Below are 72,089 nucleotides of genomic sequence, written 5' to 3' on the forward strand. Positions count from 1 at the left end.
AACCTTGCCACTCTATGGTCTCCTGATGCTGCTGTCAACTCCACACTATGTTACCTTGCCACTCTGTGGTCTCCTGATGCTGCTGCCACCTCCCCATTCTGTCACCGGGTCACTCTGTGGTCTCCTGATGCTGCTGCCACCTCCACACTATGTCACCTTACCACTCTGTGGTCTCCTAATGCTGCTGCCACCTCCACACTGTCATTGTGCCACTCTGTGGCCTTCTGATGCTGCCACCTCCACACTGTCATTGCGCCACCCTGTGGCTTCCTCCTGATGCTGCTGCCGCCACCTCCACACTCTGTCATTGTGCCACTCTGTGGCCTCCTGATGCTGCCACCACCTCCACACTCTGTCATTGTGCCACTCTGTGGCCTTCTGATGCTGCTGCTGCCAACTTCACACTGTCATTGTGCCGCTCTGTGGCTTCCTGATGCTGCCGCCATGTCCACACTCTGTCATTGTGCCACTCTGTGGACTCCTCCTGATGCCTCCACTTCACCACTATGACGTAGGGCCACACTGTGGACTTCTCATGCTGTTCCCACCCTCCCCACTTTATGACTGGACCACTATTTTGCTTTTCGACCTGGCTGACATTATCATTTATTTGACCCTTCTTCTGATCTGTCAGAAGGAAGTAAAAATGAGATACACAACGGATCCTGTCTGTGTAGCAGCTCTAAGGCCTGTATGGTCTCATCAGAATTGGCTTATGATTTGGTAGCCAAAAGCATGAGTGGGTACAAGACACAGAAGACATGCAAATATTCTATTCACATGTCATCTCTGTTTTGGATCTACTCCTGTTTTTCTTGGCATTAGCAATACTGATGGATTACTGACCAAATGCTGACAGAGTCAAGGCGGCTGCTCAATAGACAGGATACGTTTTTTGGGGGTTATTGTTCTGACGGATCAAAGGAAAAGCAAATTAATCAGTGACATTAACACAAACTTACTGCTGACACCCTCTCCACTCTGTCGGGGGGCTCTTGTATAAGGGTTTAATAGAACAGGTTCTATAGGCATCTATGTGGAATCAGCTGACGACGGTGTAAAAGGAGTGCGCTTCTTCTTGACGCTAACATTGACCTGTAAGGCTGAGTTCATACTTGAGTTATTTGGTCAGTTTTGGCCCCGTAACTGCCCTAATAAGTGAAGTGTGCAGTGATTCTAAGAGTGACGCCTGTCATCTACAAGTCATACTGATTCACAGTATTGTTTCACTACCACAGCAGACTCCATATGTGCAGTGGCGTACTAAGGGGGGAAGGCGTGGGGGGCGATCTGCCCCGGGTGTCGGCTCTCAGGGGTATGCCAGAAGCAATGAGCGCTTCCATTAATACAGATGGAAGCGCTCATTGCTGGAGTGGTGCGAGCTGTGACCCTGTCACTCACCGCTCAGCTCCTATGCTCATCGCCTCCTTCAGGCCAGCAGCGTACAGAATGGTGAAGCAGGAAGACTTCTCCCCACCATTCAGCCTGCAGGCACAGATCGCTCTGCCGATTTGTGTGGGTGGAGCCTGCAGCCCGATAATCTGCATAAGCTCCGCCCACACAGTGCTGCAAAGCGACCTGTGCCTGCAGGGAAGAGAGGTATGTGAGCTTCAGGAGCGGAACAAGGTGAGTACTTACTGTGATTTTTTATTTTATTTTTTTATACAGAGGGGGCACAGAGGGCATACTAATGTTAAGAGGGCACAATGGGCATTTCTACTATGGAGGGGGCACAGAGCCAGAGGGCATTACTACAATGAAGGGGGCACAGAGGGCATTATTACTGTGAAGGGGGCACAATGGGGATTTCTACTATGGAGGGGGCACAGAGGACATTACTAGCAAAGTGGGCATTACTACTATTAAGGGGGCACAATGGTCATTTTTACTGTGATGGGGGCACAATGGGCATTATTACTATGAAGAGGGCACAGTGGGCATTATTACTATAAAGGGGGCACAAAGAGGACATTACAACTGTGAAAGGGGCACAGAGAGGGCACATAGTGGGCATAACTACTTTTAGGGGGCACACATCTGTACAAAACTACTGTTAAGGTTGTACAATGAGGGCAATACTACTGTTAGGGGGTACAAGTATTGGGGGGGTGCCAAAGAAATTACCCACCCTGGGTGCCAAACACCTTAGGCATGCCACTGCCTATGCGTGTTACTGCAAGGCACAGTGTTCTACAGCAATATAAAGGCTCTCTGCACCCAGAAAATCGAATCAATTTTTTTTATTTATTCAGCAAACCGGCCAAATCAAATTTTTGAGAAATTCGCTCATCTCTATTTACGATATAGCCACTGATTGTGCATATGCCAGTACCATTTGGGAAGACAGCTCCATCTTCAGCTATTTACTAATCCTCGAGTGACGATCCTTATCACAAGCAGATATGTAAAGTATTCCTATGGTAAATGTTAAACTTTAAAGAGCACAATGGGAGGAGATCAATCCGTCATCCTGATGCAGCAGATAAGATCATACAAAGTTGACAACAGTAGTAGGTGTGACGCACTGTGCAGTGGCCAGGTTTGAGGTGGCTCCAACGCTGTGCTGGGTCCCTTTGACACCATTAAAGGGGTTTTCCAAACGTAACGCGGCCTTCCCAGCTTTGCCTAGGTTGTGTGATGTCACGTTCATAGGCACAACCCAGACCCATTGAAGTGAATAGGGCTGAGCTGCGATACTAAGCACAGCCACTATACAATGTACGGCGCTGTGCTTGGTGAGCGTGAGAAGGCCGTGGCGATACTGTGGGCACCACTGCCTTCTCATACAGTTGATCGGCGGAAGTCCTGGGTGTCAGATACCCACCGGTTAGATACTGATGGCCAAATCAGAAGATAGGTCATCAGTAAAAAAAAACACTTGGAAAAACTCTTGAAGGTGTCACCACATGTTGCTTCCCTCCAGAGAGGAAAGTAATACGTGGTGCACCCCAATAGGAAACAGGTCCAGACAGTCAGGGTCTGTAGTAAATCAGTGTGCTTCTTTACTGAAGAAAAGTGCAAAACAATAAGGCAAGTCACTCAGCTGGCTTCTTCAGTCTCCTCCTAGGGCAGTGATGGCTAAGCTCCGGCACTCCAGCTGTGGTGAAACTACGACTCCCAGCATGCTCCATTCATTTCTGTGGAGTTCTGTGAACAGCGAACAAGTGTGCATCTTGGGAGTTGTAGTTTCACCACAGCTGGAGTGCCAGAGATTAGCCATCACAGTCCTAGGGCATAAGAAGGCTCTGTGCTGAGAAATCTCCTGAGCTAGCTGTCCCTCTCTCTCTCAGAAGGCTAGCCAAAAAGTTGGTAGCCCAGGGTCTGTGGCTCTGTTGTCCGGCTGGCTCCCTGGTCAAAGGGCTAGTAATCCAGGGATTGTGGCACAGTATCCCCATCTCAGCCTCTTAATCTGGTCCCTCGTACAGTCAGGGAGATTCTCTTAGTAAACTCTGGTCCCACTCTGCAGACAAGTAGGGACTCTGACTGATCTTCTTTTATACAGTTTCTAACTGAATTAGAACCTTCTAGTGGGCAAGGTGAAACTGGAGAAACACAGCCTAACAAAAACAATTTAGCAATTTCAGTCTGCCATAGACTTATACTGAACCGCAAGAAAAGTCAAAGGGGATGACTAAGCAGTTTTCAGATATATACAACTAATGATGAGCGAAGCGAGCTTCGGATGCTACATCCGAAGTCTCTTCGGTCAGAACTTCGGAATAATACTGTAGAGAGATTTGTCTCCATACAGTATTAAAATGTATGGGCTCTGATGAGCCAGTCAATTATTCGCGAAGTTGCGCATGACTTCATTGAATAACTTCGGTAGTTGATTTTTAGTGGAAAACCACTTTAAAACTTGGAACCGAACTTAGCTGCGGTTATGAGGTACCAGTTACAACAGAAACCAACTTTGGTGTAAGCAAATATGAAGGGGCACACTCAGAAGGGAAACACCGATATGCGATAGTAATAATATACTTTACTATTCTAAAAACATACCCCTAAAAATTAATAAAAGATGCATGATAAACACAAATACGTGAATGTCCTTTGGATTCCACAATCCTCCACACTTATATTGCACTTATATGGAGATTCCTAAGTCCACCAAAAAAACACTCAACGGAGCCTCTATGGCAAGCTGCTCATATATCATAAATATCAGCCAACTGTTGTTTCTATTAAAACTTCTGGCGACGTAGCGGCAATGTCAATGTGTCCCAGTCAGACTTATGTTAGTGCTATCCGCTAGTCCTGTTTGTATACCATTAGCACTATAGCCGCAACAGTTGTATCTCAACAGAGTATTCTGGCATAAAGTTCCGGTGTCCCGCAACTAGAATCCTGCGTGCTCACTGACAAGCACCTGTTACAATCAATAATGCTGACTTCACCATGAGACAAGCAATGACGTTACTCACAGTCTCTTCATGCGTGTTTCAATGCTCACTTGAGAGCTCGGTCTTACCCCTCTTCACTGCCTCACTGCAGCGTTGATCCCAGGTGGCCGTACGCCAGCGGCGTCCCACGTGGTGTGCTGGGCCTATGCGTGGCGTCCCACGTGACCTGGTTGCCAGGCCCGGGGACCAGATGGAAGCTTCGCTGATGTCACTACTAGGCGACTGCTCCCTCAGCTTTTGGATTCAAGCGGTTTCTTTTGCTTTTTCCTTTATTTCCAAGTTGTCTCTTTCTTCTTTTTCTCTCTTTAGATGATTCCACGCTCACTCTGTAATGCCAGACGCGTTTCGGGGTCTTACGCCCCTTCCTCAGTGGCCACATAGTGGTCGCATATTGGTGTTTCCCTTCTGAGTGTGCCCCTTCATATTTGCTTACACCTCATTTGTTTCTTTGTGGTCCTGAGGGTGGGACCAGAGGGTGAGCACCTTATCCATACGGTGAGGGGGTGAGCCGCTGTACTTCTTTGTTTTATCAAGAAGCCAAGTTTGGTTTCAAGTTTTAAAGTAATAACTAACTTCAGCTCATTTGAGCCAATACATTTTAATACTGTACGGAGATGGAGCTCTGCTCATCGCCAATTTTAACCCTTTCCAGCAAAAGCTGGTTTGGACCACGTGCCGATGCCCCATTTTTCAAATCTGACGTGTTACTTTATCTGGTAATAACTTTGGAACGCTTTCACTTATCCAAGTGATTCTAAGACTTCTAGTGTTTTCTAGTGTTGATCACGAATATTCGAATTGTGAATTTGAATCGCGAATATCGGCACTTCGAGAATTCGCAAATATTTAGAATATCGCTAAATATATTCGTAATCGCGAATATTCAATTTTTTTAAAAATACCAGTTCATGCGAATTTTATGCGAATTTTCACAATCAAAAAAATAATGCCTGTAGATCATGAATTCGCAAATTTTCGAATATATGGCGAATATTCGCCCAAATATTCGCGAAAAATCGCGAATTCGAATATTGCCCCTGCCGCTCATCACTACTGTTTTCTTGTGACACATCATACTTCATGTTAGTGGTAAATTTGAGTTTACAGAAAATTAGCAATTTTGTAAATTTGAATTTCTCTGCTTTTAAGGCTACTTTTAAATTTGTGACATGGATTCCCGCAGGCTGTTCCTGATTGCCCTCTGACCCCCTTAACCATAATGGGGTGCAGCAGAGATCCGGCCACAATCCAGCCAATATGCAAAGAAACGGCTGGACAAAAACTGCTGCATGTTGCGCAGACTTTGATGTAAAATGGAAGCATTCGCCCCATAAGACGCAGGGGCATTTCCCCCTCACTTTTGGGGGGGAAAAGTGTGTCTTATGGGGCGAAAAATACGGTATTTTCTTGCAAATAGTTATTAATTAACATTCACAATATAAATTAGAAAAAATTAGAAAAAAGAAGAAAAAACTACAGCGGCTCACCCCCTCTCTATATGGAAAACGTGCTCACCCCCAGGTCCCACCCTCAGGACCGGTAGGGATGAGTGAAAAAGCAAGTATGGGGGGGCACACTCAAAAGGGAACCACAAAGCGGTAATAGTGATAATACACTTTATTATACTAAAATATTAAGAACATACCCCTAAAATATCTAAATAAAATGCATATACCACATATACAGGTAAAAGACAAGTGTATGACCGACACTCAGTCTCTGCGGCAAACACCAAATAATCGTAGGGGACCGGATATGCGCTCGTGTGACGTAGATATTGAGCGACTGCTTTCCAATCGGTACGAGCTGCTTTATTCACTTCGCTCTTTATATTGCCGGCTTTCTTTTTCTTTAGATGAATCCACGCTCACTCTAAAACCGCCAGACGCGTTTCGGGGTCTTGCGCCCCTTCCTCAGTGGCCACAAAAGACCCCGAAACGCGTCTGGCGGTTTTAGAGTGAGCGTGGATTCATCTAAAGAAAAAGAAAGCCGGCAATATAAAGAGCGAAGTGAATAAAGCAGCTCGTACCGATTGGAAAGCAGTCGCTCAATATCTACGTCACACGAGCGCATATCCGGTCCCCTAGGCAACCAGGTCACGTGGGACGCCACGTACAGGCCGAGCGCACCACGTGAGACGCTGCTGGTGTGCGGCCGCCTGGATCTACGCTGCGGATGAGGCACTGAAGACGGGTAAGACCGGGCTCAATTTTGAGCACTGCTAATTTTGTGGAGGAAAGTGAGATTTAACCCACCATTGTGGGCGTTACACCACAAGTGTGTCGGACAGTGAACTGGGCCCTTACTATACTATATCAGTGCACTGGACAGTGAAGTGGGCTATTGGACTATTACATTAAAGCATCACATCACTGCTGGCTAATCTGTTTATCGACAGAGCATCACAGGACTAGTGATAGAATCCCATATAACAATATTTCCCTGAGTGGGATTTTTGCCGCTACGCGGTTTCACTACGATTATTTGGTGTTTGCCGCAGAGACTGAGTGTCGGTCATACACTTGTCTTTTACCTGTATATGTGGTATATGCATTTTATTTAGATATTTTAGGGGTATGTTCTTAATATTTTAACATTCACAATATGTCTACTTTATGTTGGCATCATTTTGTAAATATTTTAGTTTGGTGGCTCACCTCCCTTCTTTACTGTGGATAAGGTTCTCTGACCTTGTGACTCCCCCCATCAACTAGATAAAATCAGCTTAATTATAACTATGGACGGGCACAATTCATTTGGAGAACTCCAGAGAGATCTTATTTATACCATTCAAACTCTCATTTATTAGTTAATAGACTTAAATAATCTAAAATACACAAAATATAAAAAAATTATTAAAATTATATAAATGAATTGCAATCCATTACTAATACCATACAAATGCCCCTCTGTCTATTGTGCGGCGACGCGCTTATTTCTTTTTTCTTCCTCCAAGAGACCGTACATATGTTCTCTATCTACTACATATACACACATTTTCCTTTAATAAATTTAACCTCTAGCATTTACCATCTTTTCAGAGCAGTGAGCATGAACATATGATATATAGGAAAAATATCAGCAGAAATAAACGTACAACCCCAATGAATATTTGGTATAAATGAATACTCGTATAGCTGTATAGTTCAATTATAATCCTGGTGCACTGATATAAGTCAACAAATGTTTCGTATTGATTCACTGACTGTACAAGCCAGCAAACAGTTCCTATAGATACTTTGTATCAGTTTGCAATTGGACAAATCATTTATAAACGCAACTCGCTGGTCTTTATGTCCTCTCTCATATATCAGACCACTGTCTATGTAGTAGTACTATAGGGTCTTTACTCGCTGTTCCAAGATCCTAAATTGTTACTCTCTGTATTGATTCGCTGACTCTGCAGGCAGTTCCCATAAATACTTTGTATCAATTTGTGTCAGTCTGTATAAGGCAACTTATTGCGCTGGTTTTGCGATCTCCCGCCATATAACAGAACACTATCTATTCAGTTTAGAGATCGTACATTGTCGGTGTCTATGACCTCCCGCGTAGTGGTATGTGGCGCTCCACTCAGGTACAGCGACTCCCGCTGTCTCCAGTGCGGGCAGTCAGTTTGTGTTATAGCAGTTGATCACATTTTTTTTATATTTCTATGTATTTTTGTAAATTTTATGTATCAGACACAAAGTCAGAGAACCTTATCCACAGTAAAGAAGGGAGGTGAGCCACCAAACTAAAATATTTTGTGTATTTAAAAATCACCCATATTTGGTAGTGCTCCCCCCCTATGGACTTTTGGAGTTATGCAGAAAACAAACGGCAAAAGGTGGGGACATTTATATTTGGTGATCAAGAATCCACAGACATGGATAGATCAACAGACAGATCAATGACAGAGATTTTTAGAGAATTAGAAATGCTACTGCAGAAACAACTAAAACAGAGGTAGGAAATAAAATCACTAAATCAATATTCAGATTATGGGAAAATCACAAAAGGTTTATTACTTTCAAAATCTCCAGCAAAGGACTTGTGCAACGAGGAGTTCAACAAAGAATGGGATTCTTTCTTTACTACACAATCAGCAGCATTAAGACGGCTGATCATCAAGAGAAGAACCCAGATCTTGGATGAACTAACAGAAAAAGTAAATAGGATGAAAGAGACAGTAGAAAAATTTCCACAAAATGATGAATTTAATATGTGGCAAGAGAGGATATGTAAAAGTCTAGATAGAACAGAACAGGAGATCATAAATAAATAAATAAAAAAACAAGAAATTTAGAAATAATGTAAGAACTGAACAACCTAGAGTACACAATAGGGAGGGACAGGAAAAACAACATGTGAAAGATATTAATAGACAAACACAAGAACAAGAGAATAATAGACAAATGAGATATAATGTCTTCGTCACCAATAGATATGAAACATTGACAAATTCTCATTTTTTAAACAGGACCACATCACATCACAAGACACACATTCAACAAACACAACACCAGTCACCAGAACGAATGCGCCGACAATCACCACCAATGTCACATCAATACAATTTAAGACACAGACATTCCAACCAGGAGCAGGATTACAGGTCACAAGTTGCATCAAAGGACATTACAGTCACGGAACACATATCAACACCAGGAGATAGGAAGAAGAGGAAAAAGAAAAAAGAATCTATCACAACAATCAGTAGAGATATACACAATAGTTAATTTGAGTTCTATTACATTAACAGAAGCACAAGTGAGGATATTGAATAAGGGATTGAAATTTTAAATCCTGTAGAACAGGAAACAATAGAAAATTCCAAGTATACATACAGAATTAAGACAAAAATCTAAGATGTATCCAAGACAAGAGATAGGACAAGAACTAGCCACTCTCCGCAAATGTGTAGAAACGGATATAAGGAGGATGAAAAATGCAAAATTAAGAAGTTATCTCATTATACAAGAAATCCAAGCGATAAAACAATTACAAAGTCAGGAAAATATAATTATTGGACCCGCGGATAAAGGGGGTGCTAATGTGATCTTAGAAGTTGACCACTATAATTTAGAATGTAAGGCAATTATCAGATGAGACAACATACAAACGGTTGATTGGGGACCCTATTAGGAAATTCAATGTGTCATTAATGGAATACTGTAGAAGAGGACTAGAGAAAAAAATACTTTCGGAACAGGAATATAAATTTATATTAGGAACACAACAAAGATTGCCGATTTTTTACTGCATTCCAAAAATACACAAAAATCTGAAGAACCCACCGGGTCGATCAATCATCTCAGGCATAGGATCCTTGACATCTAATTTATCACAATATATTGACAGGATTTTACAGCCTACGGTGAAAAATACCATCTCATATATAAAAGATACCACACAAGTTATACAGATGATTGAGAATCTAAAATATGAATCACATTGGATTCTAGGCACGTTAGATGTTAACTCATTATATACTATAATAGATCATGAACAAGGGATTGAAGCATTAAGGATGCAATTACAGATGAGTGGTCGACTCCAGAGAGAACAGATTGGGGTGCAGTATATACTGACACACAATTATTTTCACTTTGAGTTAGATTATTATTTACAAATAAGAGGGACCGCCATGGGCACCAGGTTGGCCCCTAGTTATGCAAATTTATTTGTGGCACATTGGGAACAACAGAACATTGTGCCAAGACTGGGGGGACCTGGTGCTCTGGCATCGATATATTGATGATTTCATTTTTATATGGCAAAAACAGAATTAGAACTTAAGATACTTCTGAAAGAAAGAAATAATAATCATAATAATTTATGTTTTTCTTAAAATACCGGCAAAAGTCCGAATTTTTAGATTTATTAATTAAAGTGCAAGATCATAGACTTATATGTAGCACATATCAGAAATCAGTGGCCAGAAACAGCTAAATATTATATTCAAGTTGTCACTTACCAAGGTGGCTGTTGAATATACCCTCAGGTCCGTTTCGCCGCCTAAAACGTAACTGCACAGAGAAGGAGAAATTTGAAGAGGAGGCAAAGGAAATGAGGGAACAATTTTTGGCTAAAGAATACCCACCTAGGGTGGTTGATACAGCTTTAACCACTTCAACCCCCCTAGCTGAAACACCCTTAATGACCAGGCCACTTTTTACACTTCTGACCTACCCTACTTTCACCGTTTATTGCTCGGTCATGCAACTTACCACCCAAATGAATTTTACCTCCTTTTCTTCTCACTAATAGAGCTTTCATTTGGTGGTATTTCATTGCTGCTGACATTTTTACTTTTTTTGTTATTAATCGAAATTTAACGATTTTTTTGCAAAAAAATGACATTTTTCACTTTCAGTTGTAAAATTTTGCAAAAAAACCGACATCCATATATAATTTTTTCTCAAAATTTATTGTTCTACATGTCTTTGATAAAAAAAGAAGTTTGGGTAAAAAAAAAAAATGGTTTGGACAAAAGTCTACAAACTATGGTACAAAAATGTGAATTTCCGCTTTTTGAAGCAGCTCTGACTTTCTGAGCACCTGTCATGTTTCCTGAGGTTCTACAATGCCCAGACAGTACAAACACCCCACAAATGACCCCATTTCGGAAAGTAGACACCCTAAGGTATTCACTGATGGGCATAGTGATAGTGAGTTCATAGAACTTTTTATTTTTTGTCACAAGTTAGCGGAAAATGATGATTTTTTTTTCTTTATTTTTTTTTCTTACAAAGTCTCATATTCCACTAACTTGTGACAAAAAATAAAAACTTCCATGAACTCACTATGCCCATCACGAAATACCTTGGGGTGTCTTCTTTCCAAAATAGGGTCACTTGTGGGGTAGTTATACTGCCCTGGCATTTTAGGGGCCCAAATGCGTGCGAAGTAGTTTGAAATCAAAATCTGTAAAAAAAGGTGCTCTTTGGAATGTGGGCCCCTTTGCCCACCTAGGCTGCAAAAAAGTGTCGCACATCTGGTATTGCCGTGCTCAGGAGAAGTTGGGCAATGTGTTTTGGGGTGTCATTTTACATATACCTGTCGGGATTTGAACCCATGACCAGCCACATCCCAGGCGGTAGCCCTGCTTACTAGGCTACCGTCCTCTCTGGACATTCCTCCCTGAAGCCTATTAGTTAACCTTAGTCTTGCCAAGCCTTGCTCATTACCCTTGATTCCCCACACCTGGTACTTCCCTATATAAGTCCAGCCCCTTGCACTCCAGTTTGCTGATTATTGAGCTCCTGAGCCTTGATCAAGCTTCTCCTCATCTGCTGCTCTTGCTACTGCTGGAAGTCCACTGCTGACCAGGAATTGCCTACCGACTACTCTTCTGCCTTATCCCTACCTACTGAACTGCTACCACCGTTGCCATCCGGGATGTCTGACCACGCTTACTACCTGCCTGCGGTCCTTGCCACTGGTCTCCACTCCTACCCCCAGCAAGCGGTCCTCTGACTCAGGTGAGCCTGTAGGATTGTTACAGAATAATCAGCCCCACCATGGAGTCCGCAATGGCCACTCTGCGTAAGCAGGTCTCCGAACTTCAAGAATTTGGTACTACATATCAGGAGAAATTTGCCCAGCTCCAAGGCGTAGTCCAAAGCCAGCAAAGGGAGATTATTGAACTACAGAGGCAACACCTGGACGGCCGCGGCGCGGCCGCAGACACCCGTATGCCACTCCCATCAAGATTCGGCGGCGACAGACGCCAGTATCGGGGGTTTCTAAACCAATGCCGCATATATTTTCAGATGTACCCGGCCCCCTTCACCACCGAGAAAAAGAAGGTGCTATTCGTGGTCAATCTCCTGACGGATGAAGCATTAGCATGGGCATCACCATACGTGGAGACTAACAGTCAGCTCCTGGACAACCTAAACAACTTCATCACCGCCATGAGCCAAGTCTTCAATGACCCCAACTGCTGTGCGACAGCCGAGGCACGACTACATGGTCTGCGGCAAGGGAGACGCTCCGTCGCCAAATACACCGCCGAGTTTCGCCGTTGGGTCACGGACACCACCTGGAACCCAGCGGCACAGAGAAGCCAATTCCGGCGAGGCCTGTCAGAATTAATAAAGGACGAACTCGCCAGAGTTGAGGCCCCGGACGATCTGGATGACTTCATTCAGTTATGCATCCGGATAGATCAAAGACTCTCCGAGAGGAAGAGAGAAAGACTCTGGTCCTCGGACCACAGACCCACTTACTCCTTCTCTTCCACCGCCCAGCGCGACCCCCAGTCAGTAACTGAACCTATGCAGGTCGACGCTCTACGTAGGTCTCTATCCACAGCTGAGAAGGAGAGAAGGCTGGCCGAAAACCTCTGCCTCTACTGTGGGGAGCCGGGTCATTTTGCCATCAAATGTCCTCATAAGATCCGAAAGACTATTGCCGTCACGGAGCTAAAGGAGCAACCACAGACTCCAACCCCGCCAGCAGCCCCTGAAAATAACAACACGGCGGCTCATGGATCCCACTTCATCATCCCCATCCTCATCGACATTGAGGGGCGACAACTCCCCTGTTCAGCGATGTTAGACTCCGGGGCGGGAGGCAACTTCATGGACCTAACCTTCGCCCGCGAAAAGAACATTCCACTGACAATCAAGGCAGCCCCCGTTGACCTGGAAACCGTCGACGGATCCCCACTCTCCTCGGGGCCGGCCACTCACGAGACCACCGAACTACAACTCCTCATAGAACCAGATCACCGTGAAAAAATCAACTTCTCTCTGATCGCTTCCCCGAAGTTCCCAGTGATCTTGGGCATCCCATGGTTGGCCACTCACAACCCCTTGGTGGACTGGGAAACCCGCTGCATACGATTCCCATCCGAGTTCTGCACGCTAAATTGCTCCCACAAACCCGTCCTTCCACCCGAAGACACCACCATCTCTAAACTATCCGTCAAGGATCTGCTACCCCCTCAATACCGCGAGTTCCAGGATGTCTGCGACAAGAAAAACGCAGACAAGCTGCCACCACACCGACCCTACGACTGCCCTATAGAACTGTTGCCCGGGGCCGAAATACCCTTTGGCAGTATCTACTCCCTCTCAGAGCCTGAACTCAAGGCTCTGAAAGAGTACCTGGACGAGGACCTGAGGAAGGGGTTCATCCGGCCCTCCACCTCCCCCGCGGGAGCCCCCTTTTTCTTCGTAGAGAAAAAAGACTCCTCCCTGCGTCCCTGCATAGACTACAGAAAGCTTAATGACATAACCGTAAAAAAACGGTACCCGCTCCCACTGATTTCCGAACTCCTTGAGAGACTCCGGGAAGCGAAGATCTTCACCAAACTCGACCTTCGAGGGGCCTACAACCTCGTCCGAATCCGCCCTGGGGACGAATGGAAGACCGCCTTCCGGACACGTTATGGTCATTTTGAGTACCTGGTCATGCCTTTCGGACTCTGCAATGCTCCCGCCACCTTCCAGCACTTCATTAACGACGTCCTCAGGGACATGCTGGATCTGTTTGTAGTCGTTTACCTGGACGACATCTTGATCTTCTCTGAAGACCTCGAGCAGCACCGCGAACACGTCCGCAGGGTACTGCAGAGACTCAGACAGAACTCTCTCTATATCAAGCTAGAGAAATGCGAGTTTGAGCGAACCACCACTCAGTTCCTCGGATACATCATCTCGCCAGAGGGCCTAAGTATGGACCCGGGGAAGGTCCAAGCTGTGATGAACTGGCCCGTTCCGAAAAACGAGAAGGAGATACAAAGATTCATTGGCTTCGCCAACTTCTATCGGAAGTTTATCCGGAACTTCTCCAAGGTCATAGCACCAATTACCCAACTCACCAAGAAGGCAGTCCCCTTCTCCTGGACACCCGAGGCCCAGGAGGCCTTCACCAAGTTGAAACTCCTCTTCACTTCTGCCCCAATCCTAATCCACCCGAACCCCGAGCTCCCATTTACAGTCGAAGTGGATGCATCAGACTCTGCGGTGGGGGCAGTTTTGTCACAACGGACAGGGGAGAGGATGCTATTACACCCGTGTGCATATTTCTCCCGCCAGATGTCCCCCTCCGAGAAGAACTATGACATCGGGAACAAAGAACTACTGGCGATCAAGGATGCCTTCTTCGAGTGGAGACACCTGCTGGAGGGAGCCACCAACCCCATAATCGTACTAACTGACCACAAGAACCTCGAGTTCATCTGCAGCGCTAAGAGACTCTCAGCCAGACAGGCCAGATGGAGCCTATTCTTTTCCCGCTTCAACTATCTCATCACCTATCGCCCTGGATCAAAAAACGGCAAGGCTGACGCCCTCTCCAGAATGTTTTCCGAGCCCTCACAGAGTAACAAGGGCCAAAATAACATCTTACCCGAGAGAAGGGTCATAGGGGCCACCTACTCTAAAGAACTCCTGGGCACAATCAAAGAAGGATATGAAAATGACCCCTTCCTCTCCCACCCCACAGGCAATGTCAGCCTTACGTTTAAGAACGGTCATTGGTTTCATCAGGACCTACAACTATATGTACCAGAAATCGCACGGCTCTAAGTGCTCAAACTCAACCATGACTCCAAGGTGGCCGGCCATTTTGGCACAAGAAAGACCCAGGAGCTTCTCTCCCGCTCCTTCTGGTGGCCAACATACAAGGAGGACATCAAGAGGTACATCTCCTCGTGCACGGTCTGTGCCCGCAATAAGACTCCTCGTTCCTCTCCCGTGGGTCTGTTACAACCCCTCCCGATTCCCTCCCGCCCCTGGGGCTCGATCTCCATGGACTTTGTGGTAGACCTTCCTCCTTCAAAAGGGATGAACACCATCCTGGTCGTGGTCGACCGTCTCACCAAGATGGCCCATTTCATCCCCTACAAAGGCCTACCCACAGCCAAACAGACGGCCGATCTTATTCTCAGAGAGGTCTTCAGGCTGCATGGGATCCCGGACGACGCGGTCTCCGACCGAGGCGTACAATTTGCCTCAAAGTTCTGGAAGAACTTCTGCCTGGCGCTCGGGGTTAAAGTGAACCTGTCCTCTGCTTTCCACCCTCAGTCAAACGGGCAGACGGAGAGAACTAATCAGACCCTAGAGCAATACCTACGCTGTTTCAGCTCCCACCTGCAGGATGACTGGCTTGATCATCTCCCCACGGCCGAGTTCGCCTACAACAATGCTGAGCACAGCTCAACCAAGCAAGGGGAGAAGAGAGAATACGGCGGCACTGCCCCCACTGATATCACCGCTGTCGGCAGCTAGCATGCGGTATAGAGGATCCAGTCAGTGGTGCTCAGCAACAAAGTAACATCAAGTTCAGGTAAATCTTTCAGAAAGAAGAAAATAATAGCGTTGCGGCACTCACCAGGATACAAATTAGTAGCTTTTATTGTGGCTTCCTTGGAAGAAGATACATAGGGGTCCAGGGGCGGATACACTGTTGCAGGCGGCGACGGCCGTTTCCCGCGTGGGATCGCGCTTCCTCAGGCCGCTCAATACGTCATGACGCAAGTGCGTTTTATATAGAGGCGGGCAGGGCACGGCCGGCACCGTCATCCACAGCCGTTCGCCCCTGAAAAAAATGACATATAAAAACAAGCGCACAGCAGTGACATTGTAAGTACAATCAAAATAGCAACATAAATACAGAATTGTATACATTCACCTGCTTATGCCCCCATATCATGGGACATATATGCAGAGACCTGGATAAATCAGGGAGACATATACTGAGACAATGCATGTTAGATCCCTGTGAACAAGGGGTGAAAGCGCGCAACAATGGCATGATCAAAAACACGTATATAACAATGCATTATGTGGACAGAGGAATCAACTATTACGCAAAAGGCAACAAAATAGAGGCCTGCAGCAGCGGGTATGTAAGGAAAGTTGATAAAAAATAATAAATATAAATATAAAAAATAATAATAGTACAAGCTAAGAAATGACACATAGCCGAGCATGGAGGGACACAGATCTATAAATATAGACCCAAATTCATAGAGCACGTATTGCTTACAGAAAGACAGACATATCATTTCTGTCGTTCATGCCCGCTGGGCCCATAGCGCCTGTCTGGATTATCCACCTCGCCTCCCTCTGCAGGAGTAGGCGATGCCGATCCCCCCCGCGAGGGATAGGACGGACATGTTCCACCCCTGCAAAGGAGAGGCAACGCGGATGGGCATCATGGGCGACACGGATATGGTCGATGAGGCGAGGACTACCTCTCCCTGACCTAATGGAGCCAACATGCTCGCGTATACGTTCAAAAAGGGGACGTATGGTCTTGCCTACATAGAAACGTCCACACGGACAAAAGACTACGTAGACAACGTAGGACGTACGGCAATTGATAAACTCTCGCACTGTGTGTGTAATACCCCCAAAAAATAAATGCTTGCTACACATATTAAGTGCGCAGAACGAGCAATGACCGCATTTGAAGTTGCCCTTAGGCTTGCCTAGCCAAGTCTCGCCCTTGGGTGTGAAAAACACACTACTGACGAGTTAATCTTTAAGTGTAGGGCATCTCCTAAATGCAATCAGGGGTTTCTCGTCTGTCACACTACTGAGGGAAGAATCCCCTCTCAATAGGTCCCAATTCTGGTATCCCACACGATCTGGGCCTTCAAGCGGTCAAGACGGTGTTGCATAAAACCGACAAAAGTGCTATGTTCATTGATTTTGTTTATGAGGCTTTGGACCTGGTCCTTAGCAACAATGTTTTCCAGTATGATGGTCTCTGGTACCGCCAGGTACTAGGTACTGCAATGGGCACTCCTGTCTCGTGCACATTTGCAAACCTGTACCTGGCGGTATTTGAGGAGACATACATCTTTTCGATGGATAACCCCTATTTACGCCACATTCACCTTTTTCTAAGGTATGTGGATGACATCTTTCTGGTCTGGTGGGGGAGTGAGGAGTTGTGCTGGGCCTTTGTAGATCATTTAAATGCACACAACCGGATGAACATGAGGTTCACCGTCAAATTTGGCGGTGAATCCTTGGACTTTCTGGATGTGCAGGTTACAATCGTAACAATCGTAAACCAACAGCAACCAACTCCCTCCTCCACCAGACCAGTTTTCATCCACCCTCGGTCAAACGTGCTGTTCCCTACGGACAATTTGTCCGGTTACGTAGGATTAATGATACAGATGAGGGTTTTTTCAGGCAGGCAAAGGAGCTTCGTAAAAGGCTCCTGAACAGGGGTTACCCGTCGAACGGTGTTTCAGCGGCTATGCGCAAAGCCGCCAAATTGGATCGCATCTCCCTACTTAGGGAGAGAACGACTGACTCTACATCACCACGTTTTGCATTCTCTTTCCAATATAGTGCTGCGGCGGACATGGTCAAGCAAGTGATCAACCAGAATTGGGACCTATTGAGAGGGGATTCTTTCCTCAGTAGTGTGACAGACGAGAAACCCCTGATTGCATTTAGGAGATGCCCTACACTTAAAGATAAACTCGTCAGTAGTGTGTTTTTCACACCCAAGGGCGAGACCTAAGGGCAACTTCAAATGCGGTCATTGCTCGTTCTGCGCACTTAATATGTCTAGCAAGCATTTATTTTTTGGGGGTATTACACACACAGTGCGAGAGTTTATCAATTGCCGTACGTCCTACGTTGTCTACGTAGTCTTTTGTCCGTGTGGACGTTTCTATGTAGGCAAGACCATACGTCCCCTTTTTGAACGTATACGCGAGCATGTTGGCTCCATTAGGTCAGGGAGAGGTAGTCCTCGCCTCATCGACCATATCCGTGTCGCCCATGATGCCCATCCGCGTTGCCTCTCCTTTGCAGGGGTGGAACATGTCCGTCCTATCCCTCGCGGGGGGGATCGGCATCGCCTACTCCTGCAGAGGGAGGCGAGGTGGATAATCCAGACAGGCGCTATGGGCCCAGCGGGCATGAACGACAGAAATGATATGTCTGTCTTTCTGTAAGCAATACGTGCTCTATGAATTTGGGTCTATATTTATAGATCTGTGTCCCTCCATGCTCGGCTATGTGTCATTTCTTAGCTTGTATTATTATTATTTTTTATATTTTTATTTATTATTTTTTATCAACTTTCCTTACATACCCGCTGCTGCAGGCCTCTATTTTGTTGCCTTTTGCGTAATAGTTGATTCCTCTGTCCACATAATGCATTGTTATATACGGGTTTTTGATCATGCCATTGTTGCGCGCTTTTACCCCTTGTTCACAGGGATCTAACATGCATTGTCTCAGTATATGTCTCCCTGATTTATCCAGGTCTCTGCATATATGTCCCATGATATGGGGGCATAAGCAGGTGAATGTATACAATTCTGTATTTATGTTGCTATTTTGATTGTACTTACAATGTCACTGCTGTGCGCTTGTTTTTATATGTCATTTTTTTCAGGGGCGAACGGCTGTGGGTGACGGTGCCGGCCGTGCCCTGCCCGCCTCTATATAAAACGCACTTGCGTCATGACGTATTGAGCGGCCTGAGGAAGCGCGATCCCACGCGCGAAACGGCCGTCGCCGCCTGCAACAGTGTATCCGCCCCTGGACCCCTATGTATCTTCTTCCAAGGAAGCCACAATAAAAGCTACTAATTTGTATCCTGGTGAGTGCCGCAACGCTATTATTTTCTTCTTTCTGAAAGACAGCTCAACCAAGCACAGCCCCTTCTTTGCTAACACAGGCTTGCACCCGGTGTTCATTCCCCACCTACCCGTCGCCTCCACCCTCCCAGCAGTGGCCGAACGCCTAACAACCCTACAAAAGGCACAAAAGAACATTATAGACAACCTCCAGCTTGCCCAGAGGCGCTTTAAACAGGGAGCAGACAGACATCGCAAACCCACCCCGGGCTTCCATGTGGGAGACAAGGTGTGGCTGTCCACCAGGAACCTCAGATTGAAGGTCCCCTCCAAAAAATTTGCCCAAAGATACATGGGTCCATTCCGGATCACCGCACAAATCAACGAGGTCACTTTCCGGCTCGACCTTCCGGACTCCATTAGGGTGCACCCTGTCTTCCATTGCTCTCTCCTCAAGCCATACGTGGAGAACACCTTCACAGGCCGCCACTCTCCCCCTCCACCACCCGTGAGGGTACAGGGTGAAGAAGAATACGTTGTCGCAAAGATTCTCGACTCCAGGATCCACCGGGGAAGACTACAATACCTAATTGGGTGGGAGGGTTACCCTCCCGAGGATAACTCCTGGGAGCGAGAAGAAAATGTCCACGCCCCCAGACTGGTAAAAGAGTTCCACCAACGGCACCCCGATAAGCCTGCCCCTGCGGTGCCCGGAGGTCACCTTGGAAGGGGGGGAGTACTGTCGGGATTTGAACCCATGACCAGCCACATCCCAGGCAGTAGCCCTGCTTACTAGGCTACCATCCTCTCTGGACATTCCTCCCTGAAGCCTATTAGGTAACCTCAGTCTTGCCAAGCCTTGCTCATTACCCTTGATTCCCCACACCTGGTACTTCCCTATATAAGTCCAGCCCCTTGCACTCCAGTTTGCTGATTATTGAGCTCCTGAGCCTTGATCAAGCTTCTCCTCATCTGCTGCTCTTGCTACTGCTGGAAGTCCACTGCTGACCAGGAATTGCCTACCGACTACTCTTCTGCCTTATCCCTACCTACTGAACTGCTACCACCGTTGCCATCCGGATTGTCTGACCACGCTTACTACCTGCCTGCGGTCCTTGCCACTGGGCTCCACTCCTACCACCAGCAAGCGGTCCTCTGACTCAGGTGAGCCTGTAGGATTGTTACAATACCCATGTTGGGTGAGAGAAATATCTTGGCAAAAGACAACTTTTCCCATTTTTTTTTATACAAAGTTGGCATTTGACCAAGATATTTATCTCACCCAGCATGGTTATATGTAAAATGACACCCCAAAACACATTGCCCAACTTCTCCTGAGTACGGCGATACCACATGTGTGACACTTTTTTGCAGCCTAGGTGGGCAAAGGGGCCCACATTCCAAAGAGCACCTTTAGGATTTCACCGGCCATTTTTTACAGATTCTGATTTCAAACTACTTACCACACATTAGGGCCCCTAGATTGCCAGGGCAGTATAACTACCCCACAAGTGACCCCATTTTGGAAAGAAGACACCCCAAGGTATTCCGTGAGGGGCATGGCGAGTTCCTAGAATTTTTTATTTTTTGTCAAGAGTTAGCGGAAAATAATGATTTTTTTTCTTCTTTTTTTTTTCTTACAAAGTCTCATATTCCACTAACTTGTGACAAAAAATAAAAACTTCCATGAACTCACTATGCCCATCACGAAATACCTGGGGGTGTCTTCTTTCCAAAATGGGGTCACTTGTGGGGTAGTTATACTGCCCTGGCATTTTAGGGGCCCGAATGCGTGAGAAGTAGCTTGAAATGAAAATCTGTAAAAAATGGCCGGTGAAATCCGAAAGGTGCTCTTTGGAATGTGGGCCCCTTTGCCCACCTAGGCTGCAAAAAAGTGTCACACATCTGGTATTGCCGTACTCAGGAGAAGTTGGGCAATGTGTTTTGGGGTGTCATTTTACATATACCCATGCTGGGTGAGAAAAATATCTCGGTCAAATGCCAACTTTGTATAAAAAAATGGGAAAAGTTGTCTTTTGCCAAGATATTTCTCTCACCCAGCATGGGTATATGTAAAAAGACACCCCAAAACACATTGCCCAACTTCTCCTGAGTACGGTGATACCAGATGTGTGACACTTATTTGCAGCCTAGGTGGGCAAAGGGGCCCACATTCCAAAGAGCACCTTTCGGATTTCACCGGCGATTTTTTACAGATTTTGATTTCAAACCACTTCTCACGCATTCGGGCCCCTAAAATGCCAGGGCAGTATAACTACCCCACAAGTGACCCCATTTTAGAAAGAAGACACCCCAAGGTATTTCGTGATGGGCATAGTGAGTTCATGGAAGTTTTTATTTTTTGTCACAAGTTAGTGGAATATGAGACTTTGTAAGAAAAAAAATCATAATTTTCCGCTAACTTGTGACAAAAAATAAAAAATTCTAGGAACTCGCCATGCCCCTCACGGAATACATTGGGGTGTCTTCTTTCCAAAATGGGGTCACTTGTGGGGTAGTTATACTGCCCTGGCATTCTAGGGGCCCTAATGTGTGGTAAGTAGGTAAATGACCTGTGAAATCCTAAAGGTGCTGTTTGGAATGTGGGCCCCTTTGCCCACCTAGGCTGCAAAAAAGTGTCACACATGTGGTATCGCCGTATTCAGGAGAAGTTGGGCAATGTGTTAGGGTGTCTTTTTACATATACTCATGCTGGGTGAGAGAAATATCTCGGCAAAAGACAACTTTTCCCATTTTTTATACAAAGTTGGCATTTGACCAAGATATTTATCTCACCCAGCATGGGTATATTTAAAATGACACCCCAAAACACATTGCCCAACTTCTCCTGAGTACGTCGATACCAGATGTGTGACACTTTTTTGCAGCCTAGATGCGCAAAGGGGCCCACATTCCTTTTATGAGGGCATTTTTAGACATTTGGATCCCAGACTTCTTCTCACGCTTTAGGGCCCCTAAAATGCCAGGGCAGTATAAATACCCCACATGTGACCCCATTTTGGAAAGAAGACACCCCAAGGTATTCAATGAGGGGCATGGCGAGTTCATAGAATTTATTTTTTTTGGCACAAGTTAGCGGAAATTTTTTTTAAATTTTTTTTTCTCACAAAGTCTCCCTTTCCGCTAACTTGGGACAAAAATTTCAATCTTTCATGGACTCAATATGCCCCTCACGGAATACCTTGGGGTGTCTTCTTTCCGAAATGGGGTCACATGTGGGGTATTTATACTGCCCTGGCATTCTAGGGGCCCTAAAGCGTGAGAAGAAGTCTGGAATATAAATGTCAAAAAAAATTTACGCATTTGGATTCCGTGAGGGGTATGGTGAGTTTATGTAAAATTTTATTTTTTGACACAAGTTAGTGGAATATGAGACTTTGTAAGAAAAAAAATAAAATTTCCGCTAACTTGGGCCAAAAAAATGTCTGAATGGAGCCTTACAGGGGGGTGATCAATGACAGGGGGGTGATCAATGACAGGGGGGTAATCAATGACAGGGGGGTGATCAGGGAGTCTATATGGGGTGATCACCCCCCTGTCATTGATCACCCCCCTATAAGGCTCCATTCAGATGTCCGTATGTGTTTTGCGGATCCGATCCATGTATCCGTGGATCCGTAAAAAACATGCGGGCACCTGAATGCAGCCTTACAGGGGGGTGATCAATGACAGGGGGTGATCAGGGAGTCTATATGGGGTGATCACCCCCCTGTCATTGATCACCCCCCTATAAGGCTCCATTCAGATGTCCGTATGTGTTTTGCGGATCCGATCCATGTATCCCTGGATCCGTAAAAAACATACGGACACCTGAATGCAGCCTTACAGGGGGGTGATCAATGACAGGGGGGTGATCAATGACAGGGGGGTGATCAGGGAGTCTATATGGGGTGATCACCCCCCTGTCATTGATCACCCCCCTATAAGGCTCCATTCAGATGTCCGTATGTGTTTTGCGGATGCGATCCATGTATCTGTAAAAATCATACGGACGTCTGAATAGAGCCTTACAGGGGGGTGATCAATGACAGGGGGGTTGATCAGGGAGTCTATATGGGTGATCACCCCCCTGTAAGGCTCCATTCAGACGTCCGTATGTGTTTTGCGGATCCGATCCATGTATCCGTGGATCCGTAAAAATCATACGGACGTCTGGAGCCTTACAGGGGGGTGATCAATGACAGGGGGGTTGATCAGGGAGTCTATATGGGTGATCACCCCCCTGTAAGGCTCCATTTAGACGTCCGTATGTGTTTTGCGGATCCGATCCATGTATCCGTGGATCCGTAAAATTCATACGGACGTCTGAATGGAGCCTTACAGGGGGGTGATCAATGACAGGGGTTGATCAGGGAGTCTATATGGGGTGATCAGGGGTGATCAGTGGTTCATAAGGGGTTAATAAGTGACGGGGGGGGGTGTAGTGTAGTGTAGTGGTGTTTGGTGCTACTTTACTGAGCTGCCTGTGTCCTCTGGTGGTCGATCCAAGCAAAAGGGACCACCAGAGGACCAGGTAGCAGGTATATTAGACGCTGTTATCAAAACAGCGTCTAATATACCTGTTAGGAGTTAAAAAAATCGCTTCTCCAGCCTGCCAGCGAACGATCGCCGCTGGCAGGCTGGAGATCCACTCGCTTACCTTCAGTTCCTGTGTGCGCGCGTTCACAGGAAATCTCGGCTATCGCGAGAGGACGCGTATATGCGTCCACCCAGAAAAGCAGGGCCGCCGCCAGGACGCAATCCTGCGTACGGCGGTCCTGAGCAGGTTAATGAGAGTAAGGGATATGGACAGGAAGTCCTTTTTTGAAGTAAATACAATAGATGTAAAAAATGAACATAAAAAAATGAAATTATACGGATTGTCTTGCCTTTCAATTCACAATATAAAAAAGTAGAAACAATTATAAAGAAACATTGGCATTATGTTTTGAATGACAAGATAATTGGCCCTTCACTGACGTTACCTCAAATAACTTACACGAAGGCCCCGAGTTTGGGATTAAAAATTGCACCGTCAGTTAACCACTTGCCATCTGGGCCATTTGCCCCCTTCCTGACCAGGCCAAATTTTGCAAAACTGACATATCTCACTTTATGTGGTAATAACTTTGGAACGCCTTTATTTATCCAAGTCATTCAGAGATTCTTTTCTCGTGACACATTGTACTTCATGATAGTCATAAATTTGAGTCAAAATATTTCACCTTTATTTATGAAAAAATCCCAAATTTACTCAAAAATTTGAAAAATTCGCAATTTTCTAAATTTCAATTTCTCTGCTTTTAAAACAGAAAGTGATACCTCATAAAATATTTATTATTTTACATTCCCCATATGTCTACTTTATGTTGGCATAATTTTGGAAATGTCATTTTATTTTTTTAGGACGTTAGAAGGCTTAGAAAATTGCCAATACCCACTTTTTAAGGACCAGTTCAGGTATGAAGTCACTTTGTGGGGCCTACATAGTGGATACCCCCATAAATGACCCCATTGTAGAAACTACACCCCTCAAGGTATTCAAAACCGATTTTATAAACTTTGTTAACCCTTTAGGCGTTCCACAAGAATTAAAGGAAAATGGAGATCAAATTTTTAAATTTCACTTTTTTGGCAGATTTTCCATTTTAATAATTTTTTTTCTTTAACACATCGATGGTTAACAGCCAAACAAAACTCAATATTTATTACCCAGATTCTGCAGTTTACAGAAACACCCCACATGTGGTCGTAAACTGCTGTATGGGCACACGGCAGGGCGCAGAAGAAAAGGAACTCCACATGGTTTTTAGATGCCATGTCCCATTTGAAGCCCCCTGATGCACCCTTACAGTAGAAACTCCCAAGAAGTGACCCCATTTTGGAAACTAGGGGATAAGGTTCCAGTTTTATTAGTACTATTTTTGGGTACATATGATTTTTTGATCATTCATTATAACACTTTATGGGGCAAGGTGACCAAAAAATTGGTTGTTTTAGCACAGTTTCTATTTATTTATTTTTACAGCGTTCACCTGAGGGGTTCAGTCAAGTGACATTTTTATAGAGCAGATTGTTACGGACGTGGCAATACCTAATATGTATACTTTTTCTCATTTATTAAAGTTTTACACAATAATAGCATTTTTGAAACAAAAAAATTATGTTTTAATGTGTCCATGTTCTGAGAGCTATAGTTTTTTTTATTTTTTGAGAGATTTTCTTATGTAGGGGCTCATTTTTTGCGGGATGAGGTGACGGTTTTATTGGTACTATTTTGTGGGACATACGCATTTTTGATCACTTGGTGTTGCACCTTTTGTGATGCAAGGTGACAAAAATTGCTTGTTTTGACACAGTTTTTTTTTTGTTTTTTTTACGGTGTTCACCTGAGGGGTTAGGTCATGTGATATTTTTATAGAGCTGCTTTTTACGAACGCGGAAATACCTAATATGTATACTTTTTTTTATTTGTTTCACTTTAACACAATAATAGCATTTTTGAAACCAAAAAAATGATGTTTTAGTGTCTCCATGTTCTAAGAGCTATAGTTTTTTTTATTTTTTGAGAGATTTTCTTATGTAGGGGCTCATTTTTTGCGGGATGAGGTGACGGTTTTATTGGTACTATTTTGTGGGACATACGCGTTTTTGATCACTTGGTGTTGCACCTTTTGTGATGCAAGGTGACAAAAATTGCTTGTTTTGACACAGTTTTTTTTTTTTTTTTTTTTACGGTGTTCACCCGAGGGGTTAGGTCATGTGATATTTTTATAGAGCTGGTTTTTAAGGACGCGGCAATACCTAATATGTATACTTTTTTATATTTTTTCTATTTTTTACTTTTTTTTTTCTTTCCTTACTTGGGGACTTTTTTTTTTTACATGTGAAACTTTTTTTTATTTTTTATTTTCAACCTTTTATTTTTATTTTTTTTATTTTACACTTTTCATCCCCCATAAGGTCATACAAGACCTCTGGGGGACATTTACTTCACTTTTTTTTTTTTTTTTTTCACTGTTGATTTCTCCTGTAACTGGGGCTGACATAGTAGCCCCAGTTACAGGACAAATACACCCCTAGAGAGGCTGTACAGCAGCAATCCAGCGCTGTACAGCCTCAGAGCAGGGCTGATCGAGGTCTCTGAGAGACCTCACACAGCCCCTGCACTCTCCGGTCACGGCGGTCACCTGACCGCCGGGCCGGAACAGGAAGCGCATAGCGATCCGGAAGGCAGGGACACCTGGGCACTGTCCCTGCCTTGTCTTAGGGTTGCCCTGCTGTCACTGACAGTGGGCAACCCGATCAGCAGCTGCACGATTAGCGTGCAGCTGCTATTTCTGAAAGGACATTTTAAAACGTGCTTTTAGAAATAGACGTCCACCCATAGGACGTTTATATCCTATGGGCGGACGTGAAGCGGTTAAATCAAAAAAGAAAGGAGAAAACTCTATGCACAACTAGCCTAACATAAACTGCTTCTTTAAATGTGGAAAATGTAGCAATTGTAGAAACACTTCATTCCTGAAAAAAACTCCTTCACCTATGAGATACAGGAATTCTTAACGTGTAGTTCAACCAATGTTGTATAAATGATTGAGTGTCACTGTAAAAACAGTATAAAGGTAGAACTAAAATAACTTAAAAAAAAAGAATATCTGAACATATCACGAACATCAGAAATGGTTTCGAGAAGCATTCTTCATCTAAACAATTTAAACAATATCATAACAAAGACCCAACTGGCTTAATCTTTGTAGCTTTTGAAAAAATAGAAGAACATTGGAGACGAGGAAACCATATTTCACAAATGTCTCGTTTAGAATCCAGGAGAATTTTTTTTTCTTCGACACATTGATACCTGGAGGGCTGAATGCAGAATTGGAACTTTTTGGTTTTCTATGAAGATATGGATGAGTGCCCCTAACTGATGAGACATTGGAGTCCGTCTGTTATATCAGCACTCCGATCTCTCCTTGGTGAGGGAACCCCCACCCCAATACATCTCATACATCTCCTCAATTAATTAAGCATCATGGAGGAAAATGAGGATAGAGATGTCTCCCCCTTTCATGTTTCTCCATATATATATATATATATATATATATATATATTATTTTTTTATTTTTTTACATTATTATGTGGAAAATAAATGAGATAAAATAATAATAACAATAATATATTATAAATAAAAAATATTATGAGTTTACCATCCTCACTAGAGATGCTATCTATAGAATCTCTTGTTTATGTCCATATATATATATATATATATATATATATATAAATATATATATATATACTTTGTATTTTAGCATTTTTATAATTGTATTATTTATTTCACATTTTTTCATATTTTTATGCATTTTTCTAAATTTTATGTATCAGACTGGAAAAGCAAGCAAGAAATCAACTATCCTCTAAAAAATGCACTCATAGATAAAAAAAAATGCATTAAAAACGCATTGAAACCGCAATTGCGTTTTATGTGTATAGTTGGAGAGATATTTTGAAGGATAACTGATAAGGCATTGACAACAACAGAAGAAAGATTATTTTGATAATAAACAATGAAATCTGCTCTAAAAATGTGGGTATTATGATATCCAAGAAAGAGAAAATCCAGTGGGGGTTTTGGTTGGGACTGGAAAGCGGGTATAAAAGTGGCAAGGACTTCAATGTAATCATGGCCACTGAGGAAAGAAGTCAGTAGAACTCCGAAACGCGTCTGGTATAAGTGATACACAGAGTCCAGAACCCACCAAAAATAATCCACTGTATTTAAGAATTGAAAATTCATCTTCTTGGAAAAAAAAAGAAGTGAAGTGCTTCAGATACAACATATGAGAATCTCCTTGAAAGCCTAACACGTCTCACCACGTGGAACTCTGAGATCTTGTCAACACGTGGAACGCCGGGATCTAACTGCTATAACACAAACTGACTGCCCGCACTGGAGACAGCGGGAGTCGCTGTACCTGAGTGGAGCGCCACATACCACTACGCGGAAGGTCATAGAGACCGACAATGTACGATCTCTAAACTGAATAGATAGTGTTCTGTCATATGGCGGGAGATCGCAAAACCAGCGCAATAAGTTGCCTTATACAGACTGACACAAATTGATACAAAGTATTTATGGGAACTGCCTGCAGAGTCAGCGAATCAATACAGAGAGTAACAATTTAGGATCTTGGAACAGCGAGTAAAGACCCTATAGTACTACTACATAGACAGTGTTCTGATATATGAGAGAGGACATAAAGACCAGCGAGTTGCGTTTATAAATGATTTGTCCAATTGCAAACTGATACAAAGTATCTATAGGAACTGTTTGCTGGCTTGTACAGTCAGTGAATCAATACGAAACATTTGTTGACTTATATCAGTGCACCAGGATTATAAGTGAACTATACAGCTATACGAGTATTCATTTATACCAAATATTCATTGGGATTGTACGTTTATTTCTGCTCATATTTTTCCTATATAATCATATGTTCATGTTCACTTCTCTGAAAAGATGGTAAATGCTAGAGGTCAAATTTATTAAAGGAAAATGTGTGTATATGTAGTAGATAGAGAACATATGTACGGTCTCTTGTAGGAAGTAAAAAGAAATAAGCGCGTCGCCGCACAATAGACAGAGGGGCATTTGTATGGTATTAGTAATGGATTGCAATTCATTTATATAATCTTAATAATTTTTTTATATTTTGTGTATTTTAGATTATTTAAATTTGTCGATTAACTAATAAATGAGAGTTTGAATGGTATAAATAAGATCTCTCTGGAGTTCTTCAAATGAAGTGTGTCCGTCCATAGTTATAATTAAGCTGATTTTATCTAGTTGATGGGGGGTCACAAGGTCAGAGAACCTTATCCACACTAAAGAAGGGAGGTGAGCCACCAAACTAAAATATTTACAAAATGATGCCAACATAAAGTAGACATATTGTGAATGTTAATTAATAACTATTTGCGAGAAAATACCGTATTTTTCGCCCCATAAGACGCACTTCCCCCCCCCCCAAAAGTGAGGGGGAAATGCCCCTGCGTCTTATGGGGCGAATGCTTCCATTTTACATCGCAGTCTGCGCGCAGTTTGCGCAACATGCAGCAGTTTCTGTCCAGCCGTTTCTTTGCATATTGGCTGGATTGTGGCCGGATCTCTGCTGCACCCCATTATGGTTAAAGGGGTCAGAGGGCAATCAGATACATCCTGCCAGAATCCATGGCACAAATTTAAAAGTAGCCTTAAAAGCAGAGAAATTCAAATTTCCAAAATTGCTAATTTTCTGTAAACTCAAATTTACCACTAACATGAAGTACGATGTGTCACGAGAAAACAGTCTTAGAATCACTTGGATAAGTGAAAGCGTTCCAAAGTTATTACCAGATAAAGTGACACGTCAGATTTGAAAAATGGGGCATCGGCATGTGGTCCAAACTAGCTTTTGCTGGAAGGGGTTAAAATTGGCGAGCAGAGATCCATCTCCGTACAGTATTAAAATGTATTGGCTCAAATGAGCTGAAGTTAGTTATTACTTTAAAACTTGAAACCAAACTTGGCTTCTGTTGTAACTGGTACCTCAGAACCGCAGCTAAGTTCGGTTCCAAGTTTTAAAGTGGTTTTCCACTAAAAATCAACTACCGAAGTTATTCAATGAAGTCATGCGCAACTTCGCGAATAATTGACTGGCTCATCAGAGCCCATACATTTTAATACTGTATGGAGACAAATCTCTCTACAGTATTATTCCGAAGTTCTGAACGAAGAGACTTCGGATGTAGCATCCGAAACTCGCTTCGATCATCACTAGTTGTATATATCTGAAAACTGCTTAGTCATCCCCTTTGACTTTTCTTGCGGTTCAGTATAAGTCTATGGCAGACTGAAATTGCTAAATTGTTTTTGTTAGGCTGTGTTTCTCCAGTTTCACCTTGCCCACTAGAAGGTTCTAATTCAGTTAGAAATAAGGGGTTGGGTCAGCACAACCTGCCTGTAGGTGCACATCACTATGGCGAAATACATATACAAACGGAAAATGCAAATGTGATCGCACACTACATCCAGCACTCTGCCCTCCATGCTGGACGAGACATTGGTTTATATTTTGGCCAAAGCATAGTAAGCCACTCACCGCGTCAAGGTTGTCTCATGAGTGGTCCCTAACTCTTGTTCCTACCTGTTCATGGGCCATGACAGCCACATAAAATCCAGGGAATGCAGGTCAGCATGCAAGCCAAGTACACTTTGCTTGTAACCCCGTCCGGTGCCATTACAGCTTTCATCGGATCCAGGGATGCAAGTACCAACATGCATGCTGAACCCACCATATACTTCTCCTGGAGCCAGATGGCTAATGGTAGGTTCTATACAAGCAGACTCAGTTTTATACTGACTTTAAAACCAGCCTCAAGGACAGATTAACTGGTCAGGTGTGCAATGACTCCAAGGAGATCGCCACGCCTCCAATATATACTACAAAGAAAAAAATAAGGGGTTGGGTCAGCACAACCTGCCTGTAGGTGCACATCACTATGGCGAAATACATATACAAACGGAAAATGCAAATGTGATCGCACACTACATCCAGCACTCTGCCCTCCATGCTGGACGAGACATTGGTTTATATTTTGGCCAAAGCATAGTAAGCCACTCACCGCGTCAAGGTTGTCTCATGAGTGGTCCCTAACTCTTGTTCCTACCTGTTCATGGGCCATGACAGCCACATAAAATCCCTGGATCCGATGCATCCCTGGATCCGATGAAAGCTGTAATGGCACCGGACGGGGTTACAAGCAAAGTGTACTTGGCTTGCATGCTGACCTGCATTCCCTGGATTTTATGTGGCTGTCATGGCCCATGAACAGGTAGGAACAAGAGTTAGGGACCACTCATGAGACAACCTTGACGCGGTGAGTGGCTTACTATGCTTTGGCCAAAATATAAACCAATGTCTCGTCCAGCATGGAGGGCAGAGTGCTGGATGTAGTGTGCGATCACATTTGCATTTTCTAATTCAGTTAGAAACTGTATAAAAGAAGATCAGTCAGAGTCCCTAATTGTCTGCAGAGTGGGACCAGAGTTTACTAAGAGAATCTCCCAGACTGTACGAGGGACCAGATTAAGAGGCTGAGATGGGGATACTGTGCCACAAACCCTTTGACCAGGGTGCCAGCCGGACAACAGAGCCACAGACCCTGGGCTACCAACTCTTTGGCTAGCCTTCTGAGAGAGAGAGGGACAGCTAGCTCAGGAGATTTCTCAGCACAGAGCCTTCTTATGCCCTAGGACTGTGATGGCTAATCTCTGGCACTCCAGCTGTGGTGAAACTACAACTCCCAAGATGCACACTTGCTTGGCTGTTCACAGAACTCCACAGAAATGAATGGAGCATGCTGGGAATCGTAGTTTCACCAAAGCTAGAGTGCCGGAGCTTAGCCATCACTGCCCTAGGAGGAGACTGAAGAAGCCAGCTGAGTGACTTGCCCTATTGTTTTGCACTTTTCTCCAGTAAAGAAGCACACTGATTTACTACAGACCCTGACTGTCTGGACCTGTTTCCTATTGGGGTGCACCACGTCTTACTTTCCTCTCTGGAGAGAAGCAACATGTGGTGACACCTTCAAGAGGTTTTCCAAGTGTTTTTTTTTTGGCCGGTATGCTGAATAAAAATTTTTTTTTGGTTTGATTTGAATTTATTTGCGGCGAATCGCATAAAAAAAAAAGCTATTTTCTGGGTGCAGAGAGCCTTTATAGTGCTGTAGAACACTGTGCCTTGCAGTAACAATACTTGTACCCACTAACAGTAGTTTTGTACAGATGTGTGCCCCCTAACAGTAGTTATGCCCACATTGTGCCCTCTCTGTGCTTCTTTCACAGTTGTAATGTCCTCTTTGACCTCCACATAGATGCCTATAGAACCTGTTCTATTAAACCCTTATACAAGTAGAGCCCCCTGACAGAGTGGAGAGGGTGTCAGCAGTAAGTTTGTGTTGACGTCACTGATTAATCTGCTTTTCCTTTGATCCATCAGAACAATAACCCCCAAGAAACTGATCCTGTCTATTGAGCATCCGCCTTCACTCTGTCAGCATTTGGTCAGTAATCCATCAGTATTGCTAATGCAAAAAAAAACTGGAGTAGATCCAAAACAGAGATGACAGGTGAATGGATTATTTGCTTCTGTGTTTTGTACTAACTCCTGCTTTTGGCTACCAAATCATAAGCCAATTCTGATGAGACCATACAGGCCTTAGAGCTGCTACACAGACAGGATCCGTTGTGCATCTCATTTTTCCTTCCTTCTGACAGATCAGAAGAAGCGTCAAATAAATGATAATGTCAGCCAGGCCGAAAAGCAAAATAGTGGTCCAGTCATGAAGTGGGGAGGGTGGGAACAGCATGAGAAGTCCACAGTGTGGCCCTATGTCATAGTGGTAAAGTGGAGGCAGCATGAGGAGTCCACAGAGTGGTCCAATGACAGAGTCTGGAGGTGGTGGCAGCATCAGGAGGAGTCCACAGAGTGGCACAATGACAGAGTGTGGACATGGCGGCAGCATCAGGAAGCCACAGAGCGGCACAATGACAGTGTGGAGTTGGCAGCAGCAGCATCAGAAGACCACGGAGTGGCACAATGACAGAGTGTGGAGGTGGCGGCAGCATCAGGAGGCCACAGAGTGGCACAATGACAGAGTGTGGAGGTGGCGGCAGCAGCATCAGGAGGAGGCCACAGGGTGGCGCAATGACAGTGTGGAGGTGGCAGCATCAGCATCAGAAGGCCACAGAGTGGCACAATGACAGTGTGGAGGTGACAGCAGCATCAGGAGACCACAGAGTGGCAAGGTGACATAGTGTGGAGGTGGCAGCAGCATCAGGAGACCACAGAGTGACCCAGTGACAGAATGGGGAGGTGGCAGCAGCATCAGGAGACCACAGAGTGGCAAGGTAACATAGTGTGGAGTTGACAGCAGCATCAGGAGACCATAGATTGGTAAGGTGACATAGTGTGGAGATGACAGCAGCATCAGGATACCATAGAGTGGCAAGGTGACATAGTGTGGAGGTGGCAGCAGCATCAGGAGACCACAGAGTGACCCGGTGACAGAATGGGGACATGGCAGCAGCATCAGGAGACCACAGAGTGGCAAGGTGACATAGTGTGGAGGTGACAGCAGCACCAGGAGACCACAGAGTGGCAAGGTGACATAGTGTGGAGGTGGAAGGAGCATCAGGAGACCACAGAGGGGCAAGATGACATACTGTGGAGGTGGCAGCAGCATCAGGAGACCACAGAGTGGCAAGGTGACATACTGTGGAGGTGGCAGCAGCATCAGGAGACCACAGAGTGACCCGGTGACAGAGTGGGGAGGTGGCAGCAGCATCAGGAGACCACAGAGTGGCAAGGTGACCTAGTGTGGAGGTGACAGCAGCATCAGGAGACCACAGAGTGGCAAGGTGACATAGTGTGGAGGTGGCAGCAGCATCAGAAGTCCACAGAGTGACCCGTTGACAGAATGGAAAGGTGGTAGCAGCATCAGGAGACCACAGAGTGGCAAGGTGACATAGTGTGGAGGTGGCAGCAGCATCAGGAGACCACAGGGTGACCCGGTGACAGAGTGGGGAGGTGGGTTGCAATACGAGCACCAGCTGAAGGTGGTGGGTGAAAGAAGGAGCACTTGGCATCAGATGTGTGGCATCAGGCGGGTGGCATCATCAGAATAGTAGCTGAGGCAGGTAGCCAGAAGAAACCTGTCTCTTTTGTCAAAGTATTGGTGTGGCACCATGGATGATCTAGTCTGATGCATCAGGCATTGATAGGTGGAAATCCTGTCTGATCCATGCCTGATTCATCTTGACAAAGGTCAGTCTCTCCACAATTTGGGTGGACAGGAGAGTTCTTCTTGGGGTAACTATGGCCCCCGCAGCACTAAACACCCGCTCTGATGCCACACTACTGGCCGGGCAAACTCTGCTAGTTGCGTCCACAAATCCAGTTTGGTTGCTCAGTAGTCCAGCGGATCTTCAATGTGGGGTGGCAGGGTGCTGTCCAAGTATGCCACCATCTGCTGGTTCAGGTCCTGCTCCAGGTCTAGCTGCTGCTGCTGGTGAGTAGTTTCTTCACTAGGAGGGTGAAGAAAACTGCTCATCAGAAACTCTAGACTCAAGTTGCTGCTGATGGAGCTGGAACTGCTCCTACCCCCCTACCCTAGACTATGTTGGGGGATGCTGTTCTGCCGCTGCAGCTCAAGGAGGGTGTGCTTTGCAGTGCACGAGTTGCTGAAGTGCATGCAAAGTTTCCTGACCATTTTTAGGATGTCTGGGTGGATGGGTGGGTGGAAGACTTTAGGAACTGCTTGACAACCAGATTGAACACGTGCAGGCTGCATGGCTCAGCCCTCCTTGACCCTGTTGTCGGTCACCATGGGTCTGATTTTGAGTTGTCGCAGAGAAAGCCAGGATTCGATTTCTTGATGAAGGACACGGAGCAGTTCCTCCCCTGTGTGACTCAGTTCCCCCAGGCAAACAAGGTGCATGTGGTATGCTGGAGGGGCACTGTGAATTGTCCCTGCAATGGAGGCTGAGGACATGGTGGAGGATGAGGAGGCAGAGGCGGACATTGTCGCAGGACCAACGGCTTGACAACGAGGATGTGAAAGCGGCGTCACCTGGCCAAGTTGCTGGTGTGGCTGTGCAGGAACCACATTCACCCAGTGGGCTGTAAAGGATATGTATCGTCCCTGACCGTAGTTACACCTCCACACGTCGGCGCTGCCGTCCACTTTGGCAGACACCGACACGCTCAAGGACTGGCCCAACTTCTGTTCTACATGTGTGTGCAGGGCTGGTACTGCCTTTCTGGCAAAGAAATGATGGCTTGGGACTCTCCACCTTGGCTCGGCACAAGCCATCAGTTCTCTGAAAGATGCAGAGTCCACCACTTGGAAAGGGAGGAACTGCAGCACCAGCAACTTGGCCAGGAGCACGTTCAGCTTCTGCGCCGTTGGATGAGTGCACGCATACTGTGGCAGGCTGGACCACCACATCGGAGCCATGGTTCTCCCAGGCCACTTTATGGTGACGCTGCATATTTTGACGCAGGGCCATGATGTCAACACTGGGTGATCAGTCTCAGACTAGAGCACCTTTACCACATTGAGAAAGGTGGTGAGCTATCCACAAACACTCATTATATATAAATAAGATTACAAAATACGTGAGTATTGCGGTATGCAGGTGGATGCAGGGACAACCCCTCCATCCACCCCTACATACAGGGTAATACAGCGCCACATACCTCTTACATCCAGTGACGTCTCTTTCATGTACAGTAGATGTTCTCTTTCCTCATCTCCTTTCAGACCTTCAGACCAGACCACCATTTTCTGCCATTTCTCGTCTCTGCAGTTTGACAAACAAAATCTTAGTTTGCAATTTTTCCATCATCCTCCCATCTTATGGACAAATCTTCCTACCACCCCCAATACTATACTGCAGAAAGAGATAAACCCCCTGATAATAGTAGTACCATGCAGATAGTGCCCTTCAATAATTATTGACACACAGTGCCCTAAAATAACTGCGCCCAGCAAATAGTGCACCTGACACTAATAGTGTAAACATAATGTCCCCCAAAAATAATTGTGGTAAGCTGATACTGTGCCAAAGTGCCCCCAAAGTAATAGTGCTCCCAAAAGTCCCACCAATAGAAATAATTCTCTGCTAGAGCACACATGGTAGTAAAAGTGCTCCTACAGTGTCCCCAACATGTCCCCACTGTGCCCCAGAAGTAATAATGCTCCCATAGTGCTCATACTAGTAATCATGTTCCCCATAGACCCCCAGTTGTAATAAAGCCCATCATAATGCCCCCAGTAGTAATAATTCTCCTTATAATGTGCCAGTGCAAAAAATACCCCCTTTTAATACCCACAGTTGAGCTAATGTCCCAATAGTGCCCCCATAATGTGCCAGTATGAAATACCCCTATATAGTGCCCCCAGTAAATGCCCCATAGTGCTCCTCCCCCCTTCTTCCTAGTGCCCCCCCATAATGTACCAGTATAAAATGCCCCATATATAATGCCCCAGTAGAAGCCCTCAGTGTCCCAAATAATGTGCAAGTATAAAATACCCCTTCTTAGTGGCCCCCATAGATGAGCCCATAGTATTTCTCTCTCCCCTTCCCCATAGTACCCACCATAATGTGCCCCAGAATAAAATGTCCCTATACAGAGCCCCTCATATAAAATACCCCTTCTTTGTGGCCTCAGTAGAAGCCCTCATAATGTTCCTCTCCCCCTTCTCCCATATAAAATAACCCTTCTTTGTGGCCTCAGTAGATGCCCCCAATAATGTGCCAGTAAGAAGTGCCCCATAGATGCCCCCATAGTGCCACCCAATAATGTGCCAGTAAAAAGTGCCACCAATATTGTGCCAGTAAGAAGCGCCCCCATAGATGCCCCCACAGTGCCCCCCAATAATGTGCCAGTAAGATGTGCCCCCATAGATGCCCTCCAATAATGTGCTAGTAACAAGTGCCTCCATAGATGCCCCTCAATAATGTGCCAGTAAGAAGTGCCCCCATAGATGCCCCCCAATCATGTACCAGTAACAAGTGCCCCCATAGGTGCCCCCAATCATGTGCCAGTAACAAGTGCCCCCATAGATGCCCCCCAATCATGTGCCAGGAACACAGGTGCCCCCATAGATGCCCCCCAATCATGTGCCAGTAACAGGTGCCCCATTGATGCCCCCAATCAAGTGCCAGTAACAGGTGCACCCATAGATGCCCCCCCAATCATGTGCCAGTAGAAGTACCATATAAAAAAAAAAAACCACTTATACTTACCTCCATCAGGCTGGCAGCAATGCGATGCAGGCCTCTTCCGGCCTGTGTCCCGCACTGTACGGCTCAGGCGGCCTCTGATAGGCTGCAGGCCTAGTGCCTGCAGCCTATCAAAGGAACAGGGAAGGGAGACGCCTCTCCCTCCCCTGCCCCGCCGCAGCACTTCCATGAACATGGAGATGAGCGCTTCCACAATGGAAGCGCTCATCTCCCTTTGCCCTGCCGCGACCCCCCTCGTCACCAGTGGCCAGCGGGGCTCAAGAGGCAGCTGCCTTGGGCCCCTCAGGAGCAACTGGGCCCGGGGCAGCTGCCACTTTTGCCCCATGTTAAAGACGGCCCTGGACAGATCGCCGATGTACTAGCGGCGGCCAGCGTTTTAAAGAGGAATCAGTGGGGGGGGGGGGGGGGGGGATGTCAGTGGATGACAATTTCACTGCAGGCCAGTAGAGTACAGGCCCCAAAAATTATGTATTCACTGGACAGAAAAAAACAAGTGATTATTTGTAGTGTTAAGCGCGAATATTCGAATTACGCATATTTATCTCGAATATTGCAACTTCGAGAATTTGCGAATATTTCGAATATAGTGCTATATATTTGCTATATCGAATATTCAGCATTTTTTAACATCTGAAGACATGATTTCTCCCTGCTTCTTGCTTGTGGGCCAATGAGTCATTGGCCTACAAGCAACTTAAGCAGGGAGGAATCATGACTTTAGATGGGAAAAATGACGATTATTAAAAAAAATGAATATATAGCACTTTATTGAATATATTAGTTTTTTTGAATATTCGTCTTTTTATTTTTCAATCTGTACAGTTGTTTTACTTCGGCATACTCCTCTCCGACAAGCGTCCCCGTCACCATGGGCCGCCTGGGGGTTAGAATATACCATCGGATCTGTGTTTTCACGATCTCAGTGAGATCGTCAAAACTCAGATCCGATGGTATATTCTAACCCCCAGGCGTTCACATGGTGACGGGGACGCTTGCCTAGGAGTTAGAATATACAAACCGGATTCCAAAAAAGTTGGGACACTAAACAAATTGTGAATAAAAACTGAATGCAATGATGTGGAGATGGCAAATGTCAATATTTTATTTGTAATAGAACGTAGATGACAGATCAAACGTTTAATCCGAGTAAATGTATAATTTTAAAGGAAAAATACGTTGATTCCAATTTTCACGGTGTCAACAAATCCCCAAAAAGTTGGGACAAGTAGCAATAAGAGGCTGGAAAAAGTAAATTTGAGCATAACGAAGAGCTGGAAGACCAATTAACACTAATTAGGTCAATTGGCAATATGATTGGGTATAAAAAGAGCTTCTCAGAGTGGCAGTGTCTCTCAGAAGCCAAGATGGGTAGAGGATCACCAATTCCCACAATGTTGCGCAGAAAGATAGTGGAGCAATATCAGAAAGGTGTTACCCAGCGAAAAATTGCAAAGACTTTGCATCTATCATCATCAACTGTGCATAACATCATCCGAAGATTCTGAGAATCTGGAACAATCTCTGTGCGTAAGGGTCAAGGCCGTAAAACCATACTGGATGCCCGTGATCTCCTTGGGCCCTTAAACGACACTGCACCACAAACAGGAATGCTACTGTAAAGGAAATCACAGAATGGGCTCAGGAATACTTCCAGAAACCATTGTCAGTGAACACAATCCACCGTGCCATCCGCCGTTGCCAGCTGAAACTCTACATTGCAAAGAAGAAGCCATTTCTAAGCAAGATCCACAAGCTCAGGCGTTTTCACTGGGCCAGGGATCATTTAAAATGGAGTGTGGCAAAATGGAAGACTGTTCTGTGGTCAGACGAGTCACGATTCGAAGTTCTTTTTGGAAATCTGGGACGCCATGTCATCCGGACTAAAGAGGACAAGGACAACCCAAGTTGTTATCAACGCTCAGTTCAGAAGCCTGCATCTCTGATGGTATGGGGTTGCATGAGTGCGTGTGGCATGGGCAGCTTGCATGTCTGGAAAGGCACCATCAATGCAGAAAAATATATTCAGGTTCTAGAACAACATATGCTCCCATCCAGACGTCATCTCTTTCAGGGAAGACCCTGCATTTTTCAACAAGATAATGCCAGACCACATTCTGCATCAATCACAACATCATGGCTGCGTAGGAGAAGGATCCGGGTACTGAAATGGCCAGTCTGCAGTCCAGATCTTTCACCTATAGAGAACATTTGGCGCATCATAAAGAGGAAGGTGCAACAAAAAAGGCCCAAGACGATTGAACAGTTAGAGGCCTGTATTAGACAAGAATGGGAGAGCATTCCTATTTCTAAACTTGAGAAACTGGTCTCCTCGGTCCCCAGACGTCTGTTGAGTGTTGTAAGAAGAAGGAGAGATGCCACACAGTGGTGAAAATGGCCTTGTCCCAACTTTTTGGGTATTTGTTGACACCATCAAATTCTGATTCAACATATTTTTTCCTTAAAATGGTACATTTTCTCAGTTTAAACTTTTGTTCCGTGATTTATGTTTTATTCTGAATAAAATATTAGAAGTTGGCACCTCCACATCATTGCATTCAGTTTTTATTCACGATTTGTATACAGGGAGTGCAGAATTATTAGGCAAGTTGTATTTTTGAGGATTAATTTTATTATTGAACAACAACCATGTTCTCAATGAACCCAAAAAACTCATTAATATCAAAGCTGAATATTTTTGGAAGTAGTTTTTAGTTTGTTTTTAGTTTTAGCTATTTTAGGGGGATATCTGTGTGTGCAGGTGACTATTACTGTGCATAATTATTAGGCAACTTAACAAAAAACAAATATATACCCATTTCAATTATTTATTTTTACCAGTGAAACCAATATAACATCTCAACATTCACAAATATACATTTCTGACATTCAAAAACAAAACAAAAACAAATCAGTGACCAATATAGCCACCTTTCTTTGCAAGGACACTCAAAAGCCTGCCATCCATGGATTCTGTCAGTGTTTTGATCTGTTCACCATCAACATTGCGTGCAGCAGCAACCACAGCCTCCCAGACACTGTTCAGAGAGGTGTACTATTTTCCCTCCTTGTAAATCTCACATTTGATGATGGACCACAGGTTCTCAATGGGGTTCAGATCAGGTGAACAAGGAGGCCATGTCATTAGATTTTCTTCTTTTATACCCTTTCTTGCCAGCCACGCTGTGGAGTACTTGGACACGTGTGATGGAGCATTGTCCTGCATGAAAATCATGTTTTTCTTGAAGGATGCAGACTTCTTCCTGTACCACTGCTTGAAGAAGGTGTCTTCCAGAAACTGGCAGTAGGACTGGCAGTTGAGCTTGACTCCATCCTCAACCCGAAAAGGCCCCACAAGCTCATCTTTGATGATACCAGCCCAAACCAGTACTCCACCTCCACCTTGCTGGCGTCTGAGTCGGACTGGAGCTCTCTGCCCTTTACCAATCCAGCCACGGGCCCATCCATCTGGCCCATCAAGACTCACTCTCATTTCATCAGTCCATAAAACCTTAGAAAAATCAGTCTTGAGATATTTCTTGGCCCAGTCTTGACGTTTCAGCTTGTGTGTCTTGTTCAGTGGTGGTCGTCTTTCAGCCTTTCTTACCTTGGCCATGTCTCTGAGTATTGCACACCTTGTGCTTTTGGGCACTCCAGTGATGTTGCAGCTCTGAAATATGGCCAAACTGGTGGCAAGTGGCATCTTGGCAGCTGCACGCTTGATTTTTCTCAGTTCATGGGCAGTTATTTTGCGCCTTGGTTTTTCCACACGCTTCTTGCGACCCTGTTGACTATTTTGAATGAAACGCTTGATTGTTCGATGATCACGCTTCAGAAGCTTTGCAATTTTAAGAGTGCTGCATCCCTCTGCAAGATATCTCACTATTTTTGACTTTTCTGAGCCTGTCAAGTCCTTCTTTTGACCCATTTTGCCAAAGGAAAGGAAGTTGCCTAATAATTATGCACACCTAATATAGGGTGTTGATGTCATTAGACCACACCCCTTCTCATTACAGAGATGCACATCACCTAATATGCTTAATTGGTAGTAGGCTTTCGAGCCTATACAGCTTGGAGTAAGACAACATGCATAAAGAGGATGATGTGGTCAAAATACTCATTTGCCTAATAATTCTGCACGCAGTGTAGTGTCCCAACGTGAGTGTCACGAGTTGGAGGTCCCAGGAGAGACCACCGCGTCGTCAAGCAATAAACAAACGGAAATCAGGTACAGACACATAGGAGTTTATTGCACAAACAAAAAACAGGGAAGGCAGCACAGACAAAACAAGAGCTCTATGTACCATCAGCACAGTGGGAGAAAACTCCCACTGCGCCACTGTCTAGTAATACTCCAGAGGGGCGTGACTATGCAACTCCTGGTATTCACTAGAGCCCTAGAAGGTAGGGTTAGGCTTTGCCGCAGGAAGTTGCCAGGGTCCACTCTGGAGCGTGAACTAGACAGTGACAGCAGGAACGAATGGACAACAGGTACCAGAAGGTACCGACGGCACATAGGCAAACATAACAGACAGGCAAATACAAAACAGGGCAACTAATAATACAAGCAGGAGTTCACGCAAGGGAGCAGGAGTGACAATGAGCAGAGAAGGACTTGCTCCACCAGTAGTAAACTGCATGGCCTTGTGCATGCCCCTCTGCTGCAAAGGCTTGCTGAACACAGACATATGAATACACACAAAGTAACTAAAACATAACTGGCAGAACAGATAACAGAAAGACAGGAAAGAGGACGTCAATGAACAAGTAGGGAAACCCACAGAGCACAGACAGACACGGATCCCATGGGTCAGCAGCATGGGATAGAGAGTACAAACCAGGAGCAGGACAGGACAAGACAACACACACCAGGAGAGCTGACACAGAACTGAGGAAACCTCAGCCTTAGGCCTCTTTCACACTGACGTGTGTGACTCGTGCCTGTGCTGCGGCCCGCAAATAGCGGGCCGCAATGCACGATCGCCAGCTGTAGGTCAGCCGCATCGGATCGCGGACCCATTCACTTTAATGGGTCCGCGATCCGCCCGTTCCGCTAAAAGATAGGACATGTTCTATCTTTTTGCGGAACGGAAGTACGGGACGTAACTCCACGGAAGCACTCCGTAGTGCTTCCGAGGGGTCCCGTTCCGTGCGGCCGTTCCGCGATTCCGGATTTGCGGACCCATTGAAGTGAATGGGTCCGCATCCGTGATGCGGTATGCACACGGAACTGTGGCCGAGTATTGCGGCCCGCGATTTGCGGGCCGCAATACGGCCACGGATCACACACGTCAGTGTGAAAGAGGCCTCATATACAGGTTCCATGGGTGCAGCAGAGAGGCCACACCCATGGAGCAGACAGAGAGGATTAACTCCTAATAGGAACACAGGGGAGTTAACCCATACAGAACCATAAATCACACAGAAACGAAACTTCAGCGAGGAGCGCCGAACGAGCAAGGACGGAAGGTCACAGCCAGAGATAGTGGCTGTGACAGTGAGATCGTGAAAACTCAGATCCGATGGTATATTCTAACCCCCAGGCGTTCCCATGGTGACGGGGACGCTTGTTGGGGAGGAGTATGCTGAAGTGGAACAACTGTACAGATTGAAAAAAAAAAAGACGAATATTCTAAAAAACTAATATATTCGATATAGTGGTATATATTCGTTTTTTAGAATATTCGTAATATTCTAAAACAAGAATATATAGCAATATAGTGAATATTCAAAAAAACTCATGTAGAGCAATTTAGCTAATATAGTACTATAATCTTATTTGTCTAATAGTTGTAATCTTTTTCTCATCTGAAGTTCAGATTGGAAAAAAATTACAACTATAAAAAAAAAAGATTATAGCACTATATTAGCTAAATTGCTTTATATTAGTTTTTTTGTTTTTCGAATATTCGCTATATTGCTATATATTCCTGTTTTAGAATATTACGAATATTCTGAAAAATTAATATAGCACTATATTAGCTATATTGCTCTATATATTAGTTTTTTTGAATATTCATAATTTTTTTACATCTGAAGTCATGATTCCTCCCTACTTAAGTAACTTAAGCAGGGAGAAATCATGTCTTCAGATGGAAAAATAATTATGAATATTCTAAAAAACAAATATATAGCACTAAATTCTATAGTGCTATATACTCGTTTTTGTCCCACGCCTGTATTGATTGCGTAATATTCGCATATTACGCGATCATTACCTTGCGAATTCTTCGAGTAAAAATTTTTTTGGAATATAACGAATATTCGAATTCGCGAATTTTTGACAAATATTCTACGAAATATTTGCGAAATGTTGCAAATTTAAATATGACCCCTGCCGCTCATCACTAATTATTTGGCTGGAGGTACATTAGGTGGTCACTGAATAACAATTTTACTGTAGGCCAGTGGAGTACAGGCCCCAAAAATTAAGCATTCACCTGACAGAAAGGAACAAGTGATTATGTGGCTGGAGGTACATCAAACGGTCAGTGGATAACAATTTTACTGTAGGCCAGTACAGGCCCAAAAAATTAGGCATTCACCTGATAGAAAAGAACTTATGATTATGTAGCTGGAGGTACATTAGGCGGTCACTGGCTAAAAATTTTACTGTAAGCCAGTGCAGGCCCCAAAAATTAGGCATTAACCTGACAGAAAAGAACTTGTGATAATTATGTGTCTGGAGGTGCATTAGGCGGTCACTGGATAAAAATTTTACTGTAGGCCACTGGAGTAGAGGCCCCAAAAATTTGGCATTCACCCGACAGAAAAAACCTTTTATGCCACTGTATATACATAAGACAAGGACCATTCTTTGTTCTGGGTGGTGGCGGATATGTGTGGGCTGGCATGAGGAAATTCAATTACACGTGGTTGTCACAGGTATTGAATTCCTCCGAGATCCATACCTTATTCATTTTTAGAAATGAGAGGTAGTCCACACTGTAGTGAGCTAGGAGAGTGCGCTTATCGGTCACGATCCCCCCTGCTGCGATGATCGTCCTTTCGGACAGGACACTCGACGAGGGACAAGCCAAGAGTTACATGGCAAATTGTGCCAGCTCTGGCCACAGGTCAAGCCTGCACACCCAGTTGTCAAGGGGTTCCTCTCTTCTCAAAGCGTCCACATCGGCCGTTAACTCGATGTAGTCGGACACCTGTCAGTCTAGGTGTTCCCTGAGGTTGGATTGGTACCCGCACCTGTTTCGCTGTGGGTGAAAATTCCTCTGACAGCGCCCACAACAGCAGAATGCAGCATCACTCGCAGCAAGGCCTGAAAATGCTGCATTCTGGTAGCCCTCTGTGATGCTAGTAACATGTCTGCCATTTTGTGTTTGTACCAGGGGTCTAAGTACATTGCCACCCAGTACTGCTCCTTACCCTTTATGCTTTTTATATGGGGGTCTCTCTTTAAACACTGGAGCATGAAGGCCCCTATTTGCACTAAATTGGAAGCGGTGGAGCGCCCTGGCTCCTGCTCATCGCCCAGGAGAATGTCGTCCTCGGTCTCCTCCCCCCAGCCACGGACAAAACCAGGGATCCCCGAAAAGTTTAAAGTCCCCCTCAAAGCCTGCTCTTCTTGCTCCTCCTTCTCCCCCCAGCCACCATCCTCCTCTGACTCCTCTTCAGACTCCTGCTGACTTGTCTCAGATGGAGTAGCCCCCTGGGAATTCATTCAGCATTGCGACTTCCTCATCTTCCAGCTCCTGCTCCTTGATGACTTGATCAATGACACAACGCAATGCACGCTCCAGAAAGAAGGCGTAAGATGCGATGTCACTGATGTTGCCCTGGCTGCGACTGACCAGTTTGGTGATCTCACCTGTGTCATTTTGCCCTGTTTCAGCATTCTCAGCAGATTGGCACTGTTGTCGCACACCACTTTACCAACTATCAAATTGAGTGGGGTTAGCCACTAATAGACTCATAATACTGCAGAGCTGAAAGCAGTGCAGGGCCGGTGTGGCTCTTGGCTTCCAGGCACAACAGCCGCAGCACAGCATGGCAACGTCTCACCTGGTACATCGAATAGGTTCTGGGGAGCTTGGGGTGTGCAGCGGAAGAGGCTGTAGCAGTGGAAAAGGAGGTGCTTGATAAAGACTCATTGGAGTCGAAACGTTGCATGTTGGGTGAGGAATAAACACCGAAACATATTGAGAAGTTGGAGTGCTGCGTTTTTTTTCTTCTAATTTGGTACTTTGGGGACCCAAGGTCAGGACCCGACAACGCTGGCACCGCCACTAAACGGACGGAGTGAGAACATCTCAACAGGTAGTGCTGTCCTTCTCTTTTCTTTCAGTGGAAAAGGAGGAGTCAGCCGAGGAGGAGACGGAGGATGGAGTAGACGGAGGAGAAAAGGCAGGCCTGCATGCTATCCATGGCGGTAACACCAAATCCACACAGGTGCCACGGATTGCATGCTTGGTGGCCGTCAGAAGGTTCACCCAGTGGGCAGTAAAAGTTATGTACTTTCCCTGCTCGTGTTTGCTAGACCACGTGTCTGTGGTCAGATGTATCTTGGCACCGACACTGTGTGCCAGAGATATATTCAATTGCCGCTGAACGTGTCCATAAATCTCTAGGATGCCCTTCTGGGAAAAATATTTCCTTCCGGGGACCTTCCATTGGGTGTGCCAATGGCCACAAATTTTCTAAAGGCCTCCGAGTCCACCAGTTTATATGGCAGTAGTTGGTGGGCTAGCAGTTCCAACAAGCCAGTGGTCAGCCGTTGGGCAAGAGGGTTATCCGGCGTTATCAACTTTTTATGCTCGAACATTTGGGCCATGGAAGCCTGCCCTCTGCCAGATTAACGCGACATCGGCACGGTGGAAGGTGGAGTGGAGGACAAATGGGAGGAGAGAGGAGAAGAAGAGGCAGGATGTGGAGTGCTGGGAGTGTAGCTTTGTGGGTTCTGATGGAGTTGCTCCCACTGGGCTCGGTGATGGGAGGCCAGGTGCCTTCTTAAGGCGGTCGTCCCTAGGTGAGTGTTGGGCGACTTATGCGTTGACAGCACAGGCTGCAGATGGCAACACTATTGTCAGCAGGTGACATGTTAAAAAAAATCCCACACTGCGGAGCCATGTGCCGGTGTCCTGGGAGCGCAAGATGTGACCATGCATGGTGGATGGCTCGCTCCAGATACATTTGCGGTCTGCTTTTTGCCTCTGGTGCACTGCAAGTTCTGCCTGCTTCTCCTCCCTATCTGCTGCTCCGTTTCTCCCTCTGAACTAGTCTCCTCTTCCTCTATTGTGGGCACCCGCGTGACGTCCATCAACAGGTCATCATAGTCACCTTAACCACCACTGACATTAGAGATCTCGGAGTAGGCAGCAACAGTGGGGACCACCCTCCTTGGGTACTGTCGTCAGACCGCTGGGTGGCGGCCGTTGCTACCTCCTTTTCCTCATCCGATGCCGAGAATGGCTGCGCATCGGTAAGGTCTAATAATAATAATAAAATGTATTTATATAGTGCCACCATATTCCGCAGCACTTTACAAATTCATAGGGTTCATGTACAAAACAAAAGTAACTGGCTAATATGCAACTGAAACACTAGGAGTCAGGGCCCTGCTATCAAGAGCTTACAATAGATGAGGAATTGGGGGTGACACATAAGGTAGTTGATGGTGATAAGTAGGATTTGAGCCATTATTGAACTGACAGGAGTGGTGCCGGCCGATCTGCTTCGGGTTTGGGACTACTAGAGGATCAAGTTTAGGAGGATTTGAGTTGGTGGGGAAAAGGTTTAGTCTGGGAAAAGTCATTTTAGGTAGCTTGATAAGCCCGCCGGAAACAATGTGTTTTTAAGGCACGTTTGAAGGTGGAGAAGTTGTGAATTGACCTAGTATTCCAGGGCAGAGTATTCCAGAGAGTAGATGCAGCTCGAGAAAAGTCTTGAAGACAGGAGTGAGAGGTACGAATGATGGAGGTTATTAATCTTAGGTCGCTAACAGAACGGAGAGCACGAGTAGGGTGGTAGATGGAGATGAGGGAGGAGATATATGGAGGTGCAGCACTGTTGAGAGCTTTGTGGGTGAGGGTGAGAAGTTTGAACTGTATTCTGTGGTGGCACACTGGTCTGGGAATGGATGGGAAAATAATTCCTCCGACTCAATTGGAGGGGCTATGGTGGTGGTGTCTTTGTGGGTGCACACAGCAGAGAGTGAGGAGGGTGCAGATACAGAGGATGAGGATGGTGCAGAAGAGGATGGTGCAGAAGCGGAAGGCTGAGTGAGCCACTCAACCATCTCTGGTGCGTCCTTTGACATAATCGCACGCACCTTCTCCAACTTCTCACTTAGGCTCCAGCCTGGTGCACCTGCCCGACCCCTACCACCCCTGAGGAACGGCCTGCCTCTTCCTCAGCCTGTCATTTTCAAAATGTCCCTGTGCCAAAGTCCCTAGAAAAGAGCAGTATTTGTGGAAGCAGGTATATCGCAGGCCTCAATCAGTATTTGGTGGGAGCCGGTATATCGCACCCCTCAATCAGTATTTTGTGGAAACAGGTATATAGAACACCTGAATCAATATTTGGTGGAAGCAGGTATATCGCACTCCTTAATCAGTATTTTGTGGAAGCAGGTATATTAAACCCCTCAATCAGTATTTTGTGGAAGCAGGTATATCGCACCCCCAATCAGTATTTTGTGAAAGCAGGTATATCGCACCCCTCAATCAGTATTTTGTGGAAGCAGGTATATCGCACCTCTCAATCAGTATTTTGTGGAAGCCGGTGTATCGCAGGCCTTAATCAATATTTGGTGGAAGCAGGTATATCACACCCCTCAATCAGTATTTTGTAGAAGCATGTATATTGCACGCCTCAATCAATATTTTGTGGAAACAGGTATATAGATCCCCTTAATCAGTATTTTGTAGAAGCAGGTATATTGCACCCCTCAATCAATATTTTGTGGAAACGGGTATATAGAACACCTGAATGAATATTTGGTGGAAGCAGGTATATCGCACCTCTCAATCAGTATTTTGTAGAAGCAGGTATATCAAACCCCATAATCAGTATTTTGTGGGAGCAGGTATATCAAATCCCTTAATCAGTATTTTGTGGAAGCAGGTATATCGCACCAATCAATCATTTTTTGGGGGGGCAACGGGTATATCACACTCGTTGCAAATAGTTGTTCCAATAACGCTTGTCCCTCTATATACCTGCGGTATTGCAGTAGAACCGCACACAACTGCTGCACAAATACAAATTCTATGTTAGAAAGTATATTATAGGTATATCACACCCCTCAACCAGTTTTTTGGGGGGCTACAGGTATATCACACCAGTTGCAATTAGTTATTCCAATAGCGTTTGTCCCTCTATATAGCTGCGGTATCACAGCAGAACAGCACACAACTGCTGCACAAAACAGAAAGTATATAAGTATATCACACCCCTCAGTATATCACACCTATCAATAGCACACCTATACCAGTCCTTAAAACGACTTTTGTGGCCCTATTAGCTAGCGTTTGGTGTCCCTAACAGTCTGTCCCTGCTCCACAAAGCAACCTCTCCCTACACTGGCAAAACACAGAATGTAAAATGGCTGCCAGATCGGGTTCTTTTATAGGGTGGGGGTGTGTCCATGTGCTGAAACGTCTCAATTGGCTGTCCTGTCCCACCTGATGGATGTCTCATGGGTCAAATTTCGGTGCAATGCAAAAAGAATATGGCGCATTCGAACATCACCATATGTTTGCATGTTCGGCGAATCGTGAACGAGCAAAGTTTGCAGCGAAACGACCGCCGGGTGAACCGCAAAGCCATCTCTACTGGCCACGCTTCACCTTCTAGACACAGATTCTACATATGGCCATGTTAACCTCCTCCGGCGGCTTAACAAAAAACTACGACACCGCCGAGTAGATGATTTTACCCCCAACACACCGCACTGACTGACTGCTACCACCACTGCTTCCGTGAACCCGTGCACCACTAGTTTCCGGGCAGGTAGGCTCCTGCGAAGCAGGTGGTCTACCCCGGGCACTTTTGGCTACCTCCCTCCCACTGCTGCCACCCTGCTGACTCCCGGCCACGCTAGCGACTTGCTGGCTCCGGCGCTGCCTCACGGGCAAGCTGCCACCCTCTTCTCCCGATGATGATGAAGCCCCTAATTCACCCGGCTCCCAAGTGCTATCAGCTACATCATCATCATCGAGTACTGTCTGCACGTCACTGATGTCATCCTCAACAGTCTCTGGGTAAGGAGCCTCACCGCTCGCAACACCAGCTTCCACGCCAATCTCCTCATCACTACTTGCCCACCTAACGGAGGAAGCTGCAGATGTCTCCTCCACATCTTGGCTGGCCAGTAGCTGTTGACTGTCCTCTAGTAGCTCATCCTCGCTGTATGGTTGGGCTTAGCCCACAGCATATAATACTTTTCTGGTTGAGGGAACAGAAAAGGACAGAGGTAGGTTGAGTACAGGTGAGGGCACAGGGCCTGCTCTTGGGCCATGTCAACTAAGTGTTGTGTCTGATGAACCCACGACTCTTGGGTGGGGGTGTCTGATGTCACTTGGGATGAAGTGGATGACCAAGTCAACCATTCAAGAACCGCTGGGTTGCTGGTCAAGACACGACCGCTAGATGACACCGGGAGCTCAGGCCTCTCACTGTGACTCCTAGTGCCACGCCCCCTTACACTGCTGCGACCTGTGCCTGCGCCAGAAACATTTAGGCCTTTGCCACTCCCCTGTGCAGGGCTTGGCACTTCTCTGTCTGACATACTGTTAGATCAGATAAATAAATAAAAAGGAAATTAAAACACCCCAAAAAAGTCTGTAATTTTCTCACTTCACCACACAACAGCTAATAAGCCTTTTTTTTCCACTAATACACGCCAAAAAGGGCTGTAATGTTCTCATTTCACCACACAACGGCAAATACTTTTTTGTGCCACTAATTCACGCAAAAAAGGGCTTTAGAACATATAACTGCACCGCTGAACGGCAAATATATTTTTCTTTTGCCACTAATGCACGACAAAAAGGGCTTTAAAACATATAACTGCACTGCTGAATGGGAAATAGGCCCTTATTTTTTTCCACTTACACACTCCACAAAAGGCTTTAGAACATATAACTGCACCGCTGAATGGCAAATATATTTTTCTTTTGCCACTAATGCACAACAAAAAGTGTTTTAGAGCATATAGCTGCACCTCTGAACGGCAAATAGGCCCTTATTTTTTTCCACTTAAACACTCCACAAAAGGCTTTACAACATATAACTGCACCACTGAACAGCAAATATATATATTTTTTGCCACTAATACATGACAAAAAGGGCTTTAGAACATATAACTGCACCACTGAACGGCAAATAGGTCCTTATTTTCTTCCACTTATACACTCCACAAAAGGCCTTGGAACATATAACTGCATCGCTGGAAAATGGTAGAATCCAAGATGGCTGAGGCTATTTATAGGGCTGTGACATCACAGGGCTGGCTGGCTGCTGATTGGCTGCATGCATAGCATTATGGGTGATCCCACCATGGCGCCTTCCCAGAGTTCCTTGCTCCATGTCCTCACACGTGCAGCAGCCATTTTAGGAAAAAATGCGACCACGAAGCGTGAGGAAATTCAGATTTGGTGCGAATCGAATTTTTCCTGAAATTCGGATTTAATTCCACTTCGTCAACTTCGATTCACTCATCTCTATTCGTAAATTAGTAGCAGGCAGCACTGGATTTACATCTCAGCCTACCTATCTAGCCGCCTCCCTTTAACCTCCTATGAGTCACATTAAAATCGGAAAAATGCTTCCCAAAATTTCACTTTTCTATTGTAGATTTTTTATATGTGTCTGAAGTAAATCTTGTTGGCGCACAACTCAGAAGACACCATTTGTGACATAATTAATTTTAGCATTAAGGACCAGTAACAATTTCCCTCTTCGTGTTCCAGCATTCATAGCTTTTTAATATTTTTTTTTTATTTAGTGGGATTAGTTGTAGGTTTTTTTAGGAACAATTTTGGGGTATATATAGTGTATTAAATAACTTTTACTATTTTATTTTTAGGGGGAAAGATAAAAAACTGCAAATTTAACATTATTTTGTGGAATTTATTTACAGTGTTCACTATGTGGTAAAAATAACATAACTTTAATATGTGGGTCAGTACAATAAGGCCAAATTTCTATATATTTTTTCATTATTTGTTCTCTCCTCCTGCAGCCTGTCAGCTCCCCAACTGCCCCTGTTCCTCCTCCAGACTGAAGGGGGGGCTGTTTTAGCTGCTCATATCTCTGGATAGATAGCAGCTAGAGATATGGGCTTTGTATTATTTGAAAGCTGACAATCCAAGCAATTCATTTCAAACAATACCAACATGACAACATTATCTTAACTACATAGGAAGATATCACTTTTAGAAATCGGGATGCAGTGAATCATTCACGTGCCCTAGGAGCATCTCAGCCCCGTTCAAATGGGGTTTAGCTGCAATACGAAGCAGAGTCACTATACAATGTATGGCGCTGTGCTTTGTATACTGCAAGTAGGGAGCGACATTCACAGGAGCCCCGCTGCCTTCTCAAACAGCTGATCGGCGGGGTTCCTGGGTGTCAGACCCCCACTGATTGCATACTGATTACCTATCCAGAGCATAGGTCATCAGTATAAGAGTTCTGGAAAGCCCTTTTAAGTGCTTTTCCCAGAACCCGTGCTGATCTCGACAAAAACTGTTAGGTGGTTAATAAAGCCACACCAAAACCACATACTGTACCTAATGCAAATAAATGCACAACATTAAAGGGTTTGTACAGGCTGCTCCCATTAATAAAGCCAAGTCAAAGCCATGTCCCTTATGCAAATAAATAAGATTGAAGGGATTGTAAAAGGTTAGAAAAACAGGGCTGCTTTTTCTAGAAGTAGCGCCTCACCTGCCTGGTATTGCAGCTCGGCTCGAGCGAAGTCCTGAGACAACCTGTTCACAGCTATGGCATTGTTTTCAGAAGAAAGTAGACAGATTTTTTATTCCTGTACAAGCCCTTGAAATAGAGATCCTGATGATCTCGCCAGCAAGGAACAAAGAAAAGCATTGCATTGCTATTTTGGTGGAGAAAGGAGGGCTCAATGGCGGCAAAAGGAAATGTCATAAATATGACACCTGCTGATAAAAGAAGAATGAACTTCATGAAGCCAAAGCGAGAGAAGGTGAGTAACAACAGCAGCAGGGAGAAAAAAACATTTGGGATCACCAGTGGCCCCCAGTTCCCAACATCTTAACCCCATGGACCATGAGGACTTTTTGAGTCAAAATGTAGAAGTCACTGTTCCAAGGTTCTGAATTAAAGGGGTTGATTACATTTTTAAAAGTTATTTCAAATATGCTCAGATTGGTGAAAAAAAAAAAACGAATAATTCATATTAACCTTACAGATCCAACATCACTCCCGTTCTAACACTTTCTGGTTCCCGATGGTCTCTGCTTCTTGACCGCTCAACCAATAATGGGTATTGGGGGACAAAATGCAAAGGTCTTACAGAAAGTCTTATCATGGTAGCGAATGAGAGCTGGAAAGTTGGTTCATGGTCAGATGGGGCTGAAGCAGTGGTTTTGGTCTCTTCAACCAAGGCTATCCTAGAAGTCATACCCTGGTTCTACATATCCTTCTCACCTGTCATTACTTGCTCTGCTCCTGGCTTCTGACAACTGGGTTACCTGCCATTGACAATTCAGTATGTGGCTCAATGGTTAGCACTGGTTCCTTGCAACACTGGGGTCCTAGGTTCAAATCTGACCAAGGACAACATCTGCATGGAGTTTGTATGTTCTCCCCGTAATTGTGTGGGTTTCCTCCCACACTCCAAAGACATACTAATTGGGACCTTAGATTGTGAGCCCCATTGGGGACAGTTGGATGCTAATGTCTGTAAAGCGCAGTGGAATATAGTAGGGCTATATAAGTGCATAAAATAAATATTAGAGCTAGAGTCCCCTCTGTAGCAGCTCAGTACTTGCACAGTGTATTGTGTTTCCTTTAGTAAATTCATCCAGGCCCCTCTTGGACTCTCTTAGTGAATTCACCATAACCACCTCCTCAGGCAGAGAGTCCCATAGTCTCACTGCTCTTACCGTAAAGAATCCTCTGTTGTGGCTCAGTACTTGCAAAGTGTATTGTGGTTCCTTTAGTAAATTAAAGGGGTTTTCAAAGATTTTTTAACTGATGACCTATCCTTTTGGATAGGTCATCAGTAACTGATCAGTGGGAGTCTGACACCCAGGACCCCCTCTGATCAGCTAAGAATTCCCTGGCCCTCACAGTAGTCCTGCAGTCTTCTTGCAACTTCTGCCAGTGACGTCACATTCATTGGTCAAGTGGTCTAGACGCATCTCAGCCCTGCCCTTGGTTCTGAGTGCGATACCAAGCACAGCCGCTATATAGTATACGGTGCTGTGCTTGATGGCTTGTGAGGAGGCTGCAGGGCTCACAGGAGCGCCAGTGCCTTCTAAAATAGATGATCAGGGGTGAGTCCCATGTGTTGGACCCCACGATCAGATACTGATGACCTATCCTGAGGTCATCAGTTCAAAAATCCTGAAAAAACCCTTTACCTGCAATTGCTTTACAATGTAAAATGTCAGAAATATAAGGTCGCTATAAATAGGGAATAATAGATAATTAATGAGAAGCAAAAAATTATGTTCCTCCATGTCCCACACATCACCTTGTACTTTATCTGCATACATTACCTAATGACGAGGAGGGAAAGAAGTTAATTTGAACTGGGCTGATCTAATGGAAAAGCCATCACATCGCTACTTATGTAATCAGTCAGAAGACCTTGCCTTGGGCAAGGATAATTATGTCTGCAAGACTGAGCTGCCGGAACATCGTCCTGTGACGTCTACATAGTATCATAGTTTGTATCATCTGTCCATCCAGTTAAGGCTACATGCACACGACCGTATGTGTTTTGCAGTCCGCAAATTGGGATCCGCAAAAAAAAACTTTAATAAATCTGGATTCCAAGCGTGACATCCGCTTAATGAAATCGCCCCCTCTCCAATGTGGACCCGCACTTTCCAAAGCCATATACGAAAGACCTTTTGGGTTTTGGTTATGGCAATGTTTGAAGTGCTTTGAAACCGTATGGTTTTCAAAGCCTTTCCTTATATTCGTTAGATGTTCCAAAACTCTTTTCTTTAGGGTATGCTTAGTGCGGCCAATGTACTGTTTATTACATGGACAAGTGAGCAGATAAATAACATTTCTACTATTGCACGTTAAAAGATGTCATATTTTATGCGTGAAAGAGTTAACTGTTGAAGAAACCTCAGTTATTTTTCTGGGGAAATGGGTCACTTTACAGTTGCTACAGCAATTGCATCTGTAGAACCCCTTTAAATGTAACCAATGACCCACAGAGGGGTCCGTAGGCTTTGCAGGGGCTTTGTGATGTTCTTACGGCACAGTCATGGTGTTTTTTATATGCATCAGTCCGTTTGACGTTGTATTAACTTTATTCATCGTTCCTAGGACGTTTATTCTCTTAGGAAATACGCTCCCAAGCACAAGCACTTTATATACAGTAGAGTACATCCCCAACTGGAGTTCCATTATCCGGGTTTTAATTTTAATTTTTGTTTTTATTTTTTATTGTATTGCATTCTGATGTCTATTAAATGTTTTTATTAATGATTTTCGTTCCATATGCCTGTATGTGAGTGCTCGGACTATACTATACTTTATATACTCTTTAGTTTGTGCAGCTAAGGATGCCCAATAATATTTTTTCACATCGGGGACTCCCAATCCTCCCATTTTTTTTTAGAAAAGGGTATAGCGCCGTTTTGCAAATTCTGGGTTTAGTGGGTCCCCATATAAATTTTAGAATGTCCTTTTGAAGTTGATTTAAAATGCTAATGGATAACTTTATAGGGAGGCAACGAAATCTATATATAGGAATTTTGGTAAGACTAACATCTTTGTGCCATTTATTCCAGCAATCCAGGATAAGTTATGTTGCTTCAAAGCTTCATAATCCTTTTTGATTTCTGCCGTCAAGGCTCTAAAGTTCACGCCACCTACTGTAGCTCACCTACTGAGGGGGTCAACAAAATACCCAGGTACACCATGTGGTCATGGACCCATTGGAAGTCGTAAGACTGCGATATATTGTTTTTTACAGTATCAATTATATACTATGGTAGTACATTAGACTTGGTTGCATTTAGCTTGTAATATGAGACTTTAGAGACTCTCTGTAGGACATCCCATATATTTTCAAGCTATTTTTTTGGATTATTAATAGTTAGAATGACGTCATCTGCAAGTAATAGTATGAGATTGTTTCCCTACTTGAATGCCTGTGATATTGGGGTTTGACCTAATAGCTTGTGCCAGAGGTTCCATTACTAACGTGAATATTAATGGGGATAATGGGCACCCCTGCCTCGTTCCATTTGTTATACGAAATGTCCTAGAAAGGAATCCCGATTCTAACACTCTAACTGAAGGGGTGGTGTATAATCCCATAATACCAGAGGCAATTGGTCCAGAAAACCCAAACTTATCTAGAACCTTCTCCAGGTACCCCCAGTGCACCCTGTCAAATGCTTTTTCTGCGTCTAACGATAGGCATATAGTAGGGGACCCGGAGAGTTTGGCGATTTGCAGCAGATCAATTATGCGTCTTGTTCCGTCTCTGCATTGCCTATCTGCCACAAAGCCCCCCTGATCCAGTTCAACCAATTTAGGGCTCTTTCACACTTGCGTTGTCCGGATCCGGCGTGTACTCCATTTGCCGGAATTACACGCCGGAGCCGGAAAAACGCAAGTGAACTGAAAGCATTTGAAGACGTCTTCAAAATGCGTTCAGTGTTACTATGGCAGCCAGGACGCTATTAAAGTCCTGGTTGCCATAGTAGTAGTGGGGAGCGGGGGAGCAGTATACTTACAGTCCGTGCGGCTCCCGGGGCGCTCCAGAATGACGTCAGAGCGCCCCATGCGCATGGATGACGTGATCCATGCGACACGTCATCCATGAGCGTGGGGCGCCCTGACGTCACTCTGGAGCGCCCGGGGAGCCACTGGAGCGCCCGGGGAGCCACACAGACGGTAAGTATACTGCTCCCCCGCTCCCCACTACACTTTACCATGGCTGCCAGGACTTTAGCGTCCCGGCAGCCATGGTAACCATTCAGAAAAAGCTAAACGTCGGATCCGGCAATGCGGCGAAACGACGTTTAGCTTAAGGCCGGATCCGGATTAATGCCTTTCAATGGGCATTAATTCCGGATCCGGCCTTGCGGCAAGTGTTCAGGATTTTTGGCCGGAGCAAAAAGCGCAGCATGCTGCGGTATTTTCTCCGGCCAAAAAACATTCCGGTCCAGAACTGAAGACATCCTGATGCATCCTGAACGGATTTCTCTACATTCAGAATGCATTAGGATAAAACTGATCAGGATTCTTCCGGCATAGAGCCCCGACGACGGAAGAAAAGAACGCAAGTGTGAAAGGGCCCTAAGGGAGAACTTTATGTATTCCGGAAGCCAATATCTTTGAAAAAAAGCTTTAGGTCAGTATTTAGCAAAGATATAGGTCTGAAATTAGCAGGTGTATCCTCCATTTTCCCTGGTTTAGGTAAGGTTATTATCGTTGCATTTAGCATCTCTAACGGGAGATGATTAAGTAGAAGCTGCAAAAACGGACCAAGAGGCACATGACGTGTTGTATAATATTCGTTAATGTACCCGTCAGGACCCGGAGCTGAGTATGGTTTAGCGGATTTCACCGCCGTCTCTATTTCTTTAATAGAGATAGGGGCATTCAGTACCTCTGGTTCTTCCCTAGTAAGTTGAGGAAGAGAAGCATTAATTTTAACGTAAATTTGTTTTCCCTTAGTCCTAACAGCAGCACAAGTGGGGAGTTCTCCCCTGTGAAACTGGTAGGACAGGTGGAATTTTTGTTGACAATAAATTCCCTACCAAGCACTAATTAAATAATTAGTAAAACCCACCCCTATAAAAAGGCAGACTGCCCACATCCCAGTGCTTTATTATCAAGTAGGAACTAAAACAGAGGGTGGGAAATTTGTGTGCTGCTGTTAGGACTAAGGGAAAACAAATTTACGTTAAAATTAACGCTTCCCTTACGTCCTAACCAGCAGCACAAGTGGGGACCTAGCAACTAACATGGAAAAATTGGGAGGGTCCCACCTAATAGGTACTTTTTTTTTATTTTTATGAGAGGGCGGCAGACAGAATGGTGCGTCAGAATGCCACCCCCTCAGAGCGCCTGGAGTCTAGGCGATAGTGTTTGACGAAAGTGCTGTGGGAGCTCCAAGAAGCCACAGCACAAATCTGTTCTAGCGGAACTAAACCTTTTTCCGCGAAGGAAGTCGATATTGCCCTCGTGGAGTGGGCGGTGACAAAGGATGGAGGAGCCAACCCCTGGGCTAGAAAAGCTTCCCGGATTGCCTCTTTTACCCATCTTTAAGGTAACAGGCCGCAGCCTGACCCGTCCTACTGTCCACATGGACAGAGAAAAAAAGCACTGGGATGTGGGCAGTCTGCCCTTTTATAGGGGTGGGTTTTACTAATTATTTAATTAGTGCTTGTGTAACCCTCTTTTCCTTGCACCATCTGCGACACCTCCAGCTTTGACACTCACTCGGTCACCAGCTCCTCCAGGCATAAACTCTAAGTGGACTCTAAGGGACAACACTCAGGTCTTCTGTGGTTTAAAGCTTTATTGAGGTGGAGTGCACTTGGCTGGAGCCTGTAATACAACAGGGAAACACTGCCACTATGTGGTATACAGCCAGGTCACCAGCTCACCTCCTTCACAGTAAATGTCTGCACTCTAAATATATTATAAAACAGTGATCGTATAGTGGATTTTACATTGAACAAGTATATGAAGATAACAGCAACATACCTGTAATACAACAGGGAAACACTGCCACTATGTGGTATACAGCCAGGTCACCAGCCCACCTATATCATAACAGGCAGTCATTATATTACATTCCCACATACATGTTACAGGATATAACAAAGCATACATAAAAATGAACAAGAGAAAATCATTTACAAAGATATTGCAGCAGGGTGACCTGGAATACAGCATGTCTTGCAGCCATTTTAGGAAGAGCACACGGCTCTCTAACTGTACATCATCTACTCAGCCTAGCATGTGCTGCAGGGTTTAAAGGCTGCTAAAAAACATACAGTCACCTCTTTACATTCTACAGAACTATTATGGGTATATATTATAACTTTTTACAATAGATAGATGAACTTTAGCTTTAGAGAACTTAGACAGAGATCCTACCTCCTTCACAGTAAACCAAGTAGCAGAATACACAGGGGGCTTTCTGGAAGAGTCCACTGTAAAGACCCTGTCTGTTAAAACTTTCCTCAGTTATCTAATAGCACATTTGAAGAGGTTTATTTAGCATGTCCTGACTCTCTGTTAACAGCTTATGAATATATGGAACTATATTTAACAAGTGCTCATTGCTGCAGCTCCTGTATATTGGTATGACCCTATTGCAAACCTGCAGACTGGATATTTGGTGAAACTTCATGTGGTTCATATCGACTGTACTACATTTACCCCTCCTGAATTTCACCAAATCTATAACACTAAACAGTACAATATAACGTGATAGAAAACTCCAATGAGAACAAAATTGTATACTTCAGTTTGGACATTCTAAGGTATGTGAGCATATGTCTATACAGGATAACTGTTTCTTGGACTCTCTTTTGAAGGACCACTTAAGGACTACTTGGAGGGTTTGCGCTCCCCTCACGTAGTAAGTATTACAAAGTGCCTACCTACACAATGCTTAATGCAAGAAATATTACAGAATCCTCTTTGTTAAGACATACAACTTTGTGCTCCTCAATTCAGCACCTACATACTGCAAAACATGTTTTGTTTTTCTGTGATATCTACCTTAAATGTCTACATTTATCTATTTAGTTATAAGGAACTACAGTACTACTACTTCTAGTAACTCTCCTTCTTCTAGGCACCTAGATATCTTTGTATTCACTGAGCAGATCAGTCTGTTTACTGGTCTAACAGTTCTTCCAACTCTGTTTGAATCAGACTGGCTTAGGCTACTTTCACACCTGCGTTCAGGTGTCCGCTCGTGAGCTCCGTTTGAAGGAGCTCACGAGCGGTCCCGAACGCAGCCGTCCAGCCCTGATGCATTCTCAATGGAGGCGGATCCACTGAGAATGCATCCGCCTGCCAGCGTTCAGCCTCCGCTCCGCTCAGTGAGGTCAGGTGTCCGCCTGGCCGTGCGGAGGCAAGCGGATCCGTCCAGACTTATAATGGAAGTCAATGGGGACGGATCCGTTTGAAGATGACACAGTATGGCTCAATTTTCAAACGGATCCGTCCCCTATTGACTTTCAATGTAAAGTCTGAACGGATCCGTTTGCATTATCATGAAAAAAAAAAAAAAATTTATTTTTTTTTTTTTTTTTTTTTTGTTCATGGTTATGCAAACGGATCCGTTCTGAACGGATGCAAGCGTTTGCATTATAGGAGTGGATCCGTCTGTGCAGACACCAGACGGATCCGCTCCTAACGCAAGTGTGAAAGTAGCCTTAGATTGGTCTGCTTCTTCTCAGATGATGGTTTAGAATTCCAAGTTTGAGCAGTTCGGCCCTCTGACAAAGATAATGTCTTGAATATGTCACCTTTATGACTGGTTTGTAAATCTTGCTTATCATGGCAAGGATCAAAGTCTGATGGACCATCTCTTAGAATGTCCTCTGGTAGGGATATCCCAGTGTCTTTGGCATTTTGCAAAAGCTCTTCATCAGAACCAAATAATACTGAACTACATTCTTCAGTTCCTGATATCTGGTCAAGAATTCTCTCTGTATTACTATTGTGATAATAACTGAAGGAATCTACTTGTTCTTCATCAATCTGTTCTTCCACCTCATAATCCGATAAAGCGGAAGCCACCTCAGATAATTCTTCTTCTCCCAAATCAATGGGTAAAAAGTTAACTGGTAAGATCAAGTTGCGATGAACTACTCGGACTTCTCCAGTCTTTAAGTTATGTATCTGGAAGATATGCGTCTTTGGGTTGGTGTTAACAACTCTGTAAACAGTTGACTCCCAAATATCAGCAAGTTTACGTTTTCCTCTCTCTTTCTTATTCACAAGAAGAACGTGGTCTCCAATACTGATTGGTAAACCCTTGATCCTTTGGTTATATCCTCTGGTCTGTTTGTTTTGCTCTTTGCTAGAATGTTTTTGTGCTATTTCAATTGCTTCCTTCAAGTCTTTTCCTAGAGCAGCAACAAATTCATCTTAGTCCTTGACCGTTTCATCTCTTAACACATTCCTGAACATTATGTCAACAGGCAGTCTAGGAGTTCTTCCAAACATGAGGAAAAAAGGTGGATAACCCGTGGTTTCATGTACAGTACAGTTATACGCAAAGGTTAGCGTTTGAATCATCATCTTCATTTTGTTTCCTCTGAAGGTCTCCCAACGAAAATTTGGGGAGTGGGACCATTCCCTTCTGCAGCACAGCATTCACATGTTGTCCTAGCAGGACTGTATATGGTTTGGTAACATCTCCTGGTCGCAAATGATTTTCAAACATAGCTTTAACTTCATTGTTCGTAATTGAAACTCCCTGGTGGTTCACTGATAGCTTAAATGACTCCTGAATAGAGTCCTTCTCAACAGTTGTACACAACTTCAGTAAATCTTGGTATGGTTCGCTTCCTATCTTGCTGTTGATACTTTGTCTGACAAATGGCTCTCGACTCAGAAGATCAGCTGGAATATTCTGTGTTCCTGGCACATATTTTAAATCAAAGTTGTAAGGTGCCAGCTTGGCAACCCATCTTTGTTCACAAGCATCCAACTTTGGCTTGGTCATAATGTAGGTTAGAGGATTGTTGTCTGTCCATGCTGTGAATCTGTGTCCTTTTAACCAGTGGCTAAATTTGTCACAAACTGCCCATTTTAAAGCTAGAAATTCCAATCGATGAGCTGGATATCTTGACTGAGATTTTGTTAAAGTTTTACTGGCAAAAGAGATAGGCTGTACTTTCTTCCCACATTCAGATATTTGACTGAGTACTGCCCCAAGTCCACCCATAGAGGCATCAGTAGCCAAAATAAAGGGCTTGTTAAAGTTTTCCCTTAGTCCTAACAGCAGCACAAGTGGGGAGTTCTCCCCTGTGAAACTGGTAGGACAGGTGGAATTTTTGTTGACAATAAATTCCCTACCAAGCACTAATTAAATAATTCGTAAAACCCACCCCTATAAAAAGGCAGACTGCCCACATCCCAGTGCTTTATTATCAAGTAGGAACTAAAACAAGGGTGGGAAATTTGTGTGCTGCTGTTAGGACTAAGGGAAAACAAATTTACGTTAAAATTAACGCTTCCCTTACGTCCTAACCAGCAGCACAAGTGGGGACCTAGCAACTAACACGGAAAAATTGGGAGGGTCCCACCTAATAGGTACTTTTTTTTTTTTTTATGAGAGGGCGGCAGACAGAATGGTGCGTCAGAATGCCACCCCCTCAGAGCGCCTGGAGTCTAGGCGATAGTGTTTGACGAAAGTGCTGTGGGAGCTCCAAGAAGCCACAGCACAAATCTGTTCTAGCGGAACTAAACCTTTTTCAGCGAAGGAAGTCGATATTGCCCTCGTGGAGTGGGCGGTGACAAAGGATGGAGGAGCCAACCCCTGGGCTAGAAAAGCTTCCCGGATTGCCTCTTTTACCCATCTTTAAGGTAACAGGCCGCAGCCTGACCCGTCCTACTGTCTACATGGACAGAGAAAAAAAGCACTGGGATGTGGGCAGTCTGCCCTTTTATAGGGGTGGGTTTTACTAATTATTTAATTAGTGCTTGTGTAACCCTCTTTTCCTTGCACCATCTGCGACACCTCCAGCTTTGACACTCACTTGGTCACCAGCTCCTCCAGGCATAAACTTTAAGTGGACTCTAAGGGACGACACTCAGGTCTTCTGTGGTTTAAAGCTTTATTGAGGTGGAGTGCACTTGGCTGGAGCCTGTAATACAACAGGGAAACACTGCCACTATGTGGTATACAGCCAGGTCACCAGCCCACCTCCTTCACAGTAAATGTCTGCACTCTAAATATATTATAAAACAGTGATCGTATAGGGGATTTTACATTGAAGAAGTATATGAAGATAACAGCAACATACCTGTAATATAACAGGGAAACACTGCCACTATGTGGTATACAGCCAGGTCACCAGCCCACCTATATCATAACAGGCAGTCATTATATTACATTCCCACATACATGTTACAGGATATAACAAAGCATACATAAAAATGAACAAGAGAAAATCATTTACAAATATATTGCAGCAGGGTGACCTGGAATACAGCATGTCTTGCAGCCATTTTAGGAAGAGCACACGGCTCTCTAACTGTACATCATCTACTCAGCCTAGCATGTGCTGCAGGGTTTAAAGGCTGCTAAAAAACATACAGTCACCTCTTTACATTCTACAGAACTATTATGGGTATATATTATAACTTTTTACAATAGATAGATGAACTTTAGCTTTAGAGAACTTAGACAGAGATCCTACCTCCTTCACAGTAAATGTCTGCACTGAGGAGACCAAACCAAGTAGCAGAATACACAGGGGGCTTTCTGGAAGAGTCCACTGTAAAGACCCTGTCTGTTAAAACTTTCCTCAGTTATCTAATAGCACATTTTAAGAGGTTTATTTAGCATGTCCTGACTCTCTGTTAACAGCTTATGAATATATGGAACTATATTTAACAAGTGCTCATTGCTGCAGCTCCTGTATATTGGTATGACCCTATTGCAAACCTGCAGACTGGATATTTGGTGAAACTTCATGTGGTTCATATCGACTGTACTACATTTACCCCTCCTGAATTTCACCAAATCTATAACACTAAACAGTACAATATAACGTGATAGAAAACTCCAATGAGAACAAAATTGTATACTTCAGTTTGGACATTCTAAGGTATGTGAGCATATGTCTATACAGGATAACTGTTTCTTGGACTCTCTTTTGAAGGACCACTTAAGGACTACTTGGAGGGTTTGCGCTCCCCTCACGTAGTAAGTATTACAAAGTGCCTACCTACACAATGCTTAATGCAAGAAATATTACAGAATCCTCTTTGTTAAGACATACAACTTTGTGCTCCTCAATTCAGCACCTACATACTGCAAAACATGTTTTGTTTTTCTGTGATATCTACCTTAAATGTCTACATTTATCTATTTAGTTATAAGGAACTACAGTACTACTACTTCTAGTAACTCTCCTTCTTCTAGGCACCTAGATATCTTTGTATTCACTGAGCAGATCAGTCTGTTTACTGGTCTAACAGTTCTTCCAACTCTGTTTGAATCAGACTGGCTTAGATTGGTCTGCTTCTTCTCAGATGATGGTTTAGAATTCCAAGTTTGAGCAGTTCGGCCCTCTGACAAAGATAATGTCTTGAATAAGTCACCTTTATGACTGGTTTGTAAATCTTGCTTATCATGGCAAGGATCAAAGTCTGATGGACCATCTCTTAGAATGTCCTCTGGTAGGGATATCCCAGTGTCTTTGGCATTTTGCAAAAGCTCTTCATCAGAACCAAATAATACTGAACTACATTCTTCAGTTCCTGATATCTGGTCAAGAATTCTCTCTGTATTACTATTGTGATAATAACTGAAGGAATCTACTTGTTCTTCATCAATCTGTTCTTCCACCTCATAATCCGATAAAGCGGAAGCCACCTCAGATAATTCTTCTTCTCCCAAATCAATGGGTAAAAAGTTAACTGGTAAGATCAAGTTGCGATGAACTACTCGGACTTCTCCAGTCTTTAAGTTATGTATCTGGAAGATATGCGTCTTTGGGTTGGTGTTAACAACTCTGTAAACAGTTGACTCCCAAATATCAGCAAGTTTACGTTTTCCTCTCTCTTTCTTATTCACAAGAAGAACGTGGTCTCCAATACTGATTGGTAAACCCTTGATCCTTTGGTTATATCCTCTGGTCTGTTTGTTTTGCTCTTTGCTAGAATGTTTTTGTGCTATTTTAATTGCTTCCTTCAAGTCTTTTCCTAGAGCAGCAACAAATTCATTATAGTCCTTGACCGTTTCATCTCTTAACACATTCCTGAACATTATGTCAACAGGCAGTCTAGGAGTTCTTCCAAACATGAGGAAAAAAGGTGGATAACCCGTGGTTTCATGTACAGTACAGTTATACGCAAAGGTTAGCGTTTGAATCATCATCTTCATTTTGTTTCCTCTGAAGGTCTCCCAACGAAAATTTGGGGAGTGGGACCATTCCCTTCTGCAGCACAGCATTCACATGTTGTCCTAGCAGGACTGTATATGGTTTGGTAACATCTCCTGGTCGCAAATGATTTTCAAACATAGCTTTAACTTCATTGTTCGTAATTGAAACTCCCTGGTGGTTCACTGATAGCTTAAATGACTCCTGAATAGAGTCCTTCTCAACAGTTGTACACAACTTCAGTAAATCTTGGTATGGTTCGCTTCCTATCTTGCTGTTGATACTTTGTCTGACAAATGGCTCTCGACTCAGAAGATCAGCTGGAATATTCTGTGTTCCTGGCACATATTTTAAATCAAAGTTGTAAGGTGCCAGCTTGGCAACCCATCTTTGTTCACAAGCATCCAACTTTGGCTTGGTCATAATGTAGGTTAGAGGATTGTTGTCTGTCCATGCTGTGAATCTGTGTCCTTTTAACCAGTGGCTAAATTTGTCACAAACTGCCCATTTTAAAGCTAGAAATTCCAATCGATGAGCTGGATATCTTGACTGAGATTTTGTTAAAGTTTTACTGGCAAAAGAGATAGGCTGTACTTTCTTCCCACATTCAGATATTTGACTGAGTACTGCCCCAAGTCCACCCATAGAGGCATCAGTAGCCAAAATAAAGGGCTTGTTAAAGTTTTACCTTAGTCCTAACAGCAGCACAAGTGGGGAGTTCTCCCCTGTGAAACTGGTAGGACAGGTGGAATTTTTGTTGACAATAAATTCCCTACCAAGCACTAATTAAATAATTCGTAAAACCCACCCCTATAAAAAGGCAGACTGCCCACATCCCAGTGCTTTATTATCAAGTAGGAACTAAAACAAGGGTGGGAAATTTGTGTGCTGCTGTTAGGACTAAGGGAAAACAAATTTACGTTAAAATTAACGCTTCCCTTACGTCCTAACCAGCAGCACAAGTGGGGACCTAGCAACTAACACGGAAAAATTGGGAGGGTCCCAACTAATAGGTACTTTTTTTTTTTTTTATGAGAGGGCGGCAGACAGAATGGTGCGTCAGAATGCCACCCCCTCAGAGCGCCTGGAGTCTAGGCGATAGTGTTTGACGAAAGTGCTGTGGGAGCTCCAAGAAGCCACAGCACAAATCTGTTCTAGCGGAACTAAACCTTTTTCCGTGAAGGAAGTCGATATTGCCCTCGTGGAGTGGGCGGTGACAAAGGATGGAGGAGCCAACCCCTGGGCTAGAAAAGCTTCCCGGATTGCCTCTTTTACCCATCTTTAAGGTAACAGGCCGCAGCCTGACCCGTCCTACTGTCTACATGGACAGAGAAAAAAAGCACTGGGATGTGGGCAGTCTGCCCTTTTATAGGGGTGGGTTTTACTAATTATTTAATTAGTGCTTGTGTAACCCTCTTTTCCTTGCACCATCTGCGACACCTCCAGCTTTGACACTCACTTGGTCACCAGCTCCTCCAGGCATAAACTTTAAGTGGACTCTAAGGGACGACACTCAGGTCTTCTGTGGTTTAAAGCTTTATTGAGGTGGAGTGCACTTGGCTGGAGCCAGTAATACAACAGGGAAACACTGCCACATGTGGTATACAGCCAGGTCACCAGCCCACCTCCTTCACAGTAAATGTCTGCACTCTAAATATATTATAAAACAGTGATCGTATAGGGGATTTTACATTGAAGAAGTATATGAAGATAACAGCAACATACCTGTAATATAACAGGGAAACACTGCCACTATGTGGTATACAGCCAGGTCACCAGCCCACCTATATCATAACAGGCAGTCATTATATTACATTCCCACATACATGTTACAGGATATAACAAAGCATACATAAAAATGAACAAGAGAAAATCATTTACAAATATATTGCAGCAGGGTGACCTGGAATACAGCATGTCTTGCAGCCATTTTAGGAAGAGCACACGGCTCTCTAACTGTACATCATCTACTCAGCCTAGCATGTGCTGCAGGGTTTAAAGGCTGCTAAAAAACATACAGTCACCTCTTTACATTCTACAGAACTATTATGGGTATATATTATAACTTTTTACAATAGATAGATGAACTTTAGCTTTAGAGAACTTAGACAGAGATCCTACCTCCTTCACAGTAAATGTCTGCACTGAGGAGACCAAACCAAGTAGCAGAATACACAGGGGGCTTTCTGGAAGAGTCCACTGTAAAGACCCTGTCTGTTAAAACTTTCCTCAGTTATCTAATAGCACATTTGAAGAGGTTTATTTAGCATGTCCTGACTCTCTGTTAACAGCTTATGAATATATGGAACTATATTTAACAAGTGCTCATTGCTGCAGCTCCTGTATATTGGTATGACCCTATTGCAAACCTGCAGACTGGATATTTGGTGAAACTTCATGTGGTTCATATCGACTGTACTACATTTACCCCTCCTGAATTTCACCAAATCTATAACACTAAACAGTACAATATAACGTGATAGAAAACTCCAATGAGAACAAAATTGTATACTTCAGTTTGGACATTCTAAGGTATGTGAGCATATGTCTATACAGGATAACTGTTTCTTGGACTCTCTTTTGAAGGACCACTTAAGGACTACTTGGAGGGTTTGCGCTCCCCTCACGTAGTAAGTATTACAAAGTGCCTACCTACACAATGCTTAATGCAAGAAATATTACAGAATCCTCTTTGTTAAGACATACAACTTCGTGCTCCTCAATTCAGCACCTACATACTGCAAAACATGTTTTGTTTTTCTGTGATATCTACCTTAAATGTCTACATTTATCTATTTAGTTATAAGGAACTACAGTACTACTACTTCTAGTAACTCTCCTTCTTCTAGGCACCTAGATATCTTGGTATTCACTGAGCAGATCAGTCTGTTTACTGGTCTAACAGTTCTTCCAACTCTGTTTGAATCAGACTGGCTTAGATTGGTCTGCTTCTTCTCAGATGATGGTTTAGAATTCCAAGTTTGAGCAGTTCGGCCCTCTGACAAAGATAATGTCTTGAATAAGTCACCTTTATGACTGGTTTGTAAATCTTGCTTATCATGGCAAGGATCAAAGTCTGATGGACCATCTCTTAGAATGTCCTCTGGTAGGGATATCCCAGTGTCTTTGGCATTTTGCAAAAGCTCTTCATCAGAACAAAATAATACTGAACTACATTCTTCAGTTCCTGATATCTGGTCAAGAATTCTCTCTGTATTACTATTGTGATAATAACTGAAGGAATCTACTTGTTCTTCATCAATCTGTTCTTCCACCTCATAATCCGATAAAGCGGAAGCCACCTCAGATAATTCTTCTTCTCCCAAATCAATGGGTAAAAAGTTAACTGGTAAGATCAAGTTGCGATGAACTACTCGGACTTCTCCAGTCTTTAAGTTATGTATCTGGAAGATATGCGTCTTTGGGTTGGTGTTAACAACTCTGTAAACAGTTGACTCCCAAATATCAGCAAGTTTACGTTTTCCTCTCTCTTTCTTATTCACAAGAAGAACGTGGTCTCCACTACTGATTGGTAAACCCTTGATCCTTTGGTTATATCCTCTGGTCTGTTTGTTTTGCTCTTTGCTAGAATGTTTTTGTGCTATTTTAATTGCTTCCTTCAAGTCTTTTCTTAGAGCAGCAACAAATTCATTATAGTCCTTGACCGTTTCATCTCTTAACACATTCCTGAACATTATGTCAACAGGCAGTCTAGGAGTTCTTCCAAACATGAGGAAAAAAGGTGGATAACCCGTGGTTTCATGTACAGTACAGTTATACGCAAAGGTTAGCGTTTGAATCATCTGTGGCCACTTATTCTTTGATCTTGGCGGTAGAGACCGCAGCATGCTTCCTAGTGTACGGTTGAAACGCTCTACTTGACCATTTCCCATAGGATGGTATGGTGTTGTGTGAGATTTCTCAATACCAGCAATCTGTAAAAGTTCACTAATTAGCTCACTTTCAAAATTAGCTCCTCTATCAGAATGCAATCTTTCTGGAAATCCATAGATGCAGAAGAAATTGTCCCAAAGTTTGCGTGCCACTTGCTTTGCAGTTTGGTTCTGACATTGGAATGCATGAGATAGTTTTGTAAAGTGGTCTGTAACCACTAACACATCAACACTTTCATTTCTGCTGTTCTCTGCGGACCAAAAATCAATGCATTCAAGTTCTAATGGATGATTTGTAACTATGGATTCAAGAGGGGCTCTTCCTTCTGGCTCTGGAGTCTTGCTCACTATGCATCTCTTGCACTGTCTCACATAGTTTTTGATGTCTGCTTCCATGTGAATCCAAAAAAATCGTTCTCGGCCCAAAGAGATCGTTCTGTCCTGACCTTGATGTCCAGCGTCATCATGAATACCCTTTAGAACATTACCCCTAAGTGAATGAGGGACAACAAATTGATAAATTTTGCTTCCTGATCTATGTTTTGAAATCCTATAAAGAATTCCATTATTTAAATTCAATTTATCCCAGTGCTTCAACAACCGCAAAGTGTTTTGAGATTCGAAACGGCGTTCTCTTCTGGATGGTCTTCTTCTCCTTTGAACAAAACATATGGCCCTTGCCAGTTCATCATCTTCATTTTGTTTCCTCTGAAGGTCTCCCAACGAAAATTTGGGGAGTGGGACCATTCCCTTCTGCAGCACAGCATTCACATGTTGTCCTAGCAGGACTGTATATGGTTTGGTAACATCTCCTGGTCGCAAATGATTTTCAAACATAGCTTTAACTTCATTGTTCGTAATTGAAACTCCCTGGTGGTTCACTGATAGCTTAAATGACTCTTGAATAGAGTCCTTCTCAACAGTTGTACACAACTTCAGTAAATCTTGGTATGGTTCGCTTCCTATCTTGCTGTTGATACTTTGTCTGACAAATGGCTCTCGACTCAGAAGATCAGCTGGAATATTCTGTGTTCCTGGCATATATTTTAAATCAAAGTTGTAAGGTGCCAGCTTGGCAACCCATCTTTGTTCACAAGCATCCAACTTTGGCTTGGTCATAATGTAGGTTAGAGGATTGTTGTCTGTCCATGCTGTGAATCTGTGTCCTTTTAACCAGTGGCTAAATTTGTCACAAACTGCCCATTTTAAAGCTAGAAATTCCAATCGATGAGCTGGATATCTTGACTGAGATTTTGTTAAAGTTTTACTGGCAAAAGAGATAGGCTGTACTTTCTTCCTACATTCAGATATTTGACTGAGTACTGCCCCAAGTCCACCCATAGAGGCATCAGTAGCCAAAATAAAGGGCTTGTTAAAGTCTGGATGCTTCAATGTCACTGTCTTCTGAAAAGCATCCTTCAAATTTTTAAACGCATTCTGACATTCTTCATTCCAACTTTCCGGACTCAGCTTTCTTGTCATCGCCTGCTTTCGCTTGAAACGTTTTGACTTCCCTTTTCCTTGTGTTGGCTCTGATGTTAGGTTGTACAGTGGTTTTGCTATTCTTGAAAACCCTGGTATGAAGTGAGAATAATAATTCGCCAATCCCAGAAATTATCTGACCTTCTTTACCGATGGTGTTTTGCCATCTTCTTCCATCAGGTCATTTGCAGCAACGCTTGTTATCGCTGATACCTTATCTGGATCTGTGGCAATTCCTTCTGGTCTTATAATATGGCCCAAAAACTTCACAGTGCTTCTTAAAAATTTGCATTTCTTTGGTGCTAACTTTAAATTGTATTCATGTAATCGGCTGAAGACCATCTGGATTCTCTCAAGAGCTTCTTGTTCATTCTTGCCGAACACCAGCAAATCATCTAGATAGCATAACAATCCCAGATAGTTTTGGTCACCAAAAATTGACATCATCATTCGAGCAAAAGTTGCAGGACTGTTGCATAACCCTTGTGCCATACGGTTGTACTCAAATAGCCCAACAGGTGTGATACAAGCTGTGTACTTTTTATCATCCTCATGGATTGGAATGTTGTAAAAACCCGATGTTAAATCCATTGTACTGAACCAACAGTTTCCACTAAGGGATGCCAGAGCATCAGCCTGATTTGGTAAAGGATAGGCATCCTTAATTGTTCTTGCATTCAGCCATCGGAAATCTGTACAGATTCTGGGTTCTCCTGATGGTTTCCATGCCAACACAAGTGGTGATGCCCATTCACTGCTAGACTTACGAATAATTTGCTTTTCTTCCATTTCATTCAAAACTTCACGCATTTTTTGAAAGTGTGCCGGAGGGACTCTTCTCTAAGGAAGACGAAAGGGTCTGTCGTCAGTTAGACGTATTCGATGACAAAAGCCCTTGGCTTCTCCACAATCCAGCCTTCCTCTAGAAAAGATCTGTTCATTAGAAACAATCAGCTCACCTAACTTTTGCTTCCAGTACTCTGACACTTCACATGAGTCTATATTCACTTCCTCTAATCCAAGATTTTTCAGCATTGCTCTTATATTTTTACATTCAGAATCATCTAATGTAGAACGCTTATTTTTCCTTTTAGTGCTATTAAGAGTATCTTCTTGTGCTGAGCATTGCTGGGATAGCAGTACTTCTTCTTTGCCACCAAGATCAAGATCTTCTAAAGCTATACAAGGGTGTACATCAGCTATTTTTGCATTTCTTCTAATTGTGATTTGCTTGTTGGTTGTATTAATCAATTTTACAGGGATCCATCTGTCGCCCCATAGTGGTGTGACTGTACGCCCTATCAGGACATTTCTTGGACATGTCTTGGATGTAGTGGGCTCCACAATAACTGTACTACCAACTGATAACGTTGCCTTCTTTTCAAGTTTTCCCCACACTAAATGCTCTTGAAATGGTTGCATAGTAATGCAGGAATTAAGCTTTACAGTGCCCACTTTCTCTGGGATCCTATCACCTCTCCATCGGGTCACATTGGCTAGTAAATTCATGAAAGAGCTCGGCCTGGCTTCACTACCCTCCTCAGGAGTAGCTAACATTGCCCAAAAACTCTCATCTTTCTTAAACTGGTGAGTAATATGCCTAATCACATTTGTTCCAATAATTATATCATCTACTTGTCCTGGTACTACTAGCATTGGAACAATCATTTTACAATCAAACATTTCTAGGTGTATGTCATAAACGGACTTTGGCTTTACTTTAATACCACCACAACCCACAAGTACAATATCATTTAGTATGGCAAAGCATGGTTTCAGCAATTTGGACTGTATAAGTTGCTGCTCAGTTTGCTTACTGATGCTACACACCATTGAGCCACTGTCAATCATAGCAGTTAACTTACACTTTTCTTGAACCGTAACAGTAGTATGGAACAAGTTGTCATAGGGAGCAATTTTCTGCAAGTGTTGAAATATCACCTGTGTTCCTTTTGGCCTTTCCTGAACACACTGATTATATAACACTTCCATATCTCCAGATTCATCAGTAGATGGGGTTTGGGAACTTGGGCCTACACCATACCCCTCTAAGTGCAGGCTTTCTAGTTTAACTGTTGCGACCTTTTCATTGGACATGCCTGACTCTGGTGGCCAGGTTGCCAGCAGAGGAAGCACAGGTTGTTCATCATACAATGCGCCTTGGTAGAGTGGTTACTGTTTTTACAGATGTGACAAGCAGCAGGCCTTTTTCCAGGAACTGAAAAACCTGCTGCTGGTGCCCCAGGATGTTGGCAAGTATATTGAACTGGTACAACCTTTTCAAGCAATGCAATTCATTTGTTAATATTCGAATCTTCTTCCCCCTTACTGCATAAAGGGACTATGTTTTTTTACCTTAGGTTCTGTAGGGGTTAAGTCTTCAGAAATTTCACATTTTTTTGATACAAGACTCTGGGTCATCTTATTCTCAGCCCTCAACCTTTTGTCTCTGTGGTAACTATCCATCATTTCCTGTACCTCACTGACTGTCCATCTCTCGGCAGGTTTACACCTAAGCATGCTTTGCAATTCTGATTCTGGACAGTGTCGGATAAACATCATTGCTACCTCATGCCCTGGGTCCTCCACACACTTTCCCCGCCCTTTTAGACATTCATTAGCGAG

Source organism: Bufo bufo, chromosome 3, assembly GCF_905171765.1.
Source record: "Bufo bufo chromosome 3, aBufBuf1.1, whole genome shotgun sequence".
NCBI lineage: Eukaryota > Metazoa > Chordata > Amphibia > Anura > Bufonidae > Bufo > Bufo bufo.